This window comes from Sapajus apella, unplaced genomic scaffold, assembly GCF_009761245.1.
Source record: "Sapajus apella isolate SASKATOON/1434 unplaced genomic scaffold, GSC_monkey_1.0 scaffold49, whole genome shotgun sequence".
NCBI lineage: Eukaryota > Metazoa > Chordata > Mammalia > Primates > Cebidae > Sapajus > Sapajus apella.
Genome location: NW_022436989.1, coordinates 11,130,734 through 11,199,252, shown reverse-complemented (window position 1 = coordinate 11,199,252; position 68,519 = coordinate 11,130,734). Strand labels below are relative to the sequence as shown.

At 39.3% G+C, this 68,519-nt stretch overlaps 2 protein-coding genes across 6 annotated transcripts in view; one reads left to right on the top strand and one right to left on the bottom strand.

The window, feature by feature from the left end:
- The window catches only part of LGALS8 (galectin 8), a 24,277-nt gene extending 17,396 nt beyond the window's left edge, over positions 1-6,881 (top strand). Inside the window, exons 7-11 of one of the 2 annotated variants that reach the window (XM_032242272.1) lie at positions 691-717; positions 845-970; positions 1,489-1,577; positions 2,713-2,878; positions 5,993-6,878. In XM_032242272.1, coding sequence (XP_032098163.1) covers positions 691-717; positions 845-970; positions 1,489-1,577; positions 2,713-2,878; positions 5,993-6,142 — 558 coding nt within the window. In that variant the 3' untranslated portion in view covers positions 6,143-6,878. Of the gene's footprint in view, positions 1-690; positions 718-844; positions 971-1,488; positions 1,578-2,712; positions 2,879-5,992 lie in introns of both variants that reach the window. The other variant, XM_032242273.1, reaches the window with a different exon arrangement.
- Positions 6,882-7,837: 956 nt separating this feature from the next.
- On the bottom strand, positions 7,838-65,127 carry HEATR1 (HEAT repeat containing 1). Of its 4 annotated transcripts, XM_032242271.1 has the most exons (45): positions 65,014-65,108; positions 64,543-64,716; positions 63,895-64,111; positions 59,525-59,666; positions 57,945-58,046; positions 56,935-57,075; positions 55,930-56,141; positions 55,637-55,770; positions 54,132-54,234; positions 52,608-52,718; positions 52,090-52,207; positions 50,970-51,077; positions 48,055-48,150; positions 47,519-47,607; positions 46,408-46,619; positions 45,986-46,107; positions 45,194-45,385; positions 42,807-42,990; positions 42,526-42,662; positions 41,294-41,486; positions 34,630-34,799; positions 34,069-34,227; positions 32,526-32,768; positions 32,068-32,199; positions 29,967-30,070; positions 29,652-29,795; positions 28,837-28,955; positions 28,621-28,742; positions 26,623-26,751; positions 24,270-24,500; positions 23,544-23,670; positions 22,091-22,251; positions 19,108-19,154; positions 17,617-17,740; positions 16,902-17,042; positions 16,144-16,436; positions 15,126-15,276; positions 14,035-14,193; positions 13,733-13,867; positions 13,479-13,583; positions 13,221-13,389; positions 12,532-12,686; positions 11,505-11,663; positions 9,939-10,047; positions 7,838-8,967 (listed from the first exon to the last, which is right to left on the bottom strand). In XM_032242271.1, the coding sequence occupies exons 2-45, from the start codon at positions 64,682-64,684 to the stop codon at positions 8,879-8,881; spliced, it is 6,432 nt and encodes a 2,143-aa protein (XP_032098162.1). In that variant the 5' UTR covers positions 64,685-64,716; positions 65,014-65,108; the 3' UTR covers positions 7,838-8,878. The 4 variants fall into 4 exon arrangements, with proteins under 4 accessions (XP_032098162.1, XP_032098159.1, XP_032098161.1 ...); XM_032242268.1 differs by having other exon boundaries at positions 7,838-10,047; positions 65,014-65,127; XM_032242270.1 differs by having other exon boundaries at positions 7,838-10,047; positions 65,038-65,123.
- Between the last annotated feature and the right edge of the window lie 3,392 nt (positions 65,128-68,519).

Here is a 68,519-nt window from a genome sequence, read left to right as displayed (position 1 = left end):
AGCTGTTCTTAATGGAGGAAGTGAGGTCTTACCGACTGGCACATTCACACCTCACAGATAGAAGGGAATCTCAGTATTCTGGGGGCACCCTGGAAAGGACAACTAAGACATGTTTGAAGTTCATGTAGTCCTGGGTGAACGTGGTGGCTCAGGCCTGGAATCCCAGCACTTTGGGAAGCTGAGGTGGGAGGATTGCTTGAGCCTAGGAGTTTGAGACCAGCCTGGGCAACATAGGGAGACCCCCATCTCTACTAAAAATTAAAAAATTAGCCAGGCATGGTGGCACATGCCTGTGATCCCAGCTTTGGGAGGCTGAGATAGGAGGATCACTTGAGCCCAGGAGGTTGAGGCTGCAGTGAGCCACGATTGAGCCACTGCACCCGTGTCGGTGACAGAGTAAGACCCTGTCTCTTAAAAAAAAGTTCATAGAGTTCTATAAAAAAATATTAGTTTATGGTGAAGGATAAAAGACTCAGATGAACAGGGATATCAGACTCTATTCTCCACCCGTGTAGCCCTTCACAACTCCATACCATCCCGTCATAAAGCACCAGCTGCCTGGAGGTCACACCGGAGTGGAGCAGGAGTGTCCCAGGCTCCAGCTGGGCTCAGCTCAGCACAACCAAGACTTCACACTGGAAACTATCATTCCCCCTCTAACATTCTTGTGTTTTCTTTCTTTTCCGATAGGTACCAAGGTCTGGCATGCCCCAGTATGTGAGTATTTTTGCCTGGGTTATTTCATGCGGAACATTTTATTAAATTGCATAGAAAATGAACAGTTTAAACCTTGGAAGGCAGCTTCGTTCATTCCATTCCTTATTGTAGAACTGTTTCCCTACAGCCTAGTAATAGAGAAGGAGACATTTCTAAAATCGCACCCAGAACTGTCTACACCAAGAGCAAAGATTCGACTGTCAATCACACTTTGACTTGCACCAAAATACCACCTATGAACTATTTGTCAAAGGTTTGAAGCACCCCACATTTTCTTAACTCTATATAAAACTTCAGTTGTAATTAGCTGTTACGAATAACCCCAACCCACAGTAGAAGCCCAAAGCAGCCCCTCTGCATCTGTGTGCTGTCCCCTGGACAGATTCGAGAGTCAACCAGGCATGCCTCTGAGCCATTCCTGTGTATTTCCTACATGCCGCCCAGCCTGGCTGCTTCCCCTTCAAGCAGAACAAGTGCTGCCTCAGATCCCAGGCACAGGGGCCTTCCTGGGGTGTTCCACTCATGCAGAGGTCATCGGGTCCCACCCTGTCACTCATTTCATCGTCTAAAATGTAGTCAGTGAGTGTTTGCCGTGAGCCAGGCACGGTGCTGCTGCAGGGGACCCAGCTGGGACCAAGGCACACTGTCTCTCCCCTCGTGGGATTTACATGGTCATGGCTCTTAAACACTGTCTAGTGTTCTTTGGACACGAGTTTTCCCTGGAGGGCCCTTTCTGCAGGCCTCTTGGTCCTGACCGTGCCTTCTTTTCAGAGCCTGCCATTCACTGCAAGGTTGAACACCCCCATGGGCCCTGGAAGAACTGTCGTCGTTAAGGGAGAAGTGAATACCAATGCCAAAGGGTCAGTATCCTTGGGTTACCAGAAACAGTGCAAGTATTTCCGTGCCTGTTGGCGCCTTTCACCCGGTAACAGTCCTGTGAGCTAGAAGCAGGGCTAGTGTCAGAACCTTCAATTCCAAGGTGAGGTGGTTCAAGCAGGAGGAGGTTAGATTGCTAACAGCTGGTTGGTGGCAGAGCCAAGACTGAAGCCCAGTGTTCTGACTTTGGCTTTTTTTGGCCAGACAAGAGAGGAAAATTTTTGTCCACGAGGCCCACCCCTGCCTTGTAGAACTCCAGGGCAGCCCCTTAAGATCAGGCAACATTTTGTTGTTGTTGTTGTTGTTGTTGTTGTTGTTGTTTGAGATGGAGTGTCTCACTCTGTCACCCAGGCTGGAGGGCAGTGGCACAATCCTGGCTCACTGCCACGTCCACCTCCTGAGTGTTCAAGTGATTCTCCTGTCTCAGCCTCTGGAGTAGCTGGGATTACAGGCACGCCACCACACCCAGCTAATTTCTGAATGTTTGTTTGTATTTTTAGTAGAGATGGGGTTTCACCATGTTGGCCAGGCTAGTCTCGAACTCCTGACCTCAAGTGATCTGCCCAGCTCGGCCTCCCAAAGTGCTGGGATTACAGGAGTGAGCCACCGTGCCCGGCCCAGACATTTTTTGGGGCCCCTCTTGTCATGTGATTCAGAAAATTTCTGCCTTAAGAACTTTGTCCAGTGATGTCCAGACTTCTGAAAGCTTGAAATTAGAGCTATTTCCTAGAAAGTATCATACTTCCAAGAAGGAAGGAACACGTGTAAATGATGGAAAGAGAATACCTGCTTGGAAGGATCCCAGGCTCCTGCAGCCTGACGTCGTCATTCGGGTTAACTAGTGTCAAGCCTTCAGTTTCTGTCCAACCACATCTCAGCCTCAATGCTGATTTTAAAGGGTTTTTGTTTGTTTGTTTTGTGTTTTTATTTTGCAAGCAATGAATCAGTAGAATGCTGAGTTTAAAATTTTAACTTCAGCTGCGTTTCCACGTCCATGTGGATACACATGTTCCATAGAGTTGGAATCAGAGTTCAAGTGTGGTCATTAACTCTGCTGAAACTGCCACCACTCTGTCCCTAATTGGTTAATTAAGGTGTTTTTTTTTTCTTTCTCAAAAGCTTTAATGTTGACCTACTAGCAGGAAAATCAAAGGATATTGCTCTTCACTTGAACCCACGCCTGAATATTAAAGCATTTGTGAGAAATTCTTTTCTTCAGGAGTCCTGGGGAGAAGAAGAAAGAAATATAACCAGTTTCCCGTTTAGTCCTGGGATGTACTTTGAGGTGAGGTTATAGTTTTTGAAAATGGGACAGGAACAAGAATCCAGGGAGCAGGGGTAGGATAAGTGGTCCTTTAAAGCAAGTCCTAACCTAATGTGTGGAGGTCGTGTATGTTTTTTGTTTACTTGGAGATTGAAACTTGCTCCCTTTTATAATGTGGTCAGTTGGTATAAATGGCAAAGCCAGCAGAGTGTCACATTATATGCATTGAAATTGACATTTGTCACCATGTTAAAATTCCTGTGTAGTCCCATATTGATAATAGGAATTTAACCAGGAACCTTGTCTCAGGACTGGAGTCACATATTTAATTGTATAAGTGGACACGAGGACATGAAGACCCTAAAACTGCTTGCACTGGGCATCATCTCCCATCATAGTAGATGGTTTCAGGTGGCAGTCCTTTCTCCTAAGGAGTTAGTCCTGTTTGTATGTATTCAAGGAAAAATGCATCAGTCCCTTGGAACTAAAAGGCATTTAGTCCTGAGTCCCCAAATAGGTGACTATTGTAACATACCTTTTCCAAAATATGATTCCGGGATGCTGAACAGAGAATAGCCTCCTTGTGATGTGGATACTGGGTGGTTGGCCAGCCTCACTCACTAGCTCAGGTGCCACTGCCTCACACAGTCACTTAGGGTTATTGGCTTAGGTTATAATTCTACAGCATTTCAAACTGCCACATCCTCTGGACCATTTGGGTTCTTAAGGACTCATCAAAACCCATTACTAATTGCATGAATATCAGGTGGAATAGATGGCAATGTGACATTCATATTTATTCCTAAGTTCCAGTCTAATGCAGTGCCCTGGTATGTGGAGTGTAGACAGATGTGGGCTAAGCACTGAAGGTTCTCTGGAAGTTGTGGATATTGGTTTGGAATTCAGAAAGCTGGGAAGGTGTGGGGGACTGAAGGTTGCTTTTCTAGATTTAGGGCATGATGTGAACAAGTCCTTAGAGGTGGGAAGGGCAGCACGAGGTTGTTGGCTTGGCAAGAGTTAAAGCATAAAGGGTGACTTGGGGTTCACTGGAGGGAAATAGAGGTGAGTGTTCCAGAAGGAAGCTGAGCCCTGTGTTTGGTGACAGGAAACTCATGATGAAACTTGTTTTTGACCTATCTGGGCCCTAAGTTTGGATCTACCAATTAATATAAAAAAGGACAATAATGATACATTCAAGTAATGCTGAAAAAAACTAAGATGAAAATATCTCCAACTTCATAATTCAAATCACACCATTAGGATTAGATGAAGCACATTCCAAATATGCTTTTGTAGCGAGAGCGTGAGAAGGATGGCTGGCTGAAGTAATGAATAGATGGATATTGCATGCTTCTGAACCATTGTCTTTTCCGTTTGTTAATTTTCTACTTCAGGAACAGTCATCATCCTCATGTTGATCACTGTTGACAATGTTCTATACTGACAGGTCCTTTCCAGGGGCTTCCATCTCTTGCTTTTCCAATATGCTTGCACTGAGATTATCTCAGGGCTTTCCATTATGCCATTACTTTCATTTTAAATCTTCTTGCTGTTTCAAACGTACTTTAGTTGTATCTACAGTGTTTTTTTTTTTTTTTTTTAAATCTGATTCATTGTTGTCATTTCATCTGTAGGCTCTTCTGGATGAAATCCATGTTCTCCCCAGCTGTTCGACAGCATCAGATGGTTGTGAGGGATTCTGTTTTCTGTTTTCCTCTAGGCTGGGGGTCTTGCAAATGATATGCTTTCTTTCCATTTGCAGTAGTCTGCTCACCCAGAGGCATGTCATTTCCTTGCCACTTGGTTGTAACTCATTGGCTCTGCACTTGCTCTGACGTAGTCCAGGCTTTGACTCCCTCTGCTGCCAACTTGGTTTTCCTTCTGAGCTACAGCATGAGGCTGTGTGTTTTGTGTTTTCCTGAGATTTTGTGAAATATTTCCAAGTCCCTTCTACCTGGTTAGAACTGGGATTCCCACCATTCTTGTGGGGATAGAATCTCAGGTTACACATACTTCCCCAATCCTCTGTAGCCATAGAAGCTTCATTTTGGCCAGCTCTGTTATCAGAGTGCAGGACTCAGCTGAAATTTCCTTCTCTTCCTCGTTTTCCTTGACAGCCCTTTCCACTGCACCTATCAAAAGAATGAAGACCTCAACTTGCTGCTTTGCAGATTCAGGTTTTGTGCTTCAGTGTGGCCTCTGGAGTGGGGCCAGGTTAGCAGCAAGGTTGAGCTTCCCCTCTTTCTTCTGAAGCCTTCATGTGGGCGAGGAGCACAGGGAGAGCTCATTGCAGGACCTCCCGGTGTCGTCCTGCGTGTGGGTGGAAACCCAGCCTGGCACTGGCAGTGTGCACCAGAAGTATGAAGTTTAGGTATAAAGATGATGTAAAAGGCTAGTAGGTTTTCTGAGTTTTCATTGTTTGAGTTTTGGGCACAGACGACTGTCAAGGGCAAAGACTAGTGATGAATTTGAACTGACTCTGCCAGAATGTGCATCCCTGCTGACTCAGGGTAACCGGCTTTGAGGACTTTGGGGAAACACACTGAGGCCAAGATGTGCTGAGCTGGGATGGAATCAGGGTTACCAAGCACCTGTAAAAACCCTAGCAAGTACCTTAAGCTGCTGAAATTTCATATTAATTGTCTGGTTTGTTCACGGTCCTAGAGTTTGAGGCAGAAGAGTCAGGATCCACGTCGCTTGGTTCCAGTCTACTAGCTGGAATCAGCATCTTAGTGAACTAGAGTGACAGTGTTAAGTTTTCCCACTTTAGGAGAGTCCTCAGCATCGGTGAGGAGGGGCAGCACTCCACCTTTCCAGGAGCAAGGGACAGGATATCCTGGCTCAGGAAGCAGGGCCTGTCCTGAGGAAAGGAGGGCCACAAGCCCTGGGGACATGTGAGGCTCCAAACATGTCCGAGTAACTTCCCTGGGTGGGATGAGGCAGACAGTACCACCACCAGGGATACTTTAGATTAGGGTCTTAAGAGTCACAGAAGGGAAGTCAGCAGCAGCAGGCTAGAACTTTTCTATGTATAAAGCAAATCAAATAGTTTACTCTGACACTCTATTAGTGTGCAACAAACACAACATTTTAAACTAAGGGGAACCACTAATGGCTTGTTTCCTTTCCTTTCAGATGATAATTTATTGTGACGTTAAAGAATTCAAGGTTGCAGTAAATGGTGTACACAGCCTGGAGTACAAACACAGATTTAAAGAGCTTAGCAGTATTGACACACTGGAGATTAATGGAGACATCCACTTACTGGAAGTAAGGAGCTGGTAGCCTACCTACACAAAATACAGAATGCTACAAAAACTGAAATACAGAATGGCTTCTGTGACACTGGCCTTGTCAAAACGCATCTCACTGTCACTCTATTGTTTATATTGTTAAAATAAGCTTGTGTACCGTTAGGTCCTGCTGGGTGTTCTCAGTCCTTGCCATGAAGTATGGCAGTGTCTTGCACTGAATGGGGAAATTGGGGGCAGTGGCATTGATAGCCAGTTAAAGCCACTCTACCCTCTCTCCTACTTTGACTCTAAGACTCACATTCAACAAGTATTTATGGAGTACTTACTATAATACAGTAGCTAACATGTATTGAGCACAGATTTATTGGTTAAAACTGTGCAAGGAGATGGGATTAATAATTGGTGGTGAAACAAACCAGTATGTTCCCTGTTGTCTTGAGCTTCGACTCTTCCATGCTTTACCGCTGTGCACTGCTTCTACAGGCATTGCATCAACTCCTAAGGGGCCCTCTGGGATTAGTGATGCAGCTGTTAAATCACCTGAAGACACTAATTTATAGAAGACACTACCCCTTCCCCAGTGCTCACTCATAAGCAGTGCTCCAGCGTACCCCGTAACTGCGAGGACTGATGTTGACTTACATCGATTCGTTTTGTTTAGCATAATAAACATTTAGCTCTATTAGCTGCAAGCTTTACCAAATAATATGACATCTGAACACAGCACGGAAATTAAGGCAAAAAACCCAAAGCAAAACAAAAAAAATAAATGGTGCTGAAATTAACCATTGATGTCAAACCCAAGGCAGCTGATTTCTTTGTATCTGAACTTAGGGTGAATCAGAGTCTACACAGACTCCTATAGGAAGTTTAAGGAAGAGGCAAGATGCATTCAATTTGAAAGATATTCATGGGTAGTAAAGTAAGGTCAGAATTAGACTTGAGGGATTCATAAGGCAGGCACTATCGAAAGTGTACACCAACTAAGAGACCCACAAAGCAGGCAGAGGTAATAAAAAAATGTTTTGTTCCCATGTAAATCACCACTCAGGCCTCCGTTCTTCTAAAGATTAGTCCAGCATTAGCACCTGAGATCAAAGCACTCTTCTGCTTTAAGTGATTAAAGTCAAACCTGTATCAAGTTAAATTGTTGCATTTCTGTAATTTTTCTATTATTTGAGGCGAGTTGGCAGAAGTTCCATGTATATGGGATCTTTACAGGTCAGATCTTGTTACAGGAAATTTCAAAGGTTTGGAAGTGGGGAGGGAAAAAAGCTCAGTCAGTGAGGATCATTTTATCACATTAAACTGTGGGGCGGAACTCTGCCAGGACTTAGGAATCTTTTCAGAACAGATTTTAGTTAGATACTATTTCTATCCAAATATTGAAAAGAATACCATCGTCAGTCTTATTTTTAAAAAAGTACTCAGTGTAGAAAATGCTAGCCCTTAATTCTTTTCCAGCTTTTCATGTTATTTATGCAGAGTCTCACCAAGCTCAAAGACACTGGTTGGGGGTGGAGGGAGCCACAGGGAAAGCTGTAGAAGGCAAGAAGGCTCCAGAATGCCCCAGGAGTTCTTTTTCTTCATAAAGAACATCAGCGTGCTTGACTGAGCTGTTGGAGACTGTGAGGCATTTAGGAAAAAAATAGCCCACTCACATCATTCCTTGTAAGTCTTAAGTTCATTTTTATTTTATGTGGAGTAAAAAAAATTTAAAAAGTGGTATTTATTAATGCATTTTAATGAGACATTTCTTAGAAATATGCACTTCTATACTAGAAAGCTCTTTCCCTAAACTAAGTTAGCCTTTTGCTTGTCACAATTCTGCATTAAACTTCTATGTTAGTTCCAAAGGCTTTTAAACTCAATGCAAACATTCTACGGGATTGTTCTTAGATGCCTTTAAAAAAGGGGAAGATCTAATTGTATCTCAGCCTTCACTTTCCAACTTTACCATGACCCAATACTAGAGACTAGGGCACTTCAAAGCATTGCAAAAAATCTAGCGATACTTCCTTTCTTAGACAAGTAATTCTCAGTTAACCACCAATGGAACTGCGGCCATTCTTAATCCTGGAGGAGCTTCCTCATGCCTAGTGTTTCTGGGCCCTGTCTGTGAGCAGCCAGGTGTGAGCTCTTTTGGAAGCAGCATATTGCCTCCATCTCTCCCGTTTCCTCAGAGTAAAAGATAAAGATGACAATCACACACCTGGGTTAAAAAGCATTCCAGAACCACTTCTCCATAGGCACACACAAAGAAATTAAGGCTGAAGTTCGCCTACCCAAAATGAAAAGTAGGCTTTACAGTGAAAAGTATTTGTTGATTGCTAAATTACTGTCATTTTCTGGAAGTAGAGAGCAACTCTTGAGTGAAATCTGCAACACAGATACCATGTATATAAGACACTGCTATACAGAAGAGTTAAGGCTTACAGTGCAAATAAGCCGTCAGCTTTGGGTACTAAAAGTAAACAGGTCTAATATTATTAACATCAATCAGGAAGAGAATAAATGTGAAACAGCAGTCTGTATAAAAAGACCACGTGTCATTTACTCTTTGGGCAGCTCTGTACAGTTGGCAGGAGAGGCTTATGTGCCACCTGGTGGCACAACCCAGGTGGGAATTTTGTAAAGATACAATAAAATATTTTAAGTAGTCCAAGTAGGTGTATTAAGGCACCAAAAGTAATAGGGCACCCCAACACCCAAAAATAAAAATATGAAAAATAAATCTGAACTCTGAGTAGAGTATGAAACACCAGTCTTAGAAGTAGCTCTGGAGCGGCTCCCCTAGCACAGTTTCCAGCTGTTGAATAGTCTTTTGGCACTGATGTTCTACTTCTTCACATTCATCTAAAAAAAAATCAAAATTGAAATCAAGTCAGTTCACCTGCCTCATTTCTCATTAGTTTAATTCTTAATGTCTGGCATTCTCTGGCAATCATTCAAACACAGATGAGGCACATTAACAAAGCAGGAAGCGCCGCAGACCACCTCCCTCTACACTGTTCCTTCCACCTTCATTTCATTCTCAGAGACTTGCACTGGAAGCTGAATAAGAACCCCAAAAACTCAAACTTCCTAGGGGTACCACCCCTTTAGTAGCTCACACTTCCCCCCTCCAGGAGCTAACAAACAAAGGAGAATGCACTTTTTTGGCCTAGCTAAGCGATGAATCAGTGAAGCACTGATCTACTTGCTCCACCGCCCCTCCCATGTTCTTTCCTGGGCCTAAGACTATGTTCCAGAACTGTCATAGCTCCCCATGTCACACTCACTAGCTTGTTATCTTTGTCAAATCATTGAAACCTTTTAAGCCTCTAGTTTCTTCCTTTGTAAAACAGAGACAAAATGTTGTGATTTTTAAGTGAAATAATCCATGTAAAGCACCTATCATGGAGTAGTGAATGAATGTTGGTTGTTACTAGAAGTGGACATCCTACTGCACCCTTAATGCCACTAGGTATTTCCATACAATAACCTCCCATCTGGGGACCAAAACTTCAACCATATAAATGTATGAAGTTAATTAAAAACACTATTGTAATCTGCTTGCATGATCACAAAACACCACAAAAGTAAAGATAGTGAAGATTACACTGCAAACAGACTCAAATGATCACGAGGTGGTCACGTCTCAACTCACTCCCTCCACCCAACTCAAAACAGGAGCTCCAGCCTGCCTGTTTTTGAGAGTGGAGCCGCCTGTAGGAGGATGGGAGCAACTGCTAGTCACGTTATATCTAAATCTGCATTATCACTGGGCACATTTTCACAGAAGTTTTCTGACTTATTCCTTAATTGTTTAATAGTTTGGGAATTACCTTCCATCAACTCTGCTAAGAAGGGAATGGACTCTGGCAGCAAGACGATGTAATTCTCCTTTAGTTTTTCAGCCAGTGCTAACACAGTAATCAAAGCAGCAAATCGAACCTGAAAGGGATAAAGGAGTAAAGAATGAGAAAGCAGTGTTAGTATATTTATTATTTTAAGAGCTGTACTGACTTGAGATAAGCTCTAAGTTTTTAAACTAAACGTTAGTTCACATGCGTTTATTCCCTTCATTATGTTCATTCACCTTTCATCTTAGGATACCAGTTTATTTAAATCAGTGTTTTCCAAACTGTGTCCCACCACTGCAAATCTTTGATGTGAAATGTCTTTTTATAACCTCTTCCTTTAGAATAAAATAAAATAAAACAAAATAAAATGCCACAGGCAAACTCAAGCGTGTCACCAAATTTTACTTCAGTGGAGCTCACCAGCCTGCCAAGCTGGCAATGAAGTACCTCCAGCCACCTCTGGCAGGTTTCCCTACCCACAGCCCCTGACTGGTCACCGCTATAGTTGTATGAGGGGCCAGGACACTCGCTTGGGGTAAGCTCCCATCTCAGCACTGATTAAAACACATTCTATGTCACAATATCCTAGTTTTGGGCATTAAAGAAGTCAGTGTTTCTCACATGCCTTGTCTGTGATAAGGACAGCAAGCAATAGCTGGGTATTGTTAGCTTTTGAAACAAAAGCCCGACTGGTCTTCTTTCTAATTTTGGATATTTTCATTAAAGACTGTCTGGATAGTACCAAGTGAATGATTCAAAAACCATTTGTAACTACCTAGATTCAATCAGGATTTCCTTGATTTGTGCAATCAAAGTAAAATATTACAATAAATTTGACGCTGCTACTTGTATAAAAACCTATGGTTTACAATGTGGGGGTTCATCAAAATAGTCTCATTGTTAGCATATCCTAATAAAGAATTTGAACTAATAAATCCTACTAATGAAATTCTGCCTTGGTCTGTTATATCCAGTAAGGTTCTAACATAATCATTAGTTTGAGAAATGGCAAATCATTGCTAAAAGAGTTTGAAATTTGTGACACCTGGGTGTGGAATTTTGACTTCCACTCAACCTACCCATGTTTCATTTCTGCTGCTACCACTAATTCAACAAGATCACAGGCCCCGTATTTACAAACAAGAGAATATACTGCTCTAACTCAAAAGACTATTATTATTCTGTGGACAAATTCAATGCATTTATCTCTGGAGCACAATGACATTTCAATGGCACTTTTAAAACAAGGAATTACTTCGAATTGTTACTTGAAGTATTTAGAAGGTATTTTAGTACTTGTATCCAAGCACCACTGGGGTGGGAACAGGGCACTGCCATTCTTTACAAATAGCCTCTAAGTAAAATCCAAAATTTTCTCAGGCTCAGACTTCTGCCTGATACAAAAGACTGGACCTCTAGTGCTGGACGACAAATAGCAATGTTCTTCCCTGCCAGTTTACCAGGGGCCTACATCCATGACCACCTGCAGGCTGTTTAGGCTATGCAATGAAAACGTGCAGTTTCCATACTTGTGACCCAGTTTCTAACCTTAGGCGAGGAGTCTCTCATCTTTAGCAGAATCTGGTAGTTCAGTGGTTTCCAAAGAGAGTCATCCGCCATGGCCACTGAAAACTGTGCGATGCAAGGGATCAGGTGCTTTGTCACCCGTTCCTGGAATTTCTCGTCTCCTCCAAGCCTGTTTTCCAGCTATGAAGAATAAGACAAAGACTTTGAACAACAGGTCTCATTTTTCTTTTCTTCTGTTTGAAAAAATACCCAACATATAAGTATTTTACTATCTTTCATGGCATTAGCAGGTTCAAAAACCAGGCATTATTCTAATACTTTCTAGGGCCAATTTATTGCCTTCTGGAACTCAAACGGAATCTCATGCCCTTTACCATCGCCCCTTTTTCTCCAGCAGAACATCTTGGAGGGATTCTTTCCTCCAGAGGGCAGCCATGCTCTGAGGCAATGAGGCCCAGTTAAAACAAATTAATAAGTTAACCATGACACCTTATACCATGTCTTTCTTTTCAGCAGTTAAAGAACAAAACAAAACAAAAAAACAACTACTCAAGACCAGGCGCGGTGGCTCACGCCTGTAATCCCAGCACTTTGGGAGGCTGAGGTGGGCGGATCACTTGAGGTCAGGAGCTCGAGACCAGCCTGGCCGACACGGCAAAACCCCATCCCTACTAAAAATACAAAAAATGGCTACGTGTGGAGGTAGGCTGTAATCCCAGCTATTTGGGAGGCTGAGGCACAAGAACTGCTTGAACTGGGAGGTGGAGGTTGCAGTGAGCGGAGATCGTGCCACGGTACTCCAGCCTGGGCAACAGAGCAAGGCCCTGTCTCAAAAAAAAAACAAAACAAAAAAACTCAAATTCCACAATGAAGTTGTATCTTTGAAAAAACAATTTTCAAATAAAAAATTTCATTTAAAAGAGCAAAAAATAAAAAAACCTTACAAAGAAAAAAGCCTAGCAAGCTGTCATTTTGAGCAGATATAAAACCTGCCAAGATCGAACAGTGATGGCTTCCTCAGTAATAAAAGATGATTCTGTTTGGTTACCTGATCCACCAGAGGCATCATCAAGGCTTCTGCTCTCTCTTTACTTATAAAATGCTGGGTATCAAAAAGGAAGATTTTGTATAAACAGTTCAAAACAAACTGCAACAGCAAGCAGCACTTTTCAGGGTCTTTTTCAGAGTCAAAAAATGCTTCATCTGTAGATGTGGGAAGAGCAAAATGAAAAACACTGAATTGATTTAATCTCCAATGTCTACACTGAAATCACTATTACAATAACTATAATCATAAGAGTCTAAATAATCTAGAAATCCTAATTGGGATGAAGGTAGAACACAAAATGGGTGGCCTCTGGAAAAATGATTTCTTCTTTTAGAGTTAAGATTCTAACACTCAGTTTGGCAAGTTAAATTCCTTCCAAAGTCAAGTGGGTCATGTATTAGCAGTAGAGAATCATCTTGATTTTTAGGTTTTAAAGTCACTCCCAGTAACTGACAGTAATGCCCATTTGCTTTATTCTTTCTCCCGAGTGAGTCGACTTACAACATTATTTCATCATGCTAAAATAACACTTCACTGTCCGACAACAATGAAGTAAAAAATTCACCCTCCTTGCTTAGAACGTAAGAACCTTTAAAATCTTGTCTCTGAGCACTAGGTTGTATCTTACTGGTATCTTGTATAAGGTACACAGAGCAAAAAGTGACAACTGAACTGAAGCAACTACCCACCTGTTTTGGAGATGTTCACCTGGTTCAAGGTGTCAGCAAAAGGCTTCACCAAGTGGCCGGCAAACAGAGTAAAAAGCCCTTTCAGCTTTTCAGCAATGCAATCTGCCAAGTTGTAAAATGTCAGCAGCCTGTCCTTTGGGGCATCTTCAGTTTTAGCCCAATCAAACAGCTAAAAGGGTAAGATAGGAATGTTAGTTTCTTCGACATCTTGTCACTGAAATCTGAGCACAAAAGAGAGCAAGAGGAAGAAAGCCTCACCTTGAAGAACAGGGGTCTGAATGTGACCTCGGAAAGTTTCACAACCATGGCTACTAGACAGTCGATGATACAATTTTCTGTTTTTCCAATTTCCTCCAGATCGTCCTGAAAACAGAAGAGTCCATCTATTAGAGTACTGCTATCTAACTGTAAGTTATTTTGGCAAGTACAACTGTTACGCAGCTAGATAATTCTCGGACTCTTAAATAGGGAGATAACAACTTTAGGATTTGGAGGACTGAACCTAAGCTCACCTCAGAGTGCTGTGCTCGGAAGTCCAGGGCCTCCAGGAAAAATGTGGTTAGCTGAGACTGATGGGAGGTGAGCTCTTCCTTCTTCATCACCCCAATATGCTCTTGCAAGATGCTCATAAATGGACCCATGTGATTCTACCAATAACACAGTAAAGAGATGTGCCATTTTCAAATTACTCCTAGAGTTCAGCAATGTGTGTTTTAAAAAATTAAATAACCATATTCTTCTTTAAGTGAAAGTTTACACATTTCAGTACCACCTCTCCCTTCTCCAAAGTCTTAATACTCAGTATGAATCTAACCTTCCAGCTCTTCTCAATCTGCTTGTAAGTTTTTTTGATGGCGGGCAACAGGACTCGGGGTGCAAGTGTGGTAGCCAGTGTCTTTTTAAGAGATGTGAGGCGGATATTGGCCTGTGAGGCGGAACCCATTTTGCTAGTGATTTTCTCCAAATGAATCACCTGCAGGAATATTAAAAAAACAGTGATCAGGGCCACTGCAGATCCTCACTGACAAACACACACTTACAGAAAGGCTTCATGATGATGTGCTAGTGTTTGGGAAATGCTTAGCAGCTTTTAACTACACACAGAATCCCTTCTGAAGTCAAGCCTAAATATCAGTGGATAAAACTGGGCAGATACCTCTTGCCCAACTTGCAATCAGGGACGAAGACCAATGGCAGATGCAGAAGCACCCAGAGAGATGATTTTCTTGGAGGGGAGGAATGCAAGGGAACACAGCAAGAGTCAAGCTCTTCCTTGCTAAAAAACCGAGAAAGCTCCTCGGAGCACAGGCTTCTTTCTGTGAGAAGGCTGCTTTGAAGCCCTGGCTGTGGCATATGTGAACCAGTTTAATCATCTGCCCATTGTAACGAAGGCTCCTAATCTTTTAAATGGCAAATGATCAACACAATGAAACAGCCAGGGCGCAACATTCTTGAACATTTTCAATCAGAAACACCACTGGCACCTAGCGTGTTGACAGGAAATTGCCGACCAGAAATACAAAAATTCTGCCTTGCAAGATGCCTTAGGATTAAACCTCTCACGTTAGAAACAGGGCACACTAATTTCCACAAGTAATAAAAGGCAGCTCTACCAGCCCAACTCCAAAAGTCTCACAGAATAAAAAAAAATCCAGAATACATTCTGCACAATTAAAGAAGTGAAGCACCTCACTAAAAAGTGACCCCATATTGATTTCAAGATTAAGTGGCAAGGATGACGGAAGAGGAAAAGTACACATTTAATAAAAGCGAGCACATTTTTTCAGAAATAAGACTCCTTTCGGGCGAACACAAGCTAATACTTAAAAAACAAAACCACTGAATTCGTTACCTTTGACTTTCCCCAGTCACCCCACGTAGCATGTCATGGTCACCATGGCTCACCTGGGAGAGAATACCTTCCAGGTAGGGGCTGATGAAGTGCGGGAGAGTCTCTACCACCTTCTGCAGGGCAGCCAAGGCACTGAGCAGATAGACCTCGCTGGAGACCAGGTCACTGGTGTTCTTCATTGTTGTCAGCAACGATGGCATCAGGCTAGAAACAGAGTAAGAGCTAAACCAGAGGAACTTCAAGCAGAAATGGAGACTAGGGAATGAAGGGCATTAGGAAAAAAAAACCAAGAAACTATGTTTATTACATCACTATATGCCTCATAGCCTAAAAAGTGCCGTCTACACATTTCATGTGACTAAGCACAAGAAATCTCCCGGTGCCAACAGTGCGGACACAACAGTAATTTAAAAAATAATGTCTTTCATTAATTGAACACTTACTATGTGTCAGGCACTATACAAAACTCCTTGCAAGCGCTGCCCTACAGAAATCCTTTGAGGTAGACACTCTCTCTCTTTTACAAGCAGCAAAGCTCTAACAGGTTAAGGAACCTACTGGCTGCGTGGGAAGGAACAACCACAGCCAGGAGCTTCGAACTTCCGTATTTGGCAGCAGACAGCAGCTTTGGCCTTGTCCACCTGGATGGGCCCCTCTACCAAGGACCTTCACGCACTGCTTTTTGACTGTACTAGACAAAAGGAAGAATGGGGGACAATTAACATCACAAAGCAGTGCATCTGAAGATAAAAAGGAAGGCTGTGCCTTTCCATTCAAATATTATTTTTTTTAAGAGACAGGGTCTCGCTCTGTTGCCCAGGCTACAGTGCAGTGGTGCAATCATAGCTCACTGCAGCCTCGAACTCCTGATCTCAAACAATCCCCCTGCCCCGGCCTCCCAAAGTGCTGGGATCACAGCCGTAAGCCACCACACCCTGCAGGATCAATTCTTTAACAAATCCAATTTTATGCAACTTCTGCTCAGAGGAAAAAGAAAAAAGACCCCAAGGTGTTATTTTTCAATGTGTTCCAGACAGTAACAGCTCCTGTTCCAAGTCTCCAGCCACATACCTGGGAAGCTGAGGGATGGCCAGTGCTTCCAGGGTGGAGGCCACCTCTGCTATGCATAGCAGTGCACTTCCCAAGACATTCTTCTCCTCCTTTCTCTCTGGAGCAATAAGTGTCACGGCAGTGCTCAGCACTGGGACAAAGGGATCTGGATTTTCTGCACCAAAATTCTTGCATAAAAGCTTTAAGGCATACAACGCCGTCTGTCTGTTGATGGCGTGTTCTTCTTCCCCTTCCTTTTTCTTACGCTGTACAATGGCCAAAAGGTCTGGAACCAGTTTCAGGAAACGGTTAACCTGAAGGGGACAGCCACAATCCCCCAATCATTAAAGCTGCAAAAAATGCTTGTCTATTTTCCCATTGTCATGGCTTGAGATTGTCTAAATGGAAATCAGACTAGGGGGTCCTAAGCCATAGTCACGCTAAGCAAAATGCATGTTCTAACTAGCTTTTCACTTACACAAAGAACCTACTGATTTGGAGTAAAAGGGACTTAGAATTATGCTAAGGCTAAGGCCACGTAAGCTCCATAGTAAGTAAGAATTCCACTAGGCTGAAATTCCATTTGAAGCACTCTTATAACACAAATAACTCCCGTTAGAATTAACATCACATTGTAAAACATGTCATGGTATTACATTCAGATAACAATAATATACTTCAATTTTAAACTGTAACACTGGAGAAATTGAAGGGAGTCAAATGCAGCTCTTTGATAAAGTGAAGTCTAGAAAATAGGTATGTCCCGGGTCTTCACTCACTACTGTCTTCTTCCAGGATATATTCTGCTGTAGCTTGTTATTCAAAAGGTCCAGTGCTTTCCGGCGAACAGATGGCAGGGGATTGCCCACCAGCCCTCTGATGACAGGAATGAATGTCTCTGTGGGCAGCAGGGCATTGACCTAAAGAGAAGTTTTATATTTAACATGAAAAGAAAAAAAACATGAAAAGAAAAAGATGAACTTCAATTAAGACAGACTGACGTCCATTGCACACCACCAGGTACAAGGCACCTTCCCACACATTTTCTTATTAATTCTTAGAATAACCTTTCAGGTAGGCAGTGCTAACCACACACTTTCAAACAAAACAAAAACTCGACATTAGGGGGAAATGTCAACGCCATGAAGCTAAATCATTTAGCTAGATTTGAACAGCAATCCTAATTTCAAGGCCAGTGATATGCAGGTAACATACTTAATATTTAATTTTATTGCACTTGAATAAAGTAGTACATTATATATTACATGGCTGAGTTATTAAAATATATGACGAACATGTTCTCATAACTGGTAGGGAAAGAATTTTTCCAGACAAATTTATTTCTAGTCATCAAGATATTATTTTCTAAGAAAAATCTGAGCTTCATTATATTCATAAATGGAACGGCTAAGTTTATTTTTAAAAGCTTTAAATAATTTTACAATAATATAAACAGCAACGAAACAGTAATTCTGGGGAGAAATGAAAACCCACCTTGTCTAAGAGGTCGTAAGCTTTACTAAGGAGTGCGCGCCAGAACTTCGCGGTGAGTTTGTCTGCGTTCTTTTCCACGGACTGTGCGACAGCGTTGATATAGCCGAGAACGGTCTCCAGCAACCTGGAACACGGAGCGTCGCTCAGCAAACAGTGGCTGAAGGCACTCAAAGAACTCACTCATGTCTATCTCATGCTAAATGTTTTAAGGAGAAATTAAATAATTCTGTACTAAATTATTTCAAAAACTACTTGGAAAGAAAGGAAGCGAGGGATTACTGTCATAGAGAGAGATCACCTAGAAGTAAACAGGCACTTCTGTGCAAAAGTGTCGTCCTTGCTCAGACTCTGTGAATAGGCAACAGATGCTGAAGGCGTTTCAAGAGCTCACGCATATCTATCTCATGCTCAGTGGGCCTGACTGTGCTGTCCAAGTGGGGTGTTCAGGGAGTTATGGCCCTAGGTTAATGGCAGATGTGTGTGTGTGCGCATGTGTGCACACACACATGCAAGCACACAACACACAGGCACACACACAATACACCATTTAAAGAGAAATATTAATACAAATGAACATATAACCCACATCTTCCACATTGCTAGGAGACATAAAAAGACTACAAACTTCAAATAACCTGTAATTAGAAAAACACACACAAAATTCCAACACAACCACCACTGGAGCTCGCCCTACTGCTGCCAGCCTGAGTGGGGAGCTAGAGGGGAGAGTGGGGACATAGGCTGCCACTGCACAGCAGAGGAGGGGAGAAGAGGGCTCAGACAAAATCAGCTCTGGAAAAGGAAAGTCCTACACGTAACTCTGAAAGTTGGCCCACAGGACTGGAGCTCAGCAGCTTACAATCCTGGCTACAGGGCAGGCACTTTGCGGTGGATGGGGCAGGATGGTGGCCCTGGGAATGCCAAGCATCCAGGGGGTACACAGCAAGGCCAGGAGGCACTCCCTGAGGACATGGGAGTGAAAGGAAAATTCCTGCACCCAAATATATAATGGCAGCATATGGATTATAATCCATAGAAGAAAGAATTCATGAGCCCATAGAAATCAGGGCCAGATTAAAAGATCCTAAAAAGATATGGCAACTAAATACAATACGCAAACTTGAAATGGGTCGTGAGGCAGAAACAAACGTGGTGTAAAGGACACCCTGGGATCGCTAGGGAGACTGGGATATAAACTGTAGATTCGATCACTGTGTTGTATCAATGTTAAATTATCTGAATTTGATCAATGTAATGTGGTTTTATAAGAACCTCTCTTATTCTTAGAGACATAATGTATATGACTTACTTTCAAATGGCTCAGAGAAAAAACCCTACGTAGGGAGAATGCTGAAGCAAATGTGGCAGAAAAGTATTACCAAGCGGTGAACCTGGCTGTAGACTACATGAGTTTTCTGTACTATTTTTCCAGTTTTTCTGTAAGTTTGAGTCCTTTCCAAATAAAAAGTAAAAAAAGAAAAGTAAACACACCTCTCTTCAAGGCCTTTTAAAATCTCAGGACCACCACTCTCAACCACCTAATTTTTAAAGAAGATGTCATTAGAACAGTATGAAGGTCAATAATAAAAGTCATTTCAGTCAGCTCAGTGAAACTACACGTCATTCACTCAGACTTCCCACAGCACCGTCTTCTGACATTATTGCAATTTAAGCAGGTTCATATCATCCCCATTATAATAATTTGTTTTAATTACATTCTACTGGCAGTTATCTGAAAACTACTACAAAGGTTCAGAAAAATACAGCAATCAACACTCAATGACCCACTACCTAACTCTACGACATGCTGATCTGCTGAGCTCATATATCATTTGTTAAGAAGTTAAACATTACAGATTCAGCTGTAGTCCCCCAAGTACTGCTCCTTGGTCCTATTCTCCCACTACCCCAAGCCCCACAAAGACAACCATCATTCCAAATCTGCTACCTTTTCAAACAGTACATATCATGGAAAAACGTGTTTTCCTAAAAATATGTATTTGAGATCTATGCATGGTGACAACGTTCTAGTGCATTCATTTTAACTGCATATGATCTTCCTCTCTAAATACAACTCATCCATCCATTTGCCTCTGTTGCTAGATGTTTAGTTTATGTCCATTCTCCTCCCATTTACTAATAATGCTACAGAAGAACATCTTTATTTCCTTTGAGCATCTTGGCAAGTTTTGATAGCATATATGCCTAAGAAAGGGAACGACTAGATCACAGGAATGACTAGAGCCTTCAACCTCATGGGATCCTGCCAACTGCTTTCTAAAGTGGTTGGAACAACCTGAATTGTCTGCCACTACGTACCCACTCCCTGCTATTAACAACCTTTTTAAAAACAGTTTTGCCAATTTGATGGGTATCACACTTAATCACATTTCCTGTTTACTGGAGAGGCTAAATGATGTGTATATTTTAATTGGCCATTCGTGATTCCTCTTCAGTGAATTAATATTCTTTGTCAGTTGTTCTAATGGAAATTGATGCTTTTTAATTTATAAAGAGCAATAATCTTCTCTTAGGCTGTGACTTTCTTTTCACCTTGTTTACGGTGCCTTTCTATTCAATCAAATTTTAAAGAAATTCTTTTCTATCCTCTGGTCACAATAATGTTCTCCTTGATTTACTTCTATACATTTGAACTGTTGTTTTTTCCAGTAAAGCTTTACTCTGCCTACTGTTGTCTTTTGTATAAGGCGTGACATCAGACTTTTCCCCAAGTGGAAAGCAAATCATGGCAGGGCCAGTACTTGGACCGTTCTCTTCCCCCATTGCTTTGTAAAAGTATCTGCTGCACTTCTTACCTGCACCTGGGTGTGCTTCCGGGCTTACTGTTCAGTGGCATGATCCCTCTGACTAACCCTGCAACACTGTCCTTTGCCCCTTACAGTTTGGTATCGATGTATCAATATGATTTCTTAAAATGATATAATTGAAAAAGTACATTAAGTTTCTAGACTAATCTGGGCAGATCTGGCATCTTTAAAGAGCCAGGCTTCCGATGCGTGAGCACGGGGTCTCTCCATTTCTTCCAAGTTTTCATCCGTGTCCCTTAATATCTTGGACATTCCCCCATAATATTCGTGCACATATTTTTGTCAGGTTTATTGTCGGTGCTTTATAAGTCTTTTTTTTTATTTTTAAGTTTATGTTTTTATTATACAGGAAATCTTTTTTTGACTGTTTTCTAATTTGAGGAATAATAACATTATGTAACAGTGTGTGAGACTAATGAGTTCAGCCAGCTTGCTTGATACAGATCACAACCTACACTGATCTCTAGACAGTGTCTATGCTGCTCTCTCTCAAGCAAGCTCACTGAACTCAATTATTAGTTCTAATCGCTGATTCTCGTTTCCGGATTCTTACACTTCATCTCTTTTCCTGAATAGAAACAATGACAGAGGGCATTCTTTCCCTGACTTCAGCGGGCACACCATTAATATTTCGTCATCAGGCATGATATAAATCACAAGCTTCTGATTGTCACCTTTATGAGGCCAAGTAATTCCCATCTATCCTGTACTGCTGAGAGGATATTTTTTCTTAAAGTGTGAATGAGTATTGAATCTGCTGCATTATTTCTCTGTAAAAAATACAACGGTCATGTGGTTTCCCCTCTTCATCTGTTAATGCATTATGGTACTTAATGTACTTTATAGTACTCTAACGTCAAACCATTTTGTATTCCTGGTCATGATATTCCTTTATTCCTTTTCTCTCATCGTTCAAACAAGTTTAATACACAAACAGAAACGTACACAAATCATGCATGCAGAACTCACTATATCCAGGTAAGAAAGGCTGGGCATGGTGGCTCATGCCTGTTATCCCAGTATTTTGGGAGCTCGAGGTGGGAGGATCGCTTGAGGCCAGCAGTTTGACATCAGCCTGGGCAATATAGCGAGACCCCATCTCTAAAAATTAAAGTTTTAAAATTAGCCAGACGTAGGTGGCACACGCCTGTAGTCCCACTACTTGGGAAACTGAGGCAAGAGGACTGTTTGAGCCCAAGAGTTCCAGGTTGCAGTGAGCCAGGATCACTCCATTGCACTTTAGCCTGGTACACACAGTGAGACCTGTCTCAGAAAACAAAATAAAATGTAGGCAATTTACTCTCCTGGTAGACACTTGGGTTGTTACCAGTTTTGGGCTACCATGAAGAATGTTATTAATATTATAAACATTCTTGAAGACTTTTTTGGTGTACATGTTCATACACTTCTGGTGGGTACACAACACTTGAGAATTAAACCACAGAGTCATAGAGTTTACATTATGTTCAATCTCAGTGGATCATGACAGTTTTCCATGGTGAAATGTACTTTCTTCCCCTGTTATCTTTAAAGGCATGCCTCACATTTTCATGAGCCACTTACCAAACTACTTTCACTAGTTTAAAACATAGTTCCCTTAGAAACAGCAAAATCACTTTACTATAAACATTTGAAGAACACATTACCTTTTTCAGAAAATTATCGGACGACAGGAGCTGAGACATGAAGGACACTGACAAAAACTTAAAATGCCGCAGCTGCTTGCTGGTGTGCGTCTCCACGTTAAAAATCTGTAGCGTTTCTTCTTGTGATTCACTCTTATTAGACACTGCTTTGGGAATGGTTTCTGAAACAGCAACAAAGTAAGTGACCTCACTCATTTTCACCTGAATCCTTGGTACAGATACATTAATAGATATGACCTTTGAAATACAGGATGGTTAACGGCATAACATTTTCACAGAGAAATTTGTCATTCTATTACCTCCAGTTTCTCCTTTTCTAAATTAGTGAAAAATGTGAGTGTATTTATTTGCCAAGAAAGTACCCAACAGCCCTGAGAAGTGGGTGTTTAAGGCAAAAAACAAAAGAAAACAGGGAAACAGGACAATCAACAGAAGGAGTCTCTGAACTTCCGACTGCAGATGTAAATTTTTTTATTCAATGCATCTAATGTAAACAGGGTTGGCAGTGCAGTGTCTGGAGTGGCGCCCGTGGTGGTCCCCTTAAAAACCACTATCCTAGAGAATGACTTACTGCGAAGACACTTCCTTACCCACATCACCACATACAGCTCTCCAGGGACCTCTCTAGTCTGTCCCTGCCAAACCTGAGCTGACTACAGGATGGGACAAGTTACTGCCTGGCCAAAAAGGGATGACAGGGCTAATGGCTGGCCATGCAGAAAATTATCTCTGCGACGCTCTTAGTACCTTCTTTCTAACGTGCCTTGTTGTTCTGCTTCGAAGGGTAGAGAACTAAGAACTTTCAACACGTCAACCCTTTCTTAATGAAAAAAAAAAAAAAAAAAAAATTTTTTTTTTTAGGGATGGGGTCTTACTATGTTGCTCAGGCTGGTCTTGAACTCCTGGACTCAAGTGATCCTTCCATCTCACTCTTCTGAGTAGCTGAGACCACAGGCCAACACCATCACACCTGGTTTCATCAACCTTTCTAAGCTAGACTCAGTGGTGCTGCGATTAGTGAGATTTTCTTCAAGGCTCTGCTGTATGGTACAATTTCAGTATTTCACTACCACTCCTTTGGTACCTATTTTTTCTTTTCATGTGAATATCTCCAGATATTTTAAAGAGAAGCTGAGGGACGGCTAACGAAGTCCTGATCATTTACAGTAGTCATTTGAACCTAACTCATCCTGGATATTGGTCACATTCCAAAGCTAAGACATCAGCGCAGGGCACAGAGGTATAAGAGGTATAAAAGACAATGTGTGAGGAATGGCAAGTGGAATTCCTACTGACTATTTTCCATAAGGATTCAAGAAAGTACACCATCAAATTAAAATGACTGACTTACTTTAAAAATCCTTCTGAAAATGTACTAAGTATAACGTGAGTTCTCTTCTGCTTCGCTTTAGCTTTCAGACTGAACGGTCAGTGACCCTCGATCTACACTTACCTTCTTTTTCCTCTGGCAGCTTTAGTAAGTACTGGAGAATTTTCATCAAGCTTTGTATCTGATGCTGGACACTAAATTCACAACAGACTGAAAACCAAAATTCAGTGTCTGCTTCTAAAATAGCATCCTGTGCAGAAAGAAAAATGTAACAAATCTGTACTTACGGAATTGCAAAGGCATAATTTCAGGACAACATGCATTTTTATTTCTAGCAGAACAGAGTATACTACTTTATTTAGAGTAGGTCAAAATCTACTCCCAGATCCCATATCTAAGAAGTCATTTGAAAACGTTCCTTGACTTATCCAAACAGGGCTTTTCTAAACAATCACCCGTGTCTGTGTCTTACTGACTGCAGGGACAGGGGCGCTCTTCCATTTCCCCCACACTGCCTTCAAAATCACTTTCAAGAGACACTGTTTCATTCTCTTTAGCCATACTCTGCTGGGCTTAAAACAGAACCACGTGTATGGCACCAGTTCTGTTTCTCAGAAAAGTTAACTTGGCCTCAGAAGACATTTTGCTACAACTGAGGATATTCAGAGTGCTATGGGCTCTGAATGCAATTTTTTAAAATGCCAAAAGCCTTTCTGAAAAAGGTTCTGAGCAAAAAGGTTCTAAATAACACACATTAAGCATCATCAGTCCCATGTTTAAACTGGACAGTATCATAAAATCTTTGTGAGAAATCACCATTTTCCTTATCTTCCCACCCTAGGTTCTGACCTTTTCTCCACAGGCAGCTGCCAGCACTGTTTTTGTGACATACTGTTCAAAAAGCAAGATGAGGAGAACCCAGAGGAATTTTTCTGCACCCAGCGTATCAACAAGTTGAACGAGGATGGGCAGGCGCCTGTGCTCCGGGACATGTGGCAACGCATCCACAAATACATTAATGATTTTTACCACAATCTCTTCAACGTTTCTTGTAACTTCTATAGAATCTCCACTATCAGACTGCGAAACAGCAAGCAGAGACAATGAGTAGGTGCAAGTAATTCTCCACAAAACAAGCTTTAGGTGGATAAGATAAGGCTTTGATGTGCCCCAAGAAGTTACTGGAAGAATAAATGAATTTATATTTATATGTATAAATAAACAGGGTCTTTCTCTGCGGCCCAGTCTCAGGTGCGGTGGCGTGATCATATCTTACTGCAGCCTGGATCTCCTGAGTTCAAAGCGATCCTCCTGCCTCAGGCTCCCAAAAAGCTGTGACATCCTAGCATCTCCCACTACTTTTTAAAAATTTTGTAGAGATGGGCTTTTGCTATGTTGACCAGGCTGGTCTCAAACTCCTGGCCTCAAATAATCCCACCTCAACCTCCCAAAGTGCTGGTGTTACAGGTGCATGCCACCACACTCAGCCAGAAGAGTTTTAATCATCAAAGGCCTAACAATAAATATTCAGTAAGTACCTATCATGTCCAGGTCACTATTTAGCCCCGAGGGGAATACAAAGTGTACAATGTGAGCCCTGTCCAAAGGAGATTTATTTTCTGTATGAAACAGGATACATGGCCAGGTATGGTGGCTCACGCCTGTAATCCCAGCACTTTGTGAGGCCGAGGTGGGCAGATCACCTGAGGTGAGGAGTTCAAGACCAGCCTGGCCAACATGGTGAAACCCTGTCTCTACTAAAAATACAAAATTTGATGGGTGTGGTAGTGCATGCCTGTAGTCCCAGCTACTCAGGAGGATGAGGCAGGAAAATCGCTGAAAGGAGGAAGCTGAGGTTGTAGTGAGCCGAGATCGTGCCATCGCACTCTAGCCTGGGAAACAAGAGCAAAACTCCGTCTCGAAAAACAAACATAAAAAAGAAACAGGATACATATGTGAAAAGGTAACTGGAGGCAGTAACAGCAGATGCCAAATATGTGACACTGACAGCAAGTCTGTTTAGGCTGCCTGGGAAAGCTGCACAAATCACGCAGGATTTGGGTTGTGCCTCAAGAAGAATGAAGGTAACCAGAGCACAGAAAAAGCCAACAACTTCCTGCTGTTTTCACAATAAAGTTTGAACCATTTTACTCTGGGGTATTGGTGATCAAAATACAGTTGTTGAATAAATGACAGAAGGAATGACAAAAAACACTGGAATGAATGGATAAACCCATGTCTACCTGTCTCAACCCTCTGCTCTCCATGAATCGATCTACATTACATTCTTCAAACACAATGTGCACATTCCTAGATCATGCCTTTTCTCATACCGTTGGCTCTCCCATCACTGAACAAATCCTATCTTTCTTTCACACCAGTTCAAATTCTATTTCTTATGAAACTTTGTGGTCATCCTGGCCCATATGGACCTTCCCATTCCGACCTTTTCAGCATTTACTTATTCAATTGGCACCGATCATATGAATGCATACTGTTCTTTTTCTATTTATGTATCTATCCTCTGCTTGCCCACTTGGTGGACACTGAGAACACAAATCTAATACTAAGGTTAAAAAAAGGTGCTGAATATGGTCATCCCTGGGATGGCCAATGGCATGAGAAAAGACATTAATTAACATGTGAGGGTAAATAGAAAACTCGAGTAGATGACCAAGCTCTTTCACTCTTGAGGCTACTTTTATCTCTTGAATTATTCATTTCTTACTGGGAGAGAGAACATCTCGCCTCTCTCTCTGAGTTTAGCTTTTAGAGAATGCTTGGTAAACATTTGCTAAACTGCACGTTAGCAAATTTGTCACTGTAGCTCTAAAAGTTCCCATCCTCGTCAACATATAAGAAGGTATTATCAAACTGATGCAATGCCCGAAATAGACAGTGGACGTAAATTCACCCCATCAGAATGATGTTAAGACACTTATAGTCACACACTCACAGCACAGCAGAACCGGCTATAACATGTTTGTTTATATTATTGGAAAAGACTTTGCCAAGACTGCTTCTTAGCGTCAACATCCTAAAACCGAAGGGCAATGTACTTGAGTATTTCAGAAAGGCCTTTCTTTATATAGTACAATTGCTGAGAAAATTAAAAAAAAAAAAAAAAGGCTTTTAATGTTATTCATATGCAAAATTTTAAATTGAAAAAAGAAACCCCCAAGATGGCAAAAAGACAGCTTACCTGAATAAGTGCGGGAATAACCATTTTCACTGTCTTGTTAATAACTTGAAAACTGTAAGTATCATCTAGGCGCATGACATTGGCTCCCATAAATGTAAAAATAGACATGATATTGTGTAGAACTTTATCCTGAAAGAAAATGTAACTATCAACATTTTCTATATTTATTAATTTGTATAAGAGATAGGGTCGTACTCTGTCATTCAAGCTAGGGTGCAGTTACGTGATCACAGTTCACTGTAACCTTAAGCTCCTAAGCTCAAGCAATCCTCCTCCCATCCTAAGCCTTCTGAGTTGCTAGGACTACAGGTACACACCACCATGCCCAGCTAATTTTTGTTCTTTTTCTTTTTTTGTAAGGATGGGGTTTTCACTATGTTACTCAGGCTGGTCTTGAACTCCTGGCCACAAATGATATGTCTGCCTCAGGCTAACATTCTCTATTTCAAACACATCAAATATCAATGATTGATTACAACTCACCAATAAAAAGAGAAATAACTTGATTAAAAAATAGGCAAAGGATTTGAAAAGGCATTTCTCCAAAAAAAAAAATTCATTTGAACAGCATATAAGCATAAATTCATATGAAAAGCATATAAGCATAAATACTACTTCACACCCACTAGGATGGTGGTAAAAAAGACAGTAACAAGTCCTGGCAAGAATGTGAAGAAACTGGGATCTTTACAGCCTGCTGGTGGGAGAAAAATGGTGTGGAACTATGGCAAACAGTCTTACAAGTTACGCCAAAGTTAAACATAAAGTTCCACATGACCCAGCAATTCCACTCCTAGGTATACATACCCAGGAGAAACGAAAACATGGCCACACAAACCTTGTCTAGAATATTCACAGCAACATAATTTATAATAGCCCCAAAGTAGAAACAACCCAAATGTCCATCAACTGATGAACAGATAAACAAAATGTGGCATACACATACAACAATATTATTCAGTCATAAAAGGAATACTGATTCAAGCTTCAACATGAATGAACCTCAAAAACAGAATGCTAAGCAAAAGAAGTCAGACACAGAGGGCCACATATTGTACGACTTAATTTATATGACATGCCCAGCATAGGCAGACTGATAGAGACAGAAAATACCTTAGTGGTGGCCAGAAGGGTGGTGGTGGTAGGGAGCAGCGGGAGGAAGAGTGACTGTTAATGGGTGTGGAGTTTCTTTTCTGACGTGATGAAAATGCTCTTTAAGTAGACTGTGGTGGTGATTACACAAACCTTGTGAATATACTAAAACCACTTAATTGCATACTTTAAATGGGTGAATCTTATGGCATCTGAACTACATTTCAATAAAAACAGAAAAATATTAATGATTCTTACCTGTTTCTGGTTTATCAACCCCTTTGAGAAGCACAGATTCTCTTACAAGAAAAAAAAAAATCCCATATACATAAAACCTTGCATATAATTTCAGTAGATTAAGACCCCCTAAAGCTCATGGAGAACCCCAGGTTAAGAACCTCTGACCTAAATCCCCAATATGAAAATAGTTTCAACCTCTTTACAAATTTTTTAAATGATGTTTTTCATAAAAGGGACATGACTTCTTTAAATGACACCGTTCATGATCAAATTAATTTTCTCAAGTCGCTAGTTAAAGGTTATTTTGAGGATTACTTGAGGATAAATGAGTTATTAACTTTACCCAAATAACACTAATACCCACTGTTTTATTAGACATTTAGTGTGCCAGGTACTGTGCTAAGTACTAATCACAAATTATCCAACTGAATTCCCCCAACAATCCAGTGAAGTAGGTTATTATTCCCACTTGATAAAAAGGGAAGCCAAAGCTTAGCAAGACCAACTGGCTCATACTGTCCCAGCTATGAAGAGTCAGGGCTGAGAGTCTCACCAGTGCTGGAAGACTCCAAAGCCTAATTAATTTAAATCAGTAGGTGCCGATGCATTTCTGTGGAAGGAAAATATCTGAAATATCTGCTGAAATCTTAAATCACTAACACTTACCGGAAATATTCCAGCAACAGTACCCAAAAGTAAAAGGGCATGGTGATGGGTCTGAGGCATCTCCGAAAGGCGGATGCATTGAACGATCAACTCCACATTGAACTTCTCCTCATCTAAAATATCTACAGTGTTGAGAAAGACAAAAACCCTAAGTGGCAGGTACATTCACACTCAAAGTAGACAATTTTCTATCCTTTCCTTCCAAAAAGTACATACCTTTGGGTATTTTGCCACCATCTGGAGAGAGTTTTTGGCAGATGCTGAGCAGACAACTAAGAATTAATTGTTTGGTGTACTCCATATTTCCCTGCTCTTGCGGCAAGGGTTCTAAACACCTTCAGGACACCCAAAGGAGAAACGATGGGAAATGTGAAAGTTGTAAATTCACTGTTGCATTAATGACCACCGTCCAGAACTCATATTCAATAACTAAAGTACTATCATTAAACATGAAATCTATAAATAAGATGTAAGATTTCCAACTCTAATTTCCTCTCATATAGACAGGTGCTATGTCAAATTCCCTTTCTTCTTTACTGCACTTTTCATTAATCTATTTGGAATATTACAGGATACCTCCTGAATTACTTTGCCTTTCACATGAAAGCACATTCCACAATTCATACTCTATAGCTGTCTAACAATTTACACCAAAGAAATGTATCTATCTATCTATATACATCTATATGTAAAAATATATATAGATAGCAAACACTATACACACACACACACACACACACACACACAAATTCAACACTATATCTTGAAATACAATTAAGGATGCCCCAGGCATGTTACTGAAAAGTTCAGAAGGAAAATAGGCTGTAAAGCGAGTGGTCATTTACTATATGACACAGGGCACTAAGGTGAGTTTGGGGCGCTGGCAATGGATACCTAAAACCCATCTTTCAATTTCACCTATAGTTCTTGCTTTATTTTACAGACTACTTAAACAAAAGAGTATGTTGAAAAGAGAAGGTTAGGTAAGATGGGCAAGAATTAAGAGTCCTGCTCTCTCACAGATCAATTACCTTGAGAGCAAGTTAAAAAGAGTTGGCACCAATATCTGAGGACTTTTGAGCTTCTTTTTGTGCTGCAGTAATTCCAGGATGAGAGTTACTCTTTGCCAGTAGGAACCTCCAACTTCCTGAACAGATTCTAGATCTTGTGATTTTCTGGAAAACAGAGAAGACAAAAAGTTGGAAAAGCGAACGCTATCACGTGCTAAGTAAAAACCATTGTGCCTGATTATGGCAAATTGATGGGTGTCAAAAAGTCCCAATGGCTTCCTAACATTCAAAGCCAGGGGAACAACAGCATGTACTCAACACATCTGTAGCTCTTACTTCTGCTGCATTTTTTGCCTTCTTTTTTGCTGAACTGTGCCCAAGGATTTAGCTTTATCTGGTGGCTCCAGTTCTATTCTGACTTGTTCAGCGTTAATGGAAATCTGAAATATTGAAGGAAGAACAGTTGGTGATATAATCCATTGGGATAAAATTAGAGCAATAAATGTTAGATTAGGACATACAATGAAAGCATTGACATCCATTTTTATGTCTTTATACCACTTTATAGCCCAGGCCAATCACCAAATGCAAACATCACTGACAATTTCTTATGCTTCCTTTAAAAAACTTTCCACATACCAATGGCTATATATGCTATTAAAAAACATAAATAGAAACATACCATGCACATTGCTGTGTACCCTGGTATGTTTCACTTAGTGTACCTCGGATACCCGCTCTCATCAGTATACACTTAATTTATCATATGGTATATATTGTCACAAAGCATAAGAGAGTGCTTCACATAATCGAGTGTATTTCAGTAATGAAAATAATTTTTGTTGTCAAAGTAGAGCTGGCCTGACATTTAAGGCCAATCTTATCTCTGGCTGATATGGCATGACTAGCAAGTATCTCATATACTCTCGAGCCCACTGTCAAACAGAAGAGGGAGGAATCTGGATTAGCACTTTCCTTCTAATAACCCTTTAAATGCTTTAAGATGTTCTCATTTGGACTAGATCTTAGCTCATCAATCAGCACTTCATTAGTACTATATAAGGCCTGCTAAAAATGTGCTTCTTGTGATTCTAATTTTTTTCCCACATTTCTTTGAAAATATTAAGACCAAAATCAGACATTAACCCCTGGGAAGGATTTATTCAATTAAGAGGGAAGAATGACTTACTGGATATGCCTCCATCCCCCCAGCATTTGCTGCTACTGCCTTGTTGCAGAACTCTTGAAAAACCAGAATGAGAAGGCGGCAAAGTAGAGGAGGGTATAAACAAAAAGCACTAGCTAACATAAATTCAACTTCAGATTTCCATTTTAACTGAGATCTCCTGCTACTATGCACTTGCTTTCTATATGGTTTGTCTTAGAAGTCTCAAGTTATAGCCTTGCACTTGGCTTGATTATGATATGGTACCACTTCTCCAGTCCAGTCATTTCATGTTCACCCCTTAGAGTGGAAAACTAGTAACACAATATAGAATCATCCATACCAATTGGTTCCAAGTGTAGAATCAGGTATGTATATTCTTATCAGCCAGGAAGGAATAAGACATATACACACACCCACAAAAACAGATTCATACCTCCAGAGATTCTTTAGATATGGGATGGGATCCAGATAACTCTTTTTATAAGGTTCTAACAAATCTTTGGATTCTGACTCAAAGAAAACAACTATAAAAAATGCTTTTGAGATAACCATGGGAATATGATTATGAACTAGGTATTAGATAATATCGAGGAATAATTTGATTATTAATTTTTTTTTACTACTAATGGCATTGTAGTTGTATCCACTTTGCAAAAGATGCACACTGAAGTACAGAGGGATGAAAATGCACGACATTTTGAGACTTACTTTAAAATACTTCAGCAAAGACAAGGAAAAAGATTAACTAAATATGTTAAAATTCTGAGAATTGCTGAATCTAGATACTAGAACTTCATATTATTCTATATTCAGTAAAACAGAATAACCAGGTGGCTAGTCAGACAATAGCTAGGTTTCAATATACATATGAAACTAACAAGCAGAATTTCAATTCCATTATATGTCATTAAACAACTGTTTAAATTAAGTAGAATGAAGCTACCTACTTCAACACTGAGCCACTCACTCATTCCCATTCCCTGCATAAAGGAATAGGTAGATTCCACCTAGTACCAGTAAGAGCACACACAAACAAATTCCTACACACCCTATCTGGTTCAAACTATCAATAAATATTTCATAAAATAAAATAACGGTAAAGACTTATAATTTTTATTTTATGCCTCTCTGATTTACTTTTCCATGATTCTTGTTAATGGTAACATCTGACCTCTTAGAAGCACTATAAAATGCTGGACTCTTAAACATGGTGTCCCTTGGAAGAGACTAAACATTAATAAAAAAACCTGCACGAAGTTTGCAGCTTACCCCTTTAAAAACACTGCTGACAGTCTGAGCACAACGTGAGTTTTTACAGTTCACCAATAAATCAAACAACATTCTTAAAAGCTTCTGCTGAACTTTTTCATCTGATATGGCTGCGAAAAATGGTTTTGTAATCTAGAGGGGGTAGAAAAAAGGCAAATGAGTTCAGTGAATAAGTTTAAACTCCAGAAATAAAGTTTTTATCACCCTCTCTGGAAATATAAAATTGTTTCCCATTTAAATATGTCAGTGAAAACGCCAATTCTTTTTAATGACCCATGTACAACATTCACTTTTGCAAAATGGGTCAAATATATTACATTCCTTTAAAACATGTCAAGTTCACCTATAACTATCTTCTCCAAATAAAATACTACGTTTTTCTTTTACTCTGTTCCTGTTGCCTTCACCCTTAAATGCTTGAACTTGCCATGCCTTAGTTTCTGAAAGAAATCACTGACCTTTTCAAGGGCTGTAATCTGAATGGTTGGCATTCCTGCGTAAAGTTCGTTTGTTGTGTGCACAGCTTTTATAAATATATCTAGACTCTTCGGATCCTTATTTAAAAGGGAAGATGAAAATTCATTATACTTTCCCAGAGTGAGATGCAAAACAATGGCCTCATCTTTCAAGACAGCTGTGGGCTCCTTCTGAATCTTTTCTAGCAGTTGTTCAGCCATAGGCAATAGCTGAGAAAGCACCATCTAAAGATTGAAAGACTTATTAGTAAATAGTTACCTACACTGGTATGTTTTTGCTCACTCTACAGAGACACCCAAAGATATCCTGTTGGATGATGGGAGTGTAGCCCGGAGGAAAAAAACCCAGTAATGATAACTTCTTAGATATGGAGACAGCTATTAATTCACACCAAGGCACTCAGGTCCTTTCTGATAGTTCATGTGTAATGCTCAAAAGCGCTAAACCCTTAAAAGACGAGTAGAAAGATAATCCGTGAGCATCCTTCAAGACTTAAGAACAGAAGTCACAAACTAAAACTTTAGTGTATAAAACTAAAGCTTAACATTCCCTAAAACACTGTATGCATCCCTGAATGTTTCCAACTTGGTATAATAAATATTAATTCAAATTATGTATGTGAATCTTTAACTACTAAATCAGGGGCCAGCAAATTGTGGCTTGAAGGCCAAATTCAATAGACCACCTGTTTTTGTAAATTGTATGTACTGAAACACAGCCATGCATATTTGTTTATACGCTGTCTGTGGCTGCTTTCCTGATAAAACAGCAGAGCTGAGCAGCTGTAACAGAGACTGTGTGGTCCGGAATGCATAAGATCTTTTCTATCTGGTCTTTTACACAATTTGTCAGTTCCTAATTTAAACTATACCAGGGACAACTAAGAGTTGAACGCAACCTGTTTGTTCCTACCAAAAAAATGTAATCAAATGGTCTTCAGTCCGTTTTACTCATTTTAGTTTTCTAAGTCTATAGGCAGTCTAAGGCTGATGAAGTGCACAGGTGTTTTTGGAACACTGGGGTAAAGAAACCTTTTCTCTGCTGGTCAGCACATGCCATCACATAAACAAGTGTTTCACAACTGCTTTCTTTTCTAACACAAGCTTCCTTGAGAACATAATGAAAGCTCTAAATATATCTAATAAACAAGCAAATGATTTTGGAATTTTCACAGACGCATGTCCAAATATATTGCTTTGTATAAAATTTTCACTTGAAAAACAGATATACCGAAGTGCAGCCCCACGAGACAGACACCAGACAGTTAAGTTCATTTAAAATAAACTTAATGATTAGACAGGGACAACACATTTAATTTTAAAATAAAAAGAAACTCACCAGTGCTTGTTTTGTACCTTGTATCTTTTTTTCTCTACCTCGACCCATCCCCCTCCCAAATTAATATTACAGTTATCTCTCCTGAGTGCACACATGCAACTCTTGCAATTGTCTTCCTCATCCACAAGCAGTTACAATTCTTTAGTAACATCACAGGAACGTACAACCCACTTAAATGGCACATACCTCACTGTTGACTCCCTGAAGTACTTTCATCAAATCTTTTGCTATATAAGATGGGCAACTATATACACAACTAAGTAAGTTTTTCAAAGTTTCAGATAACTTCTGATGAGATTTCAGTTTCTTTTCTCTCTGCAGTTCCTCAAACAAAGTAGCCAAATCCTAAGATACCAAAAAGAAAACGGGATTAAAAAAGGGTTAAGAAACTATAAAGGCTAAATATATTAATTATGGAAGATTCTTACCCAAATGATGTGACATTGTTTACAATTTTCTATTTCCCCTTAAAACCTTAATAAGAAAAGTTATTTATAATACATAGTTGGCTTACTATGAAAAGCTATACACTAGTCCTTTATCCAATGAAAAGAAAGAAACTGAAATATGACATTGCTATCTTTTAAAAAGTAGGAGGAGACAGATGTACAGATACTGACATATCAGTTCCTAAATTCAAGGACTTAGTTCATCAAAATCCCTACACAGTAAAACATCAAGAATGGAGAAAACTGCTCATGTGCACGCACAGGCATGAACACACTGAATCTTTGCTAACGAGCTTACCTGAATAACATACGTAGCATCTGAAGTGATCTCCTCTGCTTTAGAAATCAGATCATCTATTATCAGATGAAGCGGGGACACCACTCCACTGAGGGCCTGGAGACAATGAACGGCAGCCCTACGAACTTCTTTTATGGGGCTTCCCAGGTTAATGAGTAAAGATGTCACCACTAAAACCAAAAGGGAAAAAGATTTAAAAAACAATTTTAAAAACTGAAACAGTACAAAATTTACATTGTTCCAAAGGTACTTGATAAAAAGTTTCCCTTCAAATTCAAACTCCCTCTCCAGAGACTGTTCACTGTTTAAGTATTTAATATTCCAGAGAAATGATAGGTGTATGTTATCTGGCGCATTCTTTTGAAAATACAGAAATAAGAGCATAGTATAAACCCTGTTCTACACCAACTACTACCACATCTGAACGGGATGTTGTGTAGTGGCGTGGTCTCAGCTCACTGTTAACCTCCGCCTCCTGGATTCAAGCAATTCTCCTGCCTCAGTCTCTCGGGTAGCTGGGATTATAGGTGCGCATCACCACACCTGCCTAATTTTTGTATTGTTAATAGAGATGGCGTTTTACCATGTTGGCCAGGCTGGTCTCGAACTCCTGATCTCAAATGATCCACCTACCCTGGCCTCCCAAAGTGCTGGGATTACAGACACATCTCAACTCTGCGGAGTGTTTTCCATAAGTACACCTATATCCTAATTAAATCATTCTTTTTAATTGTAAAGTATACTTTAATGTATTTTCCATATTCTTAAAACCAGTACCTTACTGGTGAAGTTCAAGTTGTTTCTATTCCTTTGTCATCATTACAATGCTGCAACAAACACCCCTGTACATACAGCCTTGTACAAGTGTGCACAGGGAATTATTCATTTGTGCATCATACTTTGGCAATATTTGGTCTCAGACTGGTGTGTGTGATTTCACTTTTTGACAGAGAATCGTTATGGTTAAATTTTTCTTCTAGTTTTTTTCTGTTGCTTAGAAAGGCCCTCCCCACTCTAAGTGAATTTAGAAAGTATCTCTCTCTATATTTAGAGAGAGATCATATGTACTTCATGCTTTCTTCTAATGCCAGAGCTAAGTTGATGTTAAATCTTTAGTTCACATGAAATTTTTATATAAAGAATGAGGTTGGAGTCAAACTTTCTAACGTTTCCAAATGGATAGCCAGATGTCCCATTTAACAATCCACATAACCGTATTACAGATCTTTGATTTCAGCTTTATTATACTGATACATTCCATAAAGACTTGAAACTTGTCTATTTCTGCCAGCTAGTACTTCTAGAATCATGTTCAATGATAGTGGTGATTTTAACAGGAATGCCTTTGTTTTCCCAATTATGAAGTGAAAATGCTAGTTTTGATTTGAGGAATTTTTGGATCATGTTACTCCTATTTTGCTTTCAATTAGGAATAACCACTGATTTTTGGATAATTATCTTTTCAGATCTTCGGACATTTTATGGGTTTTGCCCTTCAACACTGATATAGTCAATTACATTAACATACTTCCTTTTACTGAACCAATTTTATATTCTGGGCGTGAACTCTAGCTGGGTAAATGATTATTTGTTTAAATATGCTGTTAGATCCTATTTGCAAATATTTAGGATTTTTACATAATATTCTTCAAAGCAACATGGATTATAGTTTTTTGTCTGGAGACTTTCTCAATTTTCAGTGTTGTGCCAGTTTTAGACAAAGAATCTGGAAGCTTCCCTTCTCTATGCCCTGCCCAGTTCAACAACATTGAAAAAAGCTGCCTCAGAGATCTAGTAAGAATGCATCTGTGAGACCAACTGCACTAGGGTTTTTAAAAAGATGTATTTGGAACAAAGAGATACCTAAATTCCTTTTACAGTAATTAGTTATTTAAGCTTCATTTCCTGCTATCTACTGCAGCAAACTCGGTCATTTATATTTTGCTAGAAATTATCCAGTATACTTTCCACTTCTGAAACACTAAGACAAAGCTTGACAAGCTTTCAAACCTGTCTAAGAAGTGCATACAGGCTGAGTAACCTTTATCCAAAAATCCAAAACCTCAAATTTTTGGAGTGCCAATATGATGCAAATGGAAAATTCCACACTGAACCTCAGGTGATGAGCTGCAGTGAAAATGCAGGCATACAACTGTTTATTCAGTATCCCTACGGGAAAAAAGAGCCTCCCAGCTCCCTGCAGCTGCAATATATCTTTTTCAAAAGCCAAAATTCCTCCACACAAGATGCCCACAAAGGATAAATGGTTCAATGTCCCCAACCATTGTTCCGAGCACAAAATTATTAAAAATAGTGTATAAAACTGGATGGACACAGGGGCTCATGCCTGTCACCCCAGCACTTTGGGAGGCTGAGGGAGGAGAATCACTTAAGGCCAGGAGTTCAAGACTAGTCTGGACAACATCACCAAGACCCTGTCTCTACACATTTAACAAAAAAATTAGTAAGGCATAGTGGCACAGGGCTTTGCTCCTAGCTATGAGGGAGGCTGAGATGGGAGGATGGCTTGAGGCCAGGAGTTCGAGGCTGCAATTAAAAACTAAAACAGGGCTGGGTATGGTGGCTCACACCTATAATCCTGGCACTTTGGGAAGCCGAGGCAGGTGGATCACTTGAGGTCAGGAGGCCAGCTTGGGTAATATGGCAAAACCCTGTCTCTACTAAAAATACAAAAACTAGTTGGGCATGGTGACGTGCACCTGTAGTCCCAGCTACTCAGGAGGCTGAGGCAGAAGAATCACTTGAACCCAGGAGGCAGAGGTTGCAGTAAGCCGAGATCGCGCCACTGCACTCCAGCTTGGCGACAGTGACCGATCGAGATTCTGTCTTTAAAAAAATATATATATAGCTGGGCATGGTGGCAGAGAAGGAGAAGGGTGGGGAGAGGTTGCAGTGAGCCAACATTGTGTCACTGCACTATACCCTGGGCAACAAAGTGAGAAACTGTCTCCTAAAATAAAATGTAAAAAATTAGATAAAATTACCTTCAGGCGACGTTCAAAAGGTGTATATAAAACATATTTTGTGTTCAGACCTAGGTTCCATTCCAAGATATTACATTACACAGATGCAAACATTCCAAAATCTGAAAAAATCTGAAGCCCCAAGCACTTTTGGTCCCAAACATGATGTTGGATAAGGGACACTCAACCTGTATAATCTGTGAAAACTGGAAATCCTTTCTGGTTTTCATATGGATAATTTATAAAACAAAGTCAGGAACAAACAGATGGAAAGTTGAGTTCACACAAGGGGCAGCCTTGGGCCAAAACATCTGTTTGGTAATATTCCCTGAAGAGTGGGGAGGAAAGCTTCTAAAATACCAAAATTCAAAGACAAATTCAAAGTACCAACTACCAAAGTTATCATGTTCAAGTAAGATACTGGAATCCAACATTAAATCACAGCCACTTACTTAAATGATCAGCTTTTGGAATTTTTTTTTTTTTTTGGAGGTGGAGTCTCATTCTGTCATCCAGGCTGGAGTGCAGAGGCATGATCTCGGCTCACTACAACCTACGCCTCTTGAGTTCAAGCAATTTGCCCGCCTCAGCCTTCCCAGTAGCTGGGATTACAGGCGTGCGCCACCACGCCTGGCTAATTTTTGGATTTTTAGTAGAGATGGGGTTTCACCATATTGGCCAGGCTGGTCTTGAACTCCTGACCTCAGGTGATCCGCCCACCTCAGCCTCCCAAAGTGCTGGGATTACAGGAGTGAGCCACCATGCCCAGCCTAGAATTTTTATCCTTTCATTTAAAAATCTATGTGATTTCATTCTTTCAACTGATTTTATTTAGATTTACAATAGCATGTTTTTACATAAAAATTGAAAAATACATGAGGTTTGCTTTTAAACGTAAAAACAGACTTAATACATTGATTGAGCATACAAAATAAACGAAAGGTAGCCCCTATCTCACAAATGATAGGTAGAATAGATGTGTATTGGCCGAATGCAAGTAGCTTATGCCTTTAATCCCAGCACTTTGGGAGGCTGGGTGAGGTGAGTGGGTCACCTGAGGCCAGGAGTTCAAAACCAGCCCAGCCAACACAGTGAAACCCCGTCTCTACTAAAAATACAAAAATTAGCCGGTGTGGTGGTGTATGCCTGTAATCCCAGCTACTTGGGAGGCTGAGGCAGGAGAATTGCTTAAACCCAGGAGGTGGAGGTTGCAGTGACCCAAGATGGCACCACTGCACTCCAGCCTAGATGACTAAGTGAGACTACATCATGCAAAAAAAGGAAAAAGAAGATTGTATTTACTCATTTAACTCAGACTTTTTATAATATACACCTGCATAGAAAGTAATAAATGGTGGTTAGATTCCCAAGCCACTGACAAAAACTAATATAATATTATATTATATTACCATGTCATGTTATATAATTGTAATATAACATTGTATTACCTTCTACTTTTGAACACAAAAATTTAATAAATATAATTAATTATAACATATTTATATATGATTAATACTATATAACATCCTATTTTACTTTTGAACATGACATTTCTGTAAATATATTCAAACAGATGCCAAGCAATAATTCCTAGACTGCTCACAGACAAGGTAGGGCTAGCAGCTCACTGCAGACCTCAGGTAGGAGCCCTTAGAGCAAGTGCAGTAAGCAGCCTTCCACTTGAGGCCCTCTGCAACTCTAGGGTCTGCTCTTTGAACCACCATGTAGAACAAGGTGCATCTCTCCTGTGTTCAGGGGTACTGCGACAGGTCTACACAGCGTAAATGCAAAGCACATTAGGAAGGCAGGAGGAGATGGATGACGAGGCAGCAGGGGTAGGCAGGGAGCCTGTCCAGCAGCAATACCGGAGGAAAAGTGAAGTTCTTCCATCTTGCTATTTATAGTCAAAATAACATAATTACTCAGAGGTCACTGTCAAAGGACAGTAAACATTTAATACCAAATTGGAAAACTGAAAGTTATCTCTAAGTAATACACATGTACCTTTTGGAAAACTCACAAGTTGGGCGGAAAATAACTATTTTAATAAATTGCTATCTCCATACAATGGAATACTCTGCAGGCAGTTGTAAAAAGATAAATTTTTACATTTATTAATATGGAAAGATCTCCATAACACATTAATTAAAAAATAAAAGTTAAAAAATGTATAGGGAGTTGTTCTTATCCAAATATAACTAGCAAAACCTTAACAATAAACTCACCTAAAATGAAGACCGAAATTTTGTAAGTGGATAAAAAATTACTTTTATGGAATTTTATTTGAGAAATAAAACTTGAAATTACATAACTACTTTACTTTATACGCAACAAAATTTGGTTACACATGTAATTATGTGCTCTTTCAAAGAACTAATAAAAAATACTGCAAAATTGTTCAGGGAAAAGTATACAATCATTTACCTTGCTTTCACAGAACATTTACAAAGAGCAATTTTGGAATTTAAAAAAAGAAAAAAAACAAGGACATCTTCAAATTTCCCAAGGGCCACTCTTATCCCTCTGCTGTTAATACCACTCCAGTTTGAAGCATCAGTCATGTCCCTTATTCAAATCAATTTTTTTATCTTCAACCATTCTTCTCTGATCTAATTCTGCCACATCCCCCCATGTCAACAGCTCTGTAAGTCAACCCACTTTTCAACATCGCATTGTTTCTTGAAATTCTGCATCTTTTGCAAAATTTGCAATTCCACATTATAAAAAATTCAACTTTCAGATATTTCATTAGAGAACGCTGAACCTGAATATGACTTATGCCTGATAAAAGACATAAATGCAGGAGGGTTTTTTTGTTATTTCATTATTAAATTGTATTATGAAGATCTGGCTTCCATATCTAACCCTATTGCTGCTATAGCTCAGAAAATGAATAGCTGATTATTAAGAACTCATATAATGAAAGATATTTCTATTATTAAACTTTTGAGTTTGGTGAGCTTTTGTGAGTGCCATGCAATACTTAGAAGTAAACAGAAATATGTATAGACGTACAGTTTTTTTTGTTTTGTTTTGTTTTTTAATTAAGACATGGTCTCTCGCTCTGTTGCCCAGTTTGGAGTGCAGTGGTATGATCACAGCTCACTGCAGCTTTGACCTCCCGGGCTCAAGCCATTTTTCTACCTCAGGCACCTGAGTAGCTACCACGCCCAGCTAAATTTTGTATTTATTGTAGAGGCAGGATCTCATCACATTGTCCAAGCTAGTCTCAAACTCTTGGCCTGAAGTGATCTTCCTGCCTTAGCCTCCCAAAGTGCTGAGACTATTGGTATGAGCCACCTAGTCTGGCCTATATAGTTACATATACATATATTTTTTGAGACAGAATCTTACTCTGTTGGCAGGCTGGAGTGCAGTGGCGCAATCCCAGCTCACGGCAGCCTTCAACTCTCTGGTTCAAGTGATTCTCCTGCCTGAGCCTCCTGGAGTAGCTGGGATTACAGGCACGTGCCACCAGGCCCAGCTAATTTTTACATTTTTAACAGAGACCGGGTTGTACTATGTTTACCAGAATGGTCTCAATATCCTGGCCTTGTGATCCACCTCGCCTGTCCTCTGCTGTTTTCTTTTTAAGTTATAATTTTCTAAACTACATAAATCATACAGAGAAAGCATGAACAGTTGGTCATGACAAAACATAACAATGCTACTTTTAGTACCTGGAGAAGATATGGATGCCAGTTGGTGTTTACACTGTGTCTTCTGAGAAGAGAGCATTGCACAGCCCACATAAAGAGCTTGAGTCTGCAGCGCTGTTTTCACATTGCAGTTAAGTGGATTTGAAAGGCTAGAACCATAGGTCCATAAAACAGAAAAAAACTTGAATAACTGAAAAACATCTTGTAGATGTACCTAATTACAAAAAAAAGACAGTAAAGTTTTAATTCTTACTCAAATAAGTTGGTTCCAAACCCTCTTTTGACTAGTGTACAATTAGAAAGAAACAAATAATGTAATGCAATGTTTTGCTCTGTCTAATTATTTCAAATTATTCTATATTTCATGTTTTAAACAACTGGCAAAAATGTCAATGAAGACTGATATTCCAAAGCTTGACACTCAACCTTGCACCTGAAAACACTGAGAACCAAGACAGGAGTGGTATCTGGGATGCCTAATTAAGAAAAGACTTCAACAATGTAGTGAACAATGCTAACTCAATGTCAAATGCTGTCGAGAGAACAAGTCAGACAAGAACAGCAACTGATCACTGGGCCCAGCAACATGGAGGTCACTGGTACTGGGGCTGAAATTTCCTGAGTAACTTCACATGTGCTAAATAACCTCTCTGAACATCAGTATTCACATTTTTAAATGATATTAACCAATCAAAAAGACTGGACTGTTGTGATTTTTAAACATAGTAATGGGCCTAACATGTTAGTAGGAGTGTAGCAATGTTAGTTTCTGTTCAATTTGCCGATGAACACTGTAATGTAGTACTCTTTTACAGGGCCCGTGCTTACTATTATATACGCTTCATTGTTTACAAGTCTACTTTCGTTTTCATTATAAACTGTCCAAACTCAACCCACAGTATCTTCTTTTTTTATTTTGAGACAGAGTCTTACTCTGTCACCCAGGCTGGAGTGCAGTGGTGCAATCTTGGCTCACTGCAGCCTCCACCTCCCGAGTTCAAGTGATTCTGCTGCCTCAGCCTCCCGAGTAGCTGCAATTACAGGTGACTGCCACCACGCCCAACTAATTTTTGTATTTTTTAGTAGAGACGGGGTTTTACCATGTTGGCCAGGCTGGTCTCAAAATCCTGACCTCAAGTGATCCACCCGTCTCGGCCTCCCAAATTGCTGGGATTACAGGCATGAGCCACTGCACTCAGCCAGTCATATCTTCTTTAAGAGTACAGTACGCCTGGAAAGGATGAGCCTTATACCTTTATGAAAAGTTTCATCAGAACCCTGAAATGAACAGCATCAGCACCACTGAGCATCATCTCAAAGAGTCCCATAAGCAGGTGCAGATAGTCCCTGCTGTCTTCTTTCAGTTGCTCAGGATTCCACCATATGTCACCTACATGGACATGGAAAGAGAAAGGATACACAACCCTACATGAACAGGCCAGGAGCTTTTTATTCAAGAAAAACAATTGCTGTGGAGTCAATCATTCAGTTTTGCAGAGTATCACATTTAAAAGATTCACAGCTTGTGTCTTACCTTTAGGAAAAGACTTAGGAGCTTTCAGTGCATACATAAAATTTTTCAGGGAAAATACAAGTAAAACAGAGTCCTCCACGGCCACCCTCTGGGTAGTGTTGAGCTCTTCCACATAATGTGCCCACACCTCCACTGGTATCCCTCTGTCTAGCATCAGTTCAATGTGCCATTCTGAGGGGATTTCCTGAAATGTGAAGGGAAACAAAAACTGGTATAAATGAAGGGTTCTGAACATGGGTTATATGGGTAAACTGCAATGGATACATGAATTCCTCTGAGTAATATGCAAAACTTTTGTTTATGTGCGCATTTTGGTGGGGAAAGGAGTAACAGAACTGCTTTCGTCAGATTTTTAAAGAGGTCTAACTATCACTATTCCCAAGGAAAGATAAAGATTAAGTTAAATTTTCTCTATGTCTTACCTTAAAACACTACTTCTAAAAACAAACTTTATTCATATAAACTGTCTATCAAATAAAGGGTAGGAATAAGTAGGCATCTTTCTTTCTTTCTTTTTTTTTTGAGATGGAGTCTTGTTCTGTCACCCAGGCTGGAGTGCAATGGCACAATCTCAGCTCACTGCAATTTCTGCCTCCCAGGTTCAAGCGATTCTCCTGCCTCAGCCTTACGAGTAGCTAGGAATACAGGCGTGTGCCATCATGCCAGGCTAATTTTTGTTATCTTTAGTAGAGACAGGATTTCACCATGTTGGCCAGGTTGGTCTCGAATCAGGTGATCCACCTGCTTTGGCCTCCCAAAATGCTGGGATTACAAGGGTGTACGCTACTGCGCTTGGCCAAAATAGGCATATTTCAAAACAAGAAGATAAAAGAGTTGGATTCCCAAGACATCGTTAAAGGGACTTCTTTCATTTCACGGTTTTAGCACTAATCTGAATAAGGTACACGGTAAAATTTCCAAACCTGCAGATGATTTTAAACAAGCAGTAAAATGTTAGGTGTTTAGAAATTATACTGCAAATGCCAAAAGAATGCAGAAGAACAGCTATAAGAAAATGACAAATGTGACTCCATACAACCGGTACAGAGTTATAACTTAGAAGGAAAACAATCCAAAGCCAGATTTATAATGTAATGTCTCCAGTGAGGGATTTAATTAACTCAATGCGCTACTACAGGCGAAAATATGCTCATGACCTCAAGAAAGGGTATTAAAAGTAAAGCAATATAAAAAGTAAAGCAATATAAAATAATCTAAATATTATACATATCTAAATACGTATAATAAAACAGTCAATTTGTCCAAACTTTTAACACAGAGAACCAGTATAGTTCAGGTCATCACATTTCACAAAAGGCACAAAGAAATTAGAAGTTAAGAAGGGTCTATCTGGGCTATTTTTCAAAATATGAAGACAACTCTTTTCAAAGCTTAGAGATTTTAGCTAACAGTGGTCATGATCAGAACTTATAAAATCCTGGGGGTACATGTAAATGTGAAAAAGATATAATTCACCGGGCGCGGTGGCTCACGCCTGTAATCCCAGCACTTTGGGAGGCCGAGGCGGGTGGATCACGAGGTCAAGAGATCGAGACCATCCTGGTCAACATGGTGAAACCCCGTCTCTACTAAAAATACAAAAAATTAGCTGGGCATGGTGGCGCATGCCTGTAGTCCCAGTTACTCAGGAGGCTGAGGCAGGAGAATTGCCTGAACCCGGGAGGCGGAGGTTGCGGTGAGCCGAGATCGCGCCATTGCACTCCGGCCTGGGTAATAGGAGTGAAACTCCGTCTCAAGGAAAAAAAAAAAAAAAAAAGAAAAAGATATAATTCATTTAGTGAATCCTATAATGAGACGCCCTCTAAAATTTCGGGGACAAATAAAAACAATCCTATTACATATAGCAGATATTAAAAATAGTCTTGCTACCTCAAGATGTATCATGAAGTAAAAATGCAAACAGCTGCAACAAGTCCCTTAGTAATGCTATCAATGACAGTAGTATGATGGAGGGATACAAATCTATGTAATATTAAAATTTTATAAAGCTGAAAAGATCTCTTTTTAGTAAACAATTGAATGAAATAGTATTTTGTTCAAGCACTAACACACCAAGTGAATTCTTCATCACTACAGGTAGTTAGGTGTAGCTTGGCTAATGATCCAATAAAGATAACAAGAAGGAGTCAGGCATTAGATACAAAATACTGCAACCTTGAAATTTTATAATTCGACTAAATTTTCTGTAAAAAGCAAGGGAGTGCCTAATTGACTATCCCACTGCTACCCAGGACTGCTTCACATTTCATCCAGCTAGTAGCCACAGACTCAACATCTCGCCTCTGATTTTCCGTTTTGCTGTGACTAACAGGCCAGGCTGTTGCTTTATTCAACACCCCACCTTCTGGAGACTCTGCTTTCCTTACCACTGCAGTAATGACACTTTCAAGTTTCTTTATTTTTTTCTGCAGCAAACTGAAGACTCTTATCGCAAATGGAAAGTGGGTTTCCTTCAAAGATGAACAACAAGAGACGAGCACAGACATGATCACGTGACATGTCACTTTCTGCTTCAGGTTAAAGGACTCCTTGTCACCCATGCTTATTAAATCCTCCACCTGGAAAAATAAACACACTCTATTACTGTTGCTCTTCATTTTCATAAAACAATTTTTTCAACTCAGGTCTATCTAGGTATGATATGTTTTACACTTAAAGTGAGATGACACCTATAAAGCCTTTATAAAGTATTAAGCACTGATTTCTAAGTAATTATAAGAATAGCTTCAGAAATTGTAATGAACATATTTGCACTTGCCAACTGGTTAATGTATTTAAAGCACACATCTAATACCTTTACAAATGTTTATTTAGTAAGGCAAAAATAATTTTCTCCTCTTTTGGATTGTATTTTGCTATTTTAACAAGAAAAAAAACTAAGACTAATATCTTAAATGGGAATGGGAGAAAATGGCGGTAAAAAGGATATCTTATTCTTATGGCTGTGATATGGATCCACATTGAAAAAATATATAAAATGTTAAAGATGTCAAATATTGCACAAAATATATTAAACAACACTGTAATGTTTAAAGTAAAACCAAGTACTCAAGAATGAAAAAAAATTTTTTTTAAAGAAAAATCTAGTGAAGCAAATGCTGAGAATTTATAAGAGTATGAGAAAGAAATCCAGGGGAGGACTTTCACAGCATACTTACCACATTTAACATTGAAGACGGATCTCCTGAATTTATATTATCAGCCAATAACTCAATCATCTTCTGATTCGCTACACCAATTAGTTTTCCTGGCTTTCTGTTTCTAATCACATTTTCGAGAGCTGTAAAGCAAAATTGAATACCGAGAGCTTTTATGTCACCAACACTCAAAGAATCATATGAAGAATTCAGGCAAACATTTTACAACTGTTTATGAAGGTTTGCTTTTTATTTTTCCTTGTATCCAATTCTGAATCTGTCTATCAGTGAGTTGGCTTCCTTTTCATTGTATATTTTTCATTTTGGTAAAAATTTTAAAAGACCTTACTGGCATATAACAGGACAAACAATAAATTTTACATTTTTTTTGGTTTCTTTTGTGTTATCTGTTCACTTTTTCTAAAAACAACTAAATTTCTTACCTTCTTCCCAGCCTCTTAATAGAGGGTGCAGAGAGCAGATTCCTGATTTTGATAAATATATAGCAATTTTCATCTCGGCAGATTCCATATCATCATTATTGATGACCATAAATGGTAATAAATGTGTAACCACCTGATTTGACAACTGATAATTTTCACTCAGTATCTCTTCTTTAATTAATATGTCAGCTGCTATCTTAAGTACCTCGTACCTAAAAGACATGCAGGCACATTTAGTTGAAAGACACAAATTAATCATCACACTATTACAGCTTAGCTGACAATATCCTGGTCTTCTGATCAAAAATATTATTCAGACACACTGAGATACCACTTAAAATCCATGCCAATAACAGAGTTATCTGTGACAATACATTTATTATTTTTTTGTACAAGTGCTGGGATCATAGGCATGATCCATGCTGCCTGGCCAAAAATACTTTTAATCTGCTCATCCTGTCTAATCTTAAAAAAAAAAAAAAAATTCTTAGAGAAATCACTAGAGGTTAACCATAACATAAAACATATCACACTAGCTATCTCAACTCCACTGGAAATCAGATTCACTCAGGAATTAGATAAAAAAAAAATGAACCAAGCACAATCTACATGATAGATATCTACCTATATGATGGATACAAAAACATGAAAGACACACTCTCATCCTCTATGGAGCTTACCTGCTTTTACTTGCAAAAAGCTTTGATGCCAAAAAGGAAACAGCTAGAGCTTATTAAATACTTACCACAGATGGAATCATGTGTCTCTGAATTTATTTTTTAATTTGTTTAATATATTGGTGTTTGTTTTTAATTATAAAGTAAAAATTATATTAAATTATATAAAGTAGAAAATTAGAAAGTACTTCCCATCTTACTTCCCAGAATTCAGTATCATATATTATATACTTCCTTTTGCACTTTATTAAGGGAAATTCCAAACATAGAGAATAGTATAATGAACACACACACATTCAAATTAATTAACTATATAATGAAAGAGTATTACATTAAGATCTGTTCTACTACCACAACAAAAGGATCATGTGACCAGAAAGAATTTAACACAAGAACTTCATCAATTCAAAATAGGAGAAGAAATGAATACATACCATTCTCTATTCTTTGAAAGTTCTGCTCTTTGAAAGAGATTCAGAAGATTTGAAATCGTCACTTCTGAACTGAAGTGTTCTTTGAAAATCTAAAGGGAAAAAAGTATCCATGAGTAGACTTGTACTTGCTTCAAACATGTATGGTGCTTTTTAAACGCAAATTTTAAAAAGAATGAATTATAAGGAACTTCTCCCAAGAATCCTAGCACAACTTAGAAGTTTTAAGATCTATTTCTCAAAAGTGGCATTCATAAGATAATTTTCATTGGTTCCAAGGTATTTGCTATTGATAAAAATATGTTAAAAGCAATACAAAAAGTCACAAAGCATTTTTCCTGTATTAAATGCATATACTTAATATATCAAATTGTAAATTCCTATGAGTTCCTCCTAACTACACTTAAGTCTTTACTCTCAAGAGAACAAATTTCCCATGGAAATTTCCAAAAATATTCTAATCTCAAGCAGAGAATCAAGTGAGAAGGGCAAGAAAATTTATAAAATTGTATAGCTCAACAAATGACAAATTCACTTACCTCAAAAGCACTTATTGCCGCCAAAACAACATCTATATTATCATCACCTAATCGGGCTAAAACAGCTTCTTTTATGAAAGACTCATCAACACCCTCCTAAACAATAAAAAGAAAAATTAATTTATCTGTTGCTAAAAACCTCTTAAGGCTTTGCAGTAGAAAGGAAGCATGGTTGTGTGAAAAACACTCCAGAATAACAGTCTAACACAGGCTCTGCTCTGGATGAGAATTCAAATACACTAGAACTAGATAATCTCTAAAGGGCCTTTTGAGATTAATAATTGGTACAAAGCTTTTTCAAGTTTTCACTGAAAATATAGTAAATATGTATACTCTGAATAGAGTTTTTGCAATTAAGGAGTTCATCTTATTAAAGTGAGAGCCCAGATATTGACAGTGCATAGACTAAAGAACAAGAATGTCTCATTTAAATCCCAGCTCTACCACTTATTAGCTGTGTGACTTTGGTCAAGTTACTTAACCTTTCTGGATCTCACTATTCTCACCTATAAAACAGCTTTGCTAATAATAACACCTACCCTCAAAGGGTTGTTAGAAGATTAAAAAATACATGTCAGTCTGTAGCACAGTGCTTTACACATAAGTACTATTAAAAAAAAAGCTAGCTAGTATTATCTAAATTTTGCAAGGGATAAGGATATGTACTACAAAGCCAGTCTGCCAAAACTAGAGGTCATTTTTTAAATATAACAAATAAAAGAGTATACATTCATTCGCAGAAAAGGAAAAATAAGACTGCTAATCAACATGAATATATCCCTATCCCTATGTGGCAGGAAAAAAAGCAACTAAATAATATAAAAAATATAGGTCACTCTACTGGGAGAAAAATGAAAATTCTTAGAATTCACAAAAATTAAGTTAGTTAGGCACAGTGGTAGGTGCCTATAATCCCAGCTACTCTAGAGGCTGAGGTGGGAGGACTGCTTACGCCCAGGAGTTTGAGGTCAGCCTGGATAACACAGCAAGACACCAGCATTTAAAAAAATCCACAAGAGCTGTAAGTAGCTAGATATCTGAACCTGGAATTTAGAATAAAACCTATGACTTGTCATCGATAGAGAAGAGAAAATGAAACCTGGTAGGCAAAGGAAGACATGAACGACAATTACAATACTCAATCCTGTAAGCTGAACATATACAGGGCCCTTCACTGAAACACTAACCAAACCCAGACAACAGGTGAGAAAGGCAGTGAGAGCAAAAGGATGAGAACAGCTTCAGAAACAGAAGAGTCCAGGGCTCCCTTTTATTCTAGAATAATTTCCTATCACTGAAATCTTCCTATCACAATGAAGAGTATTATTCAATGAATTTATTTAACACATCAACAAAATAAACCTACTGGCAGTTTATGAACGCAGAACTCACACCAGATCAAATAAAGCAACATTTCTCAAACCTGAATATTACATCAGCCACTTTTAAAGAAATATTCTCAAAGATCTAAATGTTAAATTGTTTGTTTATACATGAATTCAAAATTAAATATAACTCCTTAAAATATAGAAACAAATATAAAATATAAAAACAAACATATAATATAAAATATAAAAACAAATTTTTTTAACCTACAAGGGAAATAGTACAAACTCTATAAAACCAATAAAATTCAAATGAAGACAAATTTAGTGTGATTAATGGTAATTAGCTGAAATTAAATTTTACTGATCATATGAATTTACTTGTAATACGAATCTGGTTCTAATTGCAACGACACAAGTTTTAGAGTTTGACATGTTTTTATACTGCCATGTGCTGCAAGGAAACTAAACTCTGTTACCACTTTTCTCTATTCCAGAAATTTCTCAAATATGCAAATCCTGGTATTACACAGATGGAGCATTCCTATTTTAATTATAGTAACTACAGTAAAATGTATATACAATTAGCACTTCACAACCACAATCTGAAGGCTATGTAAAAAAATAATGAGTCTATCTGAAACGAAGAAAAATTTTGAGAAAATAATACTATCAGTGGTAATTTATAATTTACCAAAAATTGTACAGGTACTGCTTGAGTGATTAAAATTTGGAAACTACTATTCTATTTGAATTACTGCCAAATCTTCATACTAATGCCTTTTGGTATAGATGCAAATTACACCAAATTATTTACAAATAAAATCAGCCTCAATACATATTTGAAGCCACTAAAATTTTAAAGACAACTGAAACTGCAGGCACCAAAATCATGGAAGTGTTCAAAAGTTGTCATTCAAATGTCCCAAAATTAAGACTATCAAAATCAAATTTTATTTATGTATTTATTTATTTATTTTTGAAACAGGGTCTTGCCCTGTCACCCAGGTTGGAGAGCAGCGGCGTGATCACGGCTTGCTGCACCCTCAACCTCCCGGGCCCAAGAGATCCTCCTACCTCAGTCTCTCAAGTAGCTGGGACCACAAGCGTGTACCATCAAACTTGGCTAAGTTTTCCTTTTTTAAATTTTTTATAGAGAAGGGGGTCCCCCTATGTTGCTCAGGCTGGTCTCAAACTTTTGGGCTCAAGTGATACCTCTCCGAAAGTACTGGGATTACAGGCATGAGCTGCTGTGATGAGCCCAAAATCAAATTTCAAAACTAAAAGAATTCACAGATAATTAATGAACCTATGTGAATTAATCTACAATTTCCAGTTTGAAAAACACTAAAGATAAATAATTTTCAATGTGGAAACATAACAGCCATTGTTATTCGGTTACTGTTAAAATGGGGACTACAGGCATATGCAGTCCTAAATATTAGTCTAAAGTAATCTCATGAGCTTTATACAGCTCATCTGTATAATTATACACTAACAATTCTAGGTAGTAACTTTAATTTCTTACTCAGAACTACACTCCTCATCATAAGAAAAAAAAATCATACATGAAAGCTATCCAAAACAAACCTTTGATGTTTTCATGATATTTTTCAAATGATTAATGGCCAGAAGTCTCACAGGAACAAGTGGATGATTCAGACTGAGCATCAAAGAAGTATCCGAATCTGCTAAAAACTATAGGGTTCATTCAACATAATTATCAAATGATTTCACTTAATCTGAACAGTCTATAATCAAGAACAAAACCCAGAGATAACCACCCCAAATTGCCCAACGTTTCAGTAAAAACCTTCTCACCACAGAAACAAAAAAAGGCAAAATATTTGTTTCTAGAACATTATATGAATTGCAGTAGATGAATACTTGTGCCTATGTGTAGGTTTAATTTAGTAAAGTAATTCTACAAAGTAATTCTGTATTTTTTATGCACATCTGATACCAAAGTAAAGAGTACCTAAGATGAATCACTGTTTTAACACCTCCTGGAAGACAGAATGCAACTCATCTAAAAGATGTAACAAACACTGACATTCAAATTAGTGACAACTTAGTTCACTTACACAATTTGACTAAAAAGCAAGTCTATCAACCTAAGATTTGGAAAAGCAACACTATTAAAAATGAAAGTCTAATTATGGAAAAGAAATACTAAAGCAATCATATTTCTCTTCATAATTATCTGTTTTTAAGGCTAATTACAAGAACTTCTGCTTAAATGTCTAACCTCTATATAAAGCTTTAGGTTTGAATCACCAGAAAATTTCTGAAGTTTTAACATGGTCATGAAATAGAACCAATCTCCCCCTTGCTAATCAATAATATAGATAGCCCTGTGTGGCTGGTACACAGGAAAGCATGGACCTAAGGGAAAGACGGAGAACACCAGAAACCTACGTGACGCTGTCCTTTGATAATTCTTAATGAATATCCCATACAAAATACCCAATTAATACTTTTCCTGAAATAAGTATCACATTCATAGTTATGTACAAATTATTGTACCTTTCTCCAATTATTCTATTCCTGCCTCAGAGACGTACTTCAGGCAACTAGGCAAACTGTATAAGGTCATCTCTGTGAAATTTTCCACATAAAAGAAAGAAGTGGCAAATTTCCTTCTGAAGCTCTTCACATAACCATACAAATGTACCCCAAACTGTCATCGTTCCTTTGGAGAACAACATACCTGATATTTTCCTCCACTTGTAGAAAGGGAAACAAACTGGTGAAAAAGCTCTTGTTTTTTCAGGTCTGCAATTTCCTTTAGGTGTTCCTCTAACACAACGTCTAACGTTCTGGGGTATCTGGAAGCAATTAAAGAGTGAATTCATTATTCTTAATATTAATCTCATAAACCATATGTCTATAAAGATATAACATTTTAAAAATTACTGACAATGTGACTTAAATTTTAATACATGTTATATGTAAAACCTAATGTCATTGGTCAACTTTGTTACTCTGACTACTCCAATAACAAAATAGTCTCTCGCTAAAAAATTATACTCTCCATAGCCCCCACACAACCACTATTTCCTCTTACATTTCAAATATTTTTGATTATGATACTGGCCCCTTCTTGAAGAAGAAATTTAAAAAGGACAGTCTCTATACAATTCAGTATATGAAGATGTGACTTGTGAATCGTATCTTTATAGAATAGGAAGTACTTTGGAAGAGGACAAACATAAATACATAACTTACTTGCTTTCTAAAAGCCTAATGAGTGGAAGAAACTGTTCATTAAGCAAAGATACTTTATCAGAATCCATTTCTTCCTGTGAATTATATGAAATATACTCTTCAAATAGAAGGCTGTAAAAAAAAAAAAAAACAAACCCAGAAATATCAGCACATATAAGAGTTGCTATTTATTGAGTACCTACTATATTCTAAGTGCTTTAGAAATATTATCTCTAATTGTCTACTTATACAAGGTATAGTATAATACTTATTTTACAGATAAAGAAATAGGGGCCTAGTATAGTGGTTCACACCACTGGCATTACAATCCCAGCACTTTTGGAGGCCAGGGTGGGAGGACTGCTTGAGGTGAGGAGTTCAAGACCTGTCTGGAGAACACAGCAAGACCACACTGCTATTTAAAAACGTAAAAAAAAAAAAAAAAAGGAAAAGAAACTAGGGTATAAAAAGTCTTCCAATTTGCTTGTGAGAACCAACACTCAGTGAGCCCTTTTATGCCATGAAGAATGGGGTTTCACATTTTAAGCCCCAGTCTGATACTAGAGCCTATGTTCTCAACATAACTTCATGTGTCTACTCTCCTTTAATCCACAAACCAAACCTCTGAGCAAAGGGGCATGAATGAAGCACACCAATAGACAGGTACCCTCTTGATGCTACAAACTGGCAAGGCCACATCCAGTCTAACCTCCAGAACTTACTATACACTTGGAAGTGGTGAGGGCAGAATTTACACCTATGTCTGCCTGCAATGCCTGCATTCTTTTCACCGCATCAAGTTGCCCATTAGGAAAAAAAAACTGAATTATTTTTACAGTAAAGAAATATTCCAGCCAGGTACGGTGGCTCATGCCTGTAATCTCAGCACTTTGGGAGGCCGAAGTGGGTGGAACACCTGAGGTCAGGAGCTAGAGGCCATCCTGGCCAAAATGCTGAAACCCCGTCTCTACTAAAAATACAAAACTTAGCTGGGCGTGGTGTTGGCACCCCTGTAATTCCAGCTACTTGGGAGGCTGAGGCAGGAGAATCGCTTGAATCTGGGAGGCAGAGGTTGCAGTGAGCCAAGATTGTGCCACCGCACTCCACCCTGGCGACAGAGCAAGACTCCATCTCAAAAAAAAAAAAAAGATTAAAAAAAAGAACTAAACCTTACTCTATGCCTCCTTCAATATTAAGTTTCTAAATGACATTTACAGCGTTTTGACTGTGATATACTACTTCAAATATTATGGTCTGTTTACTAATAGAAAACTTCAAACAGCCAAACTGCGTTTAGTTATTACCCAAATTTAGCTTAACCATTAACTTTCCATTTTCATCTATAAGCACTAAAGACATGCAAAAACAATTAGTTTTGCTTTTAAGGCTACCAGTTATTGGATTAAGTACTTATAGTTAATGAAATGATACAGACAAAGCAAGATATACATTAAAAAGGAACAGCGAGAAATTTCTAACCAATCTTGAAAATTACACTGAGTCGCAGAAATGTAAATCAAAAGCACATCAAAGATAATAGCTTACCTAGCCAACAAATGGTCTAAGTTGTTATTCAGTGATATTTTTGTAAGTATAGCTTCTAAGTGGTTCTTGTAGATTTGACCATCTATCCCTTCAGTTTCTTCTCCTTAATAGGGAAAAAATTAAAAGTGTTGGGAAACATTTATTTTGCAAGCTAACATTATTAAATTTCACTTATAGCAGAAAATCTTTCTTAGAATAAAGCATGCACACTGATATACAGTTTTTTATCTATTTCCAGAAGTGCATTCCACTTATATTTTTCACAGCTTTTTTGTATAGATCACCTTAATTTGTTTTTCAACTGAATTCTCTATTTTTAACAAGTATTATCATTCTTATAACAAAAATAAAACAAAAGTCCAAAATTAGTCTTTCACCAGGTCATATTACAAATTGGTTGTGATAGTCCCAATCAGCTATCTCTGAAAACAGGCTAAACTTTCATCTCAGTACCTACCCCTTTACTGTACCAAGAGCTGGCATCCATTTCAGATTTATAATAAACATAAGAATCTGATATTAGCTCTTGCTTTCAAACACTGGAACATCACTCATTACCTTTAGAATAGGAAGAAAACATTTTCATTTACGCTAGTCATTTTTCCAAAATGTATGTTTAAACCAATATTTGGTTATGAAAACCTCATTTTGCGGCAGGCTGACAGTTTAGATAAGTATTTCTTAGCGTTCCCCAAGTAGGAATGGAACCAAGTGTCTCTTCCTAGTCTTTTTGTATTTATTAAAAGACGTAATGCCAGCAATCATTCTAATTATGATGATGATGATGATGAGATACGGACTCATTCTGTCACCCAGGCTGAAATGCAGTGGCGCAAACACAGCTCACTGTAGCCTCGAACTCCCTGGGCTCAGATGATCCTCCCACCTCAGTCTCCTGAGCAGCTGGGACCATGGGTGCATGTCACCATGCCGGGTTAATTTTTGTATAGTTTTGTAGAGACAGTGTTTTGCCACGTTGCCTAGCTGGTCTTGAACTCCTGAGCTCAAGTGATCTGCCCGTCTCAGTTTCTGAAAGTGCTAGGATTACATGTTTGAGCCAACTAGCCCTCTAATTATTATTTTTTGCTTTGTTTCATAATTTGGATTTTTATGCATAAAAATTTTCTTGTTCTTATATTTTTAATTACTCTAGGGAGAAAAACTTTTTTGGCAACTGGATATTTATTGCAAATGAATCACTAAAGTTCATTAAATTCCTAAATGAGAAGGCAAAGGTTTACTCGGAAAAATTTTTAAAATTATTCTAGTCTTTTTCATGTAACGACTATTAAAAAACTTGTTCTAAGAAACCACTCAATTAAAAAGGATCTCTCTCCAACCAACCTGCTCCCCACCCCAAATGTTTCTCATTTAATACACAAGTTACACAAAAACAGCTGGAAAACAGAAATTTCCAATATTTTAAAGCTGTTAACCAGGATACGGTTACTATCTTAAGATCAAATCTTAGAACGTTTCTGGACAAAAAATGTAAAACCACAAACCTGTAACGTGATGAATGATGGAGACAACCAGATGGGGAAGCATGTAACGCAGAAGAGGACTGACATCGTAAGTTTCAGAAATCCCATGAAGTATTGTAATAAGATCAGGAACATTACATAAATGAAGGAATGGCCTTTGAAGAAGCAAAAGTACATACATGTTGACTTTACAAGTTAGACAATGAGTGACAATATTTAAAAAAATATATAATCACTTATCTTACAAAAATAATTATTCAAAATAATTTTATTCACTTCTAACTAGCACCATTCCTCAATTCAATTGTACATACTTTTTCCCAAGGCTCTCTGGCTTCTGTCTCTGCAGGAGTACTATCAAGCAACTTAATCCATCCTTGATCAAAGAGGGAATCTTGGTTAATGTTTTGATGATCTGTGATGCCAATGAATTCACAAAGGTATCTTCCATTGTCACTTTCACAGAAATCTGACATATTATCATATATGTTGCAGCTCTGTAATCTGGTAAAGATGATTTCAATCCCTAAATATTTTTTAAATATAAGGAAAAATGATAAACTATATTATTTTCTTCTACTTAAAATGTTAATCTGACAAATTAGAAATGTCATAAATTAGGGATTACTACAACCTAATACATAGTCAACCACTCTTCAGACATAAACAATAAAGGAGTTGACCCCTTTTTCAGAGTGGATAAAGAGATGAGACAAGTCTGTTGGATGAGACAAAGGATCTCAGAAAATTTTCCAACTCCAAATATCTACCATGTGTCTTAACAGGAGCCAGTAAGCTCTTCTTTTATTCGTAAAAATCTACTTACGGAAGGGAGACCCCAATCAGATCACTGATGGAAGAAAAAAGTCTGATGAAAGACAACAAGTTGAGACAATGGTGGGAAGTAAAAGCAGTATCTCCATGGGGCACCTGGGAAGGCATCAGGCAACAAGACACTCAGGAAAGAAAAACACTGAGATGTAGGAGCCAGTGCACAAAGAATGCTGAGAGCCTGCTTCTGCCCCAAAGACAGTCTACTCCATCCTCCTTCCAGTAAGGAACAAACGGCGACGAAAATCAATCTAGGAGATGGTGGCAGGGCCAGACAGCCAATATTTATTTTTAAGAGTCCTAATTAAGGTCCCACTCTGGTTAGTTTCTAATAAAAAAGTGTCATATTTTCAACCTAAAAGTTAAATTTCATCAATCACCTGAAATACATTGTCAATTTAAAAATGCTTAAATCTAAAAAAAAGTTCAAAAGCAAGAGAATTCCTTTAAGTACAAAATAATCTACTTAACACATCAGCCGTGCCGACCTTTTGGATATAGGGAAATAATTTTGCGATGATATTGTCTGATACGTCTTCCGCAGCTACCAGCGCCGACACAATGGTGGATGCATAGAAAGCCAAGAGCACCCTCAACTGAGCTGAGCTGCCCGGGTACTCAGCAAAAACCTGAAACAAGGAACACAAACACACACATGGAACAGTGAAAGGGAGGGAGGAGGACTGCTTGAGGCTGAGACTTCAGTGAACCATGATGGCACCACTGTACTCTAGCCTGGACAACAGAGTAAGACCATGTCTCCAAAAAAAAAAAGCAAAGTGAAAGGCCAAATAAATATTTACAGCTCTCCTGAACTACCATATGAAATGCTTAATACATTCGCAATGTGACAAGAATGAACTAATAATATTCCTAACATATTAATTAAAAAACAATTTTTTTTTTGAGACAGTCTCGCTGTCACCCAGGCTACAGTATAGTGACCTGATCTCGGCTCACTGCAACCTCCCCCTCCCAGGTTCAAGCTATTCTCTTGTCTCTGCCTCTCGAGTAGCTGGGATTACAAGCACATGCCACCATGCCCAGCTTATTTTCATATTTTAAGTAGAGATGGTGTTTTAGTCAGGATCGTCTCGAACTCCCAACCTCAAGTGATCCGCCTGCCTCAGCTTCTCCAAAAGTGCTGGGATTACAGGCATGAGCCACTGCATCCAGCCTTAAAATTTTTTGAACAGCTTTCCCAGGATGAATATTCCTGACATTTCTAGACAGTCTCTTCAAATAGTCACTGTAACTAGAATTTGGCAAGGAACAGGCATTTATTTTTGTAGAAAAACACCTTTGGAAAAAAACAAAACAAAACAAACAAAAAAAAACTGATTCTCAAACTGGTCCCGCTTCAAAACACCAGACCATTAACAAAATAAAATTATCCAAAGGACCACTCTTATTAGGGAAGGCTTTAGTGTGTTTTCTTCATTCAAAGCAAGCAATCTTTTCATAAAATTATATACTCATGAAACAACATACTGCTCACCTTCACAGATTTTGTCACCAAACTACAAATGAAATCCATGAATCCAAGGTCTTTGTAGCAGTGGGTAATCAAAGTTCCTTTAGCTAAGGGCACTCCGGATTGCTATTATTAACAAAAAGAACAAACTATTAGCAACATCCATCAACTAATCCTTATTTACCCCAGTAATCTCTTCATACTGCTATAGTTCATAAATTAAAAACATAATCTCTCCTTGTAACTGGTGATGGTGATGAAATTAACACACAAAATCATGGGAACTTAGAAATTCAAGAGAAGGTTTGCAATGAGGGCAGAAGTATTTCGTGAAAAATGTTTCTTATTATATGGCACATTTTGAAAGGTACTTATCAAAATCTGTTTCTCTAGATTCTTAGTAATTTTACTGGTTCTATTTGGTTTCTGAGCCAATATGATATGCTTCTGTTATTGCTTTCAAATAATTCTAAGAACAGAAATAAACTAGGAACCTGGGCAACTTATACCACTATTCTCACCATCCAGCATTATACATGGTATGTAACAGATGCTCAATAAATATTGACCAAATAAATGAAAGGAGAATTTTAAGTGAACTTTAGTAGGTGAGTGGAGTTTGAATTCCTGGAATAAGAGGGCCTAGGGAGCAGCAAGGTCCAAGGGTAGATCACAGGAAGAATAATTTTGAGGCTATGAGCAGAGTGAATGTTGGGAAGAGCAGCTTGACAGCTTTATCAAAGCCTGACCTTCTCTAACGTTCTTCAGTTCAAGTGCTTTACATTCAGATTCTTAAACTCTCCTTCCAATTAAAAACTCCTCATTACTCCTATCTTGCTAATTCTGAACACTGACCTCACTACCATCATCACCCAAAGGTGCATAGCCCCATGATCTGTTAGCCTACTTTCATTCCCATTTGCCTCCCCTCCTAACCTGGATCACCACGCTCAACATGCGGTAAAGTTCCTGCTAACTACATCTACTTTGCTCTACCACATGTTGCCAAAGTGCTGATAGTCAGCCAGCTGGTTTCCCGTACAATAGCATGCTGTTTGATCTAACCCAGACCCTTCCGGTTATACAAGTATACTTATATTCGTCTGTAAATTAATTCCTAGCATCTTCCTCACAACTTTAATTCTTAAGCCCTGAAGTTATCCTTATCCTTTTAATTTTTATAATTATTTTCTGCCTTTCTTCACCTCCAACTTTTTTTTTAAGCTCTCAGTTCCAAAATTTAAAATGCCAAACAGCATGGTACAACAGAAAGACACAGGGTCTGGAATCAGACTGGGTTCAAATCTCAACTCTGCCACTTAGTAGTTATGCGAACTTTGGCAAGTAGCCTGTCCTCATCTGTGAAAACAAAGTTTTGGGTTAATCCAAGACAATATAATATACATTGCCTAGCCTGATGTCAGATACTAAATAAAAGCTAAATATTATTAACATTAATAATAGTTTCACTGGCAAGTTAGGAAATAAAAATGATGGAGGTAATAACTGGACCATTCCCAGGAGCACTGGCTCATTTTTTCCTAATTAAATCCCTTAATCAAGATTTGTAATGCTTACAGACATGTGTCATTCAGCAATCATACCTTAACTGGCAACAGCCAGAACCATTTGTGCTTTGAATTATTAATTTTTAGCAGCTGTATGACTCGCACAAATATTCTTGTCTCATGGTATGGCAGAACACAAGCAATGAGGCTATCTTGATTATAAAGATGTATATGGAACCTGGGGGAAAAAAGCAAATAGTTCAGTTGGACACAAAACAATAAAAAGCACCTATTTCCTCATATGCCCAAGCTGTGTATTAATGAGCTAAAACAACCTAAAACAAGTAGCAGTAAAAAAATCACATAATTATAAGCAAGATACAGAACATTTTAAAAGTCCTCAATTTTCCATTCACATATGCCTCAACATGGGCCTGCCAATTCCTATCCAATATCTTTAAATATTCAAAATCAAAATATACACCCCATTCACTTTCTCTCAGTTTTAAAATTTTTATTTTTTTGAAATAGGGTCTTGCTCTGCCACCCAGGCTGGACTGCAGTGGCACAATCATGGCTCACGGCAGCCTCGACCTCCCAGGCTCAACTGATCCTCCCACCTAGGCCTCCTGAGTATCTGGGACCACAGGTGAGCACCACTACAGCTGGCTAACGTTTTATTTCTATGTAGAGACTAGGTCTTCCTATGTTGCCCAGTCTGGTCTCTTAACCTTTTTTTTTTTTTTTTGAGAGGGAGTCTCACTGCTGCCCAGGCTAGAGTGCAGTGGCACAATCTTGGCTCACTGCAACCTCCATCTCCTGGGTTCAAGTGATTCTCCTGCCTCAGCCTCCCAAATAGCTGGGACCACAGGCACACACCACCATGCCCAGCTAATTTTTTTTTATTTTAATAGAGTTTTACCATGTTGGCCAGGTTAGCCTCGAACTCCTGAGCTCGGGCAATACACCCACCTCAGCCTCCCAAAGTGCTCGGATTACAGGCATGAGCCACTGCACCTGGCCAAGATGCTTTTTCTAATTCTCTCTACCAACTGATCTCTCTTCTGTATAAACTCTATTCTTTTATACAGACTTTTTTTTCTTGAGATAGGAGTTTCACTCTTCTTGCCCAGGCTGGAGTTAACAGTGCGATCTCAGCTTACTGCTACCTCCACCTCCTGGATTCAAGCGATCCTCCTGTAGCTGGGATTGCAGGCATGTGCCACTACACCCAGCTAATTCTGTTTTTTCAGTTGAGATGGGGTTTTTCCATGTTGGTCAGGCTGGTCTCGAACTCCTGACCTCAGGTGATCCATTCACCTCGGCCTCCCAGTGTTGGGATTACAGGCATGAGCCACCATGCCTGGTCTACATGTACTTTTTTTTTTTAAAACAGTATCATACATTGCCTTTTATTAGTTTTTTTCTTTTTTTTTTTTTTTTTGAGATGGAGTCTACTCGGTCACCCAGACGGGAATGCAGTGGTGTGATCTCAGCTCACAGCAACCTTCATCTCCCAAGTTGAAATGATTCTCATGCCCCCACCTCCCAAGTAGCCACCACGCCTGGCTAATTTTTTTTGGTATTCCTAGTAGAGACAGAGTTTCACCATGCTGGTCAGCCTGGTCTCGAACCCCCGATCTGAAGTGATCTGCCCACTTCGGCCTCCCAAAGTGTTGGGATTACAGGCGTGAGCCACTGAACCCAGCCTATTAGTTTCACATATGATTTTAGTACCATCCAAGCTGTTACTTTCTCCAGGAAGCTTTCTTCAACTATTCCAGGCAGAACTATATCCACAAAACTACGCTTAATTCTTTATTACAGCACTTATTTCAAAACAGTAATCAAGCGGAACCTACTTATCTGTGTACTGAACTTAGTATATGTTGAATAAATAAGTAAGTCTTCTGAAGAAATAAATGAAAAACCAAATTTAATAAGTATTGCTTACATGAAGATCTACTTGGGGGTAAAACTAGATGCTAGAAAACAGATGGCAATATTACAGACTTTGAAATACTCTTTTTTGTCTGATTGCCCTAATGTTCTGACAATCAGAAGATCCAAGTTAAAAATTATGTTTTCTTGGTGACTCATTTATTTCTTTAAAAAATTAGTTTATCTCCATATCTCCATTTTTTGTTTTTTGTTTGATACAGAGTCTCCCTCTGTCACTCCAGTTGGAGTTCAGTGGCGCAATCTCAGTTCACTGCAAAATCCGCTTCCCGGGTTCAAGGGATTCTCCTGCTTCAGCCTCCCAAGTAGCTGGAATTATAGGTGCTCACCGCAGCGCCCTGCTAATTTTTGTATTTTTGGTAGAGACAGGGTTTTACCATGTTGGCCAGGCTAGTCTTGAAGCCATGTCTCCAATTAATGGGATAGAAATCTACTTTTAAAACATGTAGGCCGGGCGAGGTGGCTCATGCCTGTGATCCCAGTACTTTGGAGGCCAAGGTGGGGGTGGATCACCTGAGGTCAGAAGTCTGAGACCAGCCTGACCAACATGGAGAAACCCTGTCTCTACTAAAAAAACAAAATTAGCCAGGCCTGGTAGCGCATGCCTATAATCCCAGCTACTCTGGAGGCTGAGGGAGGAAAACAGCTTGAACCCTGGAGGCAAAGGTTGCAGGGAGCCAAGATCGTGCCATTGCACTCCAGCTAGGGCAACAAGAGAGAAACTCTTGTCTCAAAAATAAATAAATAAAAAATAAAATAAAACATGTAAATTGGATTTGGTGTGGCAGCTCATGCCTATAACCCCAGCACTTTGGGAGGCTGATGAGACAGAAGGATTGCTTGAGGCCAGGAGTTCCAGATTAGCCTGGGCAACAGAGACACTGTCTCTACAAAATAATAATAATAACAACAACAACAACTAGCAGGGCATGGTGGTAATCCCTGTAATCTCTGCTACTTGGGAGGCTGAGATCCAAGGATCATTTGAGCCCTGGAGGTCAAGTGAGCCATGATCACACCACTGCACCCAGCCTAGGTGACAGAAAAATCTTGACACAACCAAAAAAAAAAAAAGAAAGAAAGAGAAAGAAAAAAAAAGAAAAGAAAAGAAAGAAAGAAAAGACGGCTGGGCAGCTGGGCACAGTGGCTCACGCCTGTAATCCCAGCACTTTGGGAGGCTGAGGTGGGTGGATCATGAGGTCAGAAGTTTGAAATCAGCCTGGCCAACATGGTGAAACCCGGTCTCTACTAAAAAAAATAAATACAAAAAAATTAGCTGGGCATGGTGGCAGGTGCTTGTAATCTTAGCTACTTGGGAGGCTAAGGCAAGAGAATCACTTAAACCTGGTAGGCAGAGGTTGCATGAGCAGAGATCGAACCACTGCACTCCAGCCCAGGAGACAGTGCAAGACTCCATCTCAAAAAAAAAAAAAAAAAAAAAAAAGACATGTGGAGAATAAACTAAACAAAAATGTGTATGCTGCAATGTGATACCAATATGTGAGAAAATAAACTGAGTAAACTGCTGAGACAATTCCCAAAGCAGATAAAAGATCAGACCTTGGAAATAAGCCAGTTGTATCCTAGCTTTGCCACTTACTAGCTGTGTAACTCAAGCAACTTAACCCCTCTAAGCCTCAGTTTTCTCAACTGTAAAACAGAGATAATACAAGTAGTCTCACCAGATGAATGCTTCGAGGATTAAATGAGATAATGCAGGTAAAGTGCTAACCAGGACCTGGTGTATATATGCTCAATACACATTAGCTATCATTGTTTTTCTCAAGTAATGGTATTTCAGAAGGTAATATTGCCTGCTTCCCCAACCATTTTGTTATTTTGGCAAGAAAGAAGCTTAATACCCATCGCCCCAAGTGTGCAGGAACAAGCTGTCACTTTGCCATTACAGCTTGTTCCTGCACACTTGGGGTGATGGGTATTAAGCTTCCTTCTTGCCAAATAACTAATGAGCTTAGGCCCGGCGCAGTAGCTCACGACTGTAATCCCAGCACTTTGGGAGGCTGAGGCGGGTGGATCACCTCAGGTGATCAGGGGTTCAAGACCAGCCTGGCTAACACAATGAAACCCTGTCTCTACAAAAATACAAAACTTATCCAGGCACTATGTCAAGTGCCTGTAATCCCAGCCACTCAGGAGGCTGAGGCAGGAGAATTGCTTGAACCCGGGAGGCAGAGGCTGCAGAGAACCAAGATTTCACCACTGTACTCCAGCCTGGGCAACAGAGCAAGACTCCACCTCAAAAGAAAAAAAAAGAACTAATGAGATTAGACCATTTACTCAAAATCATCAGTAGTTCTACTTTTCATTATCGAATAAAAAGAATTTAAAGACAGAAGAGCATGCTTATCTCACACAATGGATGTGGTCTTAATCTCTTAATATATACCAATTTTTCAGCTTTAAGTTGATAAGTGTTCTCAACTACTTAATTTTTTAAAAGACCAAAGTGATTAGCCCATAGTTATATCTGTAATTCTATTAACTACCTGTGAATCAACCACTCCAGACACTTCTGCGCTGGCTTAAGCAGAAAGTAAGGTGACAAGTGAATAAGGAATAATGAAATGTTTTCATCCAACTGTTTGTTTACTGCTTTGGTCTGAACGCTTCGCTCCAAGGTTTTTGCTAGCTGACTGAACAACGGTGCTTCAAACTGCTCAAAGGAAGGATCAATTCCAAGCAATTCTTCCAGGCCAGTGCATCCTAAATTTAAAAAAAAAAAAGCCAGTTTAGTTAATGAATCTTTTCAAGTAAACTCATCCCACCCCTCTTTTGCAGTTTTACTTACTCTAAAAAGTCTCTGAATTCTTTAAGTATGTACAATTTGTAATACAGTCTCAAACACTGCTTTCTAGTTTTCAAACATATAAAGTAAGTCTTATCTCATCTACCAGAACAGAAAGTACTTCGTGGCAAGAAACACTGCTTTTTTTTTTTTTTTTTTTGATATCCTCAACAATAACTATGCCAGTCCTCTGAGAGGACTCCTCCGTTACCCAAGTCACTGCCTCTATCCCCTTTTAGCTGTTCTCTTTTTGATTTATTAGTTGACCTCTCTAACCTTGTTTCTTCATCTGTGAGATCCAGATACCACTCCTCATAAACATTTCAAGCACAGCTAAAAGACGGCTCACCAATGGCAAAGGCGGTGTCCCTGTCGATGGTGGCCGCTTCCTTAGGGTCAAACAACAAAGAGGCAACTTCATCTCTAGAGAAGAGGCTGGGATCACTTTGAGGGAGGGCAAGTCGTTGGAGCTGCTGGGCTAAGGACGTCATCTTTCACGCCAACGGAGTTTTAATGACAGGGGCTAAAAAAACATAAGCACTTTGAGAAGTCTCTACGAAACTGTAAGGCGCGTCACATACAAACAATTTTCCTCTGCACTCGGCGCCGTCATGGACACACGACGCGGCTGTCCTGAGATCTGTGGATCCCGGAGATGCAAACACGACAGCAACAGCGCTAAGAACTAATTACAGTACCGGCCACCGCGCCAAGGCTTTCCTTCAACCCTTATTCGGTAGATACCCGGAAAACTCTTACCCTTCCTCGATATGCCGCCCCCATCCGCAGCCACATCAAGCGGCTCTGTGCGCCTCCTTACCCGGAACTGGGAATTTGGGTATACCCTGGAATGCAGCAACTCTTCACAGCAGCTCCCACATGGTATAAAAGAGTCCAACCCTCTTCCGGAAACCTAAAACATGCTGTAAAACCTCTTCCGGCTGCGACACTACGGCAAGTGAAGAGGTTCAAACTTGCGCGGAATAACACGAGACAGCTCCGCCTCTTGAGGCAAAAGCCCGCCCCTAAGCCCGCCCCTAAGCCCGCTGATCTAGGGCTCAAGTCTTGAGTTTCTTAACGCTCCGCAGCTCGGGTGCAGCCGTCTGCGCTGTGGCTTATGTATGAGGCTTTCGGTCTCTGGATGGGCCTTTTGTGGGCTTTAAGAATCCGTAGCCGGAATCATTCATTCAGTGTATACTTATCCAGCCTTTGCAAGATGCCAGCAGCATCGCCTAGTGCTGAAAGCTACGGGTTGTGAAGTCACGTGGTTTGGGTTCAAACCCTGGCGCTGGCGCCTGTCCGTCTATGTTTAGGTTTACAGGTCATGCTACAGTAGTGCTAAATGGCGGGTTTTGAAAGACAGGTTCCCACATTTTTAAGCAAATTTTTTTTGTATGATTTGTGGTACACAGAGATCAGGATCTTACCCTCATCTAAGGCTGATGTTGACGACTTCCTCATGTTTACTGCTAAATCCTAATTACCAAAAAAGTACCTGGGATGTGGATAACAATACATATTTATTGACTAACTGAATGAATGAATGTAAATGTGCATAAGCTGTATCTGTACCTCCTTCCTGTTCAAGAAATGTGTATCAGAATGCAAGTGAATAAGTGTAGCATTATTATAGGAATAACTTAGAATTATTCTAACTATAATAAAGGTAAAATGTTCAGAAACTTCAATGTTTTATTATTAGTATTTACATCATATGTCACAACTGATGGGATATCATCCACTTGAAAATATATCTGTTGCTTGGCTTGATGGCTTACCCTTGTAAACCCAGCACGTTGAGAGGCCCAAACTGGCAGATCGCCTGAGCCTAGGAGTTCAAGACCAGTCTGAGCAACATGGCGAAACTCCAGCTCTACAAAGAGCACAAAAATTAGCCGGCCTTGGTGGTATGCATCTACCCGGGAGGCTGAAAAATGGGAGGATCAATTGAGCCTGGGAGGTAGAGGTTGCAGTGAGCTGAGACGGCACTACTGAACTCCAGCCTGGGCAACACTGGGAGAACCTGTCTCAAAATATAAAAATAAAAAAAGAAAGAAAATATATCTTATTAACGAGAAAATAAATAGGCTGTATGTAAGTAGCAATGTAAAGTCAACATATGAAATCTACATTTCGGTCAAGTGCTAAACAAAATTTGACTAGTTAGATGATTGAGAAGTATGAATGTTTCTTCACATTGCATCCCAGACAAATTTATTTGCATTTTTATAAGCTTGAGCACTAGCGCTCTTGCTACAAAAAAAATATAATTTCTTTTCTGGTTGTTTTGAAATGCGCTGGGAGAGAGCTAGGAGTTTAAAAAAAAAAAAAAATGGAAATCAACCGGAGCAAGTTCCTGAAACATCTTCGGAAACCGGCAGGTGGCACCAAAGCATTTTCCTGACCCCAGAGGGCATTCAGCGGTGTCTTCAGCTGCCTTGCGGAAGCAGCAGTTTTCACGTTTTTAAAAATGGAAAAATTATACACAATTATCTAAAAATTGGTTCATGAAAGCTTCCATATGACAAAAAAATGCCGTAAAAATAATGCCTTCAGGCCGAAGGCAGTGGCTCACGCCCATAATCCCAGCACTTTGGGAGGCTGAGGCAGGTGGATCACCTGAGGCAGGTGGATCACCTGAGGTCGGGAGTCCGAGACCAGCCTGACCAGCATGGTGAAACCCCGCCTCTACTAAAAATACAAATCAGCCAGTCGTGGTAGCGCATGTCTGTAATTTCGGCTCTGCGGGAGGCTGAGGCAGGAGAATCGCTGGAACCTGGGAGGCAGAGGTTGTGCGAGGTGAGATGGCACCATTGCACTCCAGCCTGGGCGACTCCATCTCAAAAACAAACAAACAAACAAAGGCTTCAAAGGTTGTTTAGAGAGCTACAGGACTTAACAATGTTAGATATTCTTGGCTAATGAGAATCATTCAAAGTCGCTTAATAAATATATTGAATTTAGATGTGGGTAGCCTGAATCCCTTTCTTCTCTCATCCACCCCACATTCTAAGTTAGCTTCTATTGACTATTTGCCACTGGGGACACTTTTTATTGATTAGAGCAATGGTGAAGTAGAGAACTGGGAAAGCCAGCAGATGAAACCAGCATATTTATCATAAAAATACGATAGCAGCATGTTTATCATATAAACATGATAGCAAAAATTATCCAGGATAGTTCTTTTGGGGGAAGTGAGGGATAGGAGGATTTGGTTCTATGTGAGATGGTTTTGAAGGGAAATTTAGGACAGAAGAGTTTTGGGAGGAAGTTGGAGAGAAGGGCAGCTCCCTGTGTAGATAATATTACATACCGGATTGATAGGAAATACAGAGAAAAAAAGATTTTTGCTTTATGTTTGGATTCTTCCTTAGGTATTCTTGAAAGACTTTTATGAAAATTTCAATTTAGGTTTAGTTCTATGTGAGAGTCACTAGTATTTCCTTTTCATTTTCATTTTTTTGAGATGAAGTTTTGCTCTTGTCCCCCAGGCTGGAGTGCAGTGGTGCGATCTTGGCTCACCGCAACCTCTGCCTCCTGGGTTCAAGAGATTCTCCTGCCTCAGCCTCCCGAATAGCTGGGATTACAGGCACCCACCACCATGCCGGGCTAATTTTTGTGTTTTTGGTAAAGACAGGGTTTCACCATGTTGGCCAGGCTGGTCTCAAACTCCTGACCTCAAGTGATCCACCCGCCTTGGCCTCCCAAAGTACTAGAATTACAAGTGTGAGCCAGCACATCCGACCACTATTTCTCGTAGTGAAATTCTATGCTGTGGCTGGTTTCAAGACCCAGTAAGCCAGTCTAGTTTTATGTGGGTTGTTGGAAGAAAGAGACAAAAATATCAGTATTTCCTAGTTACATGATTATTTACCTAGAAAAGCCAAGAATTTCATTCTATAAACAGCTGGCATCAGTATGGATAGGAAACTAGGCAGTGCAAGTATACACACACAGATACACAATATATACATGTGCAATCAAGATTTAGCTACAACTGGAGGAAAACAGGCTGATCAGAAAAAGAGCCAATTTTCACTAGCAAAACACACACACACACACACCACACACACACACAGAGTACCTGAGAGTAAATTAAACTTACAAGAAGATCTTCATGAATAAAACTATAAAACCTTATGGAAAATTAAAACAAAAGATTTGAGTGAGTGGAGAAGATGGATTGTTATATTAAATGGACTGTTGTATTATAATTTTGGGTAGGAAAACTAATATATAAAATGTCTATTTGCCAACCCCAAGTTAATTTACATATTTAATTCTGATTTTTTAAAAAACCCAGAATTTTTTTTAGATTTGACAAAA

Bases quoted from the DNA above. Each gene is read 5' to 3' on its own strand.
- HEATR1 (XM_032242268.1), bottom strand. From the start codon at position 64,684: ATGACGTCCTTAGCCCAGCAGCTCCAACGACTTGCCCTCCCTCAAAGT. The intron at 41,487-42,525 runs GTATAAGGCTCA...TTTTGTAATTAG, and splicing joins TGATGAAACTTTTCATAAAG to GTACATCTACAAGATGTTTT. The intron at 32,200-32,525 runs GTCAGTGATTTC...TACCCCCTCTAG, and splicing joins AGATTACAGCCCTTGAAAAG to ATTACAAAACCATTTTTCGC.